We start from the raw sequence: 71,863 nt of genomic DNA on the forward strand, positions 1-71,863 counted from the left end.
CTCCATACTGCAGGGCCTGTGTCAGCAAGTGTTGCTTCTTTCCCCTCGAGAACATTGCAATTATAGGGATTGGCCTTTAGAACAACTGAATGTCACAACAGGTATAACAGACACTGCAACATCATATAATTGTAGCATAGATTTTAGGGGTACTGATGATCTTCCAATCCTTTACAACCCTCCTTCCCCTCATTGCCATCCTCGGCAATCAAAGACCTGTAAGACAAAAGTGTAGCAACAACTAACAGGCCCTAAGGAATCAGGATTGCACTATACAGTGACTACATTCTTCTTATCATTGTATCTTGTACTCATAAAGCACAAATTATGCCGATCGGGTGCCGATGATCTTCCACTCCTTTACAACAATACAAGGTTGGCAGCCGTCAATCACTAATAAGAACTCTGGGTATTGGTTGGCGGTGCACCCGTTATTAGTAAGGCACAATCACTTAAAGAAGATCTGCCACAGGGTCAAATGTTACCAGCTTTTGCTCATGTTTTATTCCTTATTCTACCCTGAATATTTAGTTTTTTGGTTTACCTTGCTATTTTGTTTTTCGTTTTAAATTCACAGTACTGTCCCAGAGACATGTATTTTTTATTTGATGCTATTTTTTTTTATCAAGGGGGAATTGCTCCCAGAATAATTATGCAGAGCAGCATAAATACAGAGAATCCTGTGAGCAATGTTCCCTTGATAAATACAATAAAAATCAGAATATTGAGCATACTAAATAAAAATGCTAATACCTCTTAAACCCTATGGCGTATTTAATAAGAAAAATAAAAAAAAAACACATGGAATACTAATGGGGAGTAAAGGCAGTTAAATTATAATCAAAATCTGGTCACTTTTGACTTTTTGACATTTTCTATAGTGCAGCATTTTCTGGTGATTTGCCTAAAATGCAGAAACCGAAAACATATACTATAGCAAACACATATGTAACGGCACTTACCACATGGGCATTACCATACAACCAGTGACGTTTAGGACCCGGGAAAGCACTGAACACTCTCTCCAGCTTCTTCTGTCTCAGGAATAGACTGGAGACCTTGTAGACCAGGAACAGGACACAGAGGTAGGCTGCCCAGTGCAGGAGCTCAGCGAGGCTCAAGGAGAAGAGTCCTGGCAGCGTGGGAGAAGCCATGTCGGGATTTTCATCTGTTTTATACATAAAGGGACTTTATATAATAGTGTCAGGAGGAGCTACGGTCTGAGAAGTCCAAAGGGTAATAAATAGAGGAGGTGACTAATGCCTGAGGAAGGTGTGTGCAGTGGCACAGAAACACATACACACCAGTGATCAGAAAACTGGATTGTGCAGAGGAAGAAAACAGTGAAATTATAATCCACAGTTCAAGTGTCAAGTCTCATAATTCTAAAGGTCTGGCTGATAACACTGCTCTACAGCCAAATTGAAAACGATTATGATGCTTAAATTTGCTGATTGGCTCAAATTTTCAAGATCCAGAAGAGGTTGTAATTATTTATGACACCTTTCATGCAGGCTTATAGAAAAATTGCATCTTTATTATTTCATCATCAATTTAGTCTATTGAGCCTTCAGTATTCTATCATATTAGGGTGATCAATCAAAAACCTCCAATTCAGCTCCGGTGATGTAATCCTACATCACCTACTTTTATTAATGCTCTCTGTATAAGGTATACAGTTTTAGGATTTCTTAGCTTAGTTTCTTAGCATATTGACATGTTTCTATAGTTTTTTTCAGACATACCTCATTCTTGCATTAGCAAGCAGATACTTCTTGCTACATATGCGGAGAAGTCACATTTGCGTCACAAAGGTGATACTAGACTACCGTGATAAGGAAAGCCTACAACCTGTATTTTGGCTGCAGAATAGGCGATCAGGACAAGAGTTGGGCTCCACACATATGCTGCAATAGATGTGCATCACATCTTACCCATTGCATGGGAGGAGGCAATCTATGCCTTTTGTAGTCATAATGATCTGGAGAGAGTCAACTGATCACACTGCCAATTGCTATTTCTGCATTGTTCCCCACAATTAGGAAGGGAGTTTCAAGGAAGAAGAAGTGGAATTTACAGTATCCAAACATTACATCTGCAATACGACCAGTACCACATACAGAAGAACTGCCGGTTCACAAAGCACCAGAAACATTTTCAGTCTAGTCAAGTGATGAAGATGAGAGTGCTTGGTGTCGTGAAGCATCTTCCTCTCACAATCCAGACTTTCAGTTAGTAATCTGTACTGAATCACACCTTATAACACAAAGTGAACTGAATGATCTTTTTAGAGATTTGGATCTGCCCAAAATTAAGGCTGAGCACTTAGGTTCCAGGCTACAGTTGTGGAATCTCCTGGCGGGTGATGTTCGGATTTCTTTGTTCCACAACCGTGATAAAGATCATGTCCAATACTTCTTCATGGAGGACGATCTTGTGACAACATTAACAGTTTAACGGAAGCTCTGAAGATAAGTCATAATGGATTAAAACATTCCCTCTCATTATTCTGCCATTTGCCAAATATTAAAAAAATTATGGTAATCCTAATTGACCTTAGAACGGGAAAGGTTTATTCTGATTTCATGTCAGATATTGAGAAAAACATGCAGATGTGTCTTTTTACTGTATATAGTGTATGTAAACTTCTGGTTTCAAGCTGTATATTATATAATATGTTAGGTCATATGGGATGGTGCAATTATATTTTGATAGATTATAGTGCTTATACTTAAATGTACTAGTAATATTGACATGCATTAAATATCTTATGTGGTTCCTGTCTTGGACATACGCTCCTGCTTGCATGCATATTACGCGCCCCCTGGGCCGTGGGGTACTCGGTGCCGGGCCGGTCGTTGCTTGGGGAGATGTCACAGTGGCGGTGACCCAGTCCGTGACCTAGGGCGGTCAGGAAAAAGGGGATTTTATAGTTTTTATGTACAAAGTTCGTGACGCCACCTGTGGTATGCGGCTACAGGGAGCCACCGCTGCGGAGCAGGTCTTCTGGAGCTGATGTTAGTGCAGCAAAGCTGGTGTGGCTCTCCACAGATAGAGCTTAGCTCCAGGGCAGTGTAGATGTTATAGGTGATGCTGGGCATTGTAGTGCAGGGTTTGATGGTGCAACAATAATCAGTCCACAACTTAATGGCGGTTTCCTCTTATCTTTACTGGCGGTGATTAGGCAAACCGAGACTAGGGTACTGGCTAGAAGTGGAAGTCCGGGCAGCCTGGAAGCAAGTAAGGAATCCACCTCACCAGGTGAAGTTGGAGGCCTTCCCTTTCCACTAATCTCTTTGGTCCTGCTGCTTGTAGCTGTGCGGTGGCCCTCGTCCCTGAGTGCAACGTCTTTGTGCTCATCCGTATGGCAGGCAGCTCGGGGCTTGCTGGTGAGTCGCTCCCACGTGGCGGTGCTGGGCCCTGCGGTGCTGCTGAGCCTTCGGGCGTCTGATGGGGCCAGGAGACCTGCAGTCTCCTGCCCTCTGGTTTCTGCTGCTGGGCGTTCAGTGCCCCACAGCCTCGGACTCCCGTGTCCAGTTCCTCGGTGCTGGTTCTTTCTGGGGTGAACTTCTGCGCAGCTCCACTCCCCAGTTCCTCTCTCGTCGATGTATTCACTTCAACTCCTCACACTAAGTCTAACTAACCCCGCCCCCAGATCCCAGTTGCCAAGGGGAGGTGCTCCCCTTGTTGGTCTGAAGCCAGGACAGTGTTGCATGCTTAGCAAAACCTAATTAGGGGACCCCTGCTTGCTTCCAGGCATGGCATCACCTCTTGTGAGGGAGGCAGTGCCACTGTGGCAACTGGACCCCTGGGGTGCCACATTCCCCCCTAGTTAACTTCAGTACTCCCGGACTGAGGATACCTTTTATAATTAACAAATAACAATTCACATTACAAACAGGTTACAAAGTCAGAAATTACAAAAACCCAACAAAAATTTAAAGCAGTCACTGCGGCGATAAGTCTTTACGCCACAATCCGGGGATTGTCTTTTTCCAGATAACTGAAATTTGGCTGGTGGGAACCGCATCAACCCACTTTGTGCATCGCCCCTGGGCGTGGCTTCAGGGCACTCTTTCGTTGGGCCTGGTCTTCAGCCACGTCTGCGGTTTATTTTCTAGGCCTTTTAGTAACTATTTTCAATATTGTCCTGACCACACCTAGTCCTGTGGCCCAATTGTCCATAAATTCAACAAATATACATATCCAAGATTATTTAACGGGTACAACTATAAACAACATAAGCTTTAATTCTCTTATACTTTAGTTCCTCCAGCGGGCAGGAAGCTGACCTTTTGTACTCCGGGTCGACCTATGTAGTACATTTGCTGTCACTGTCCCACCCTGGTCCCTATTGTCTACCCCTGGTGAGGTGGGTTCACTATCCTCTACATTTCTCTTGGACCTACTCCGTACTGGTATACCGGACTGCCTTCTCCGGACTCCTAAACCCACCATGGGACTGACAGGTTTACTGCTAGCAGAGGGTTGATTCTCCTGATCTGCTGCGGATGAAACATCTGTCTCTGGGGTCGGCTGGTCTTGCAGATGTTCTGGAGCCTCTGCAGTTTCCGGTGAGGCCGCTTGGAGAAAGGTCAGGACCGGTACCACAATCGCTTTGTTCACCTGCGTCCAAGACCGGGGAAATTCTCTGAGGACTGTCTGAAAAGTTTCCTCCACTTTTTCTGTGGGCCGAGGGCAGTCTTGATCTTCTTCTGTGTGTTTCAACTGTTCAGGACATATCTTCAAGTGGTCTCTTGAGACTGCCGCTGAAGTCTCCCCTCCATCTTTGCTGATGAGGCACCCTTTGGTGTTGTCGTAATTCGAGGGTAGGACGGTGTATGGCTCAACCTCCCACTGGTCATCTAACTTGTGGACTCGTCTTTTCCTCTTAAGTACCTGTTCTACAGGTGATAAGGGAATGGCAGGTGCATGCTGATTATAAGTTTTCTCTTGCTTCTGTCTCGCCTGGGACAAACTTTTCTCAACACACTCTTGCACCTTGCGGTATTGTTGCTGCCACTTGGTATCCCAATCCACATCTGGTGATGTCGTCTCTGGTGTTAAAACTCCCATGTCTAAGTTGATGGGTAGCTTATCAGGTCTTGCTCTCATCAGGTAAGTGGGTGTACAGTTGGTAGAGTTCACCGGGATGTGGTTATATAGGTCCACCAAATCTGGTAACTTCTCTGGCCACAGGCTACGTTCTTCAAGGGGCAACATCTTCAACAGGTCTATTACCACCTGGTTCATCTTCTCACACAACCCGTTGGTCTGGGGATGATATGGCATCATCCTTATTTTCTTGCAGCCGTACAAGTTACACAATTCCTGGAACACCACTGCTTCAAAGGCTGGACCTTGGTCGGTAAGCACCCGTTCAGGGTAACCGTGCGGGCGACAAAAGTGCTGTTGGAACGCTTTGGCTGCCGTCTGAGCCATCTGGTCTTTCACTGGCACTACTACCAAGAACCGGGAGTAGTGGCCTGCTATGGTGAGAGCGTAGACATAGCCTGACCGGCTTGGAGCTAGCTTCACGTGGTCCAAGGCTACCAGTTCAAGTGGTTGTTTGGTGATTATGGGCTGCAGTGGAGCCCTCGGGCTGTCATGGTCTTTCCGTCTCAGGTTGCATGGACCACATTCTCGACACCATCTCTCGATTGCCTTCCTCATGCCAACCCAGTAGAATCGCTCACGTAGCAGGACTTCTAACTTCTTCCACCCGAAGTGTTCTGCTCCATCTTGGTACGCTTCTAAGACCATTGGCGCATCCCGCCTCGGGATTACCACCTGCCAGACCAGTTCGTGTGTCCGGGAGTTGATACTTCTTCGACACAGCTTTCCCTCATAGATGAACAGCTTGCCCTTTTCCTTCCACAACTGTTGGGTCTCCTGTGGAGCATCTGGATCAGGGTGTGAGTCAGCTTGTGTCAGCAACTCCTTTACCAGGCGGACAGCCGGATCGCTATCCTGCGTCTCTGCCCATTCATGGTGGGGCAATGGGTTGAATGTGGCCTCTCTGTCGGCGGAGCGCTTGTCCCTCACACAGTGGGAGCACTGGGTCACCCCGTGACGATGAAAAGCAGGTAGCTCTATCTCCTCCAGCTCTTCCGGGTCTTCTCCCCCATCTGGCAAGTTGGGCATCCTGGATAGCGCATCAGCATTTGCATTTTTATGCCCCGCCCGATACTTGATGGTAAACTCATAGTTAGACAGTCGGGCCATCCATCGTTGTTCTAGGGCACCAAGCTTCGCAGTCTCCAGGTGCGTTAGCGGGTTGTTATCTGTGAAGACTGTAAATCTGGAGGAGGCGAGATAGTGTTTGAAGCGCTCTGTTACAGCCCAGACTATGGCGAGAAACTCCAACTTGAAGGAACTGTAGTTGTCAGGGTTCCTTTCCGTAGGACGGAGCTTCCTGCTGGTGTAGGCAATCACTCTCTCTCCGCCTTGCTGTACCTGGGACAGCACCGCTCCCAATCCCACGTTGCTGGCATCTGTATGAAGTATAAAGGGTTGGCCATAGTCCGGGTAGGCCAGGACTTCGTCTCCGGTGACAGCTATTTTCAGTCGGGTGAAGGATTCGTCTTCTGGTTTACCCCATTTGAACAGAGGTTTCTGGTTCTTGGCCTTCTTGGACTGGCCCACTAGGAGGTCCTGCATTGGTGCCACTATCTTGGTGAAACCCTTGATAAATCTCCTGTAGTAGCTTACCAGCCCGAGGAATTGCCGCACTTCCTTAATAGTAGAGGGTCTTGGCCAGTCTTTGATCATGGTGACTTTTTCTGGGTCTGGTGCTACACCTTCGGCGCTTACCACATGACCTAGGTACTGCACCTTGGGCTTCAGCAGGTGGCACTTGGACGGCTTTACCTTCAGGCCATAACCAGATAAGGCTTCGAATACCTCGGCCAGGTGCTCCAGGTGGTCTTCATATGTCTTTGAGTAGACAATTACATCATCTAGGTACAGCAGGACGGTTTCAAAGTTTTTGTGTCCTAGGCAGCACTCCATTAACCGCTGGAAGGTTCCTGGGGCATTGCAGAGCCCGAAAGGCATGCAGTTGAACTTGCTGAGGCCCATTGGTGTTGTAAACGCGGTCTTTTCCTTTTCCGCCTCTGCCACAGGAACCTGCCAGTACCGACTGGTGAGATCCAAAGTGGAGAAATAGTTAGCTGATCTCAGTGCTGCTAATGATTCCTCAATTATGGGTAATGGGTAGGCGTCCTTATGTGTAATGCGGTTAATCTGCCTGTAATCAACACACATCCTCATTGTACCATCCTTCTTTCTAACGAGAACTAATGGAGCTGCCCAGGGGCTACAACTATCTCTGATCACCCCAGCCTCCTTCATCTCCCGTAACATTCCTTTTGCACATTGATAGTGAGCTGGGGGTACAGGCCGGTACCTCTCTTTAATTGGCGGATGATCTCCTGTGGGGATATGATGTTGGACCCCTTTTACCTGCCCAAAGTCTAGTGGATGTTTGCTGAAGACTTGCTCATACTCTTGGACCACCCGGTATACTCCATGCCTTTGGTGCAAAGGGGTGGAGTCAGTGCCCACTTGCAGCTTCTGACACCAATCCTTCATCTGCCAATTGGAGCCATTATCCTCCGCCGGTTTGGATGGAGGCAAGGGTTCCACTGCCTTTATTGCATTGTTACTGACAGTGAACAGCTTAGCAAGGGTAGCATACCGGGGTAAATGGACCTCTTTATCCCCAAAATTCAGGATGCGTATCGGTACTCTCCCTTTGCGGACATCGATTACCCCCCTGGCTGTCAAGATGGTGGGCCTACTGTCGGAGTATACGGGTTCTACCAGGGCCTGATAATCTTGACCCCTGAGACCTATTGCTGCCTGACACCATATTAACATTTCACTCCTAGGGGGCATTGCAATGGGGAATGGATCACTCATCCTGACACTGCCAACTTCTCCACCAGACCGCTCTACCTGTTGTCTTTTCATCAGGGCTCTGATCTCCTTCTGCAGAACTCGCTGCTGACTGGAACTGGCAGTCTCTGCAAACTGTTGCAACAAAACAATAATTTCTCCAAGACAATTTTCTATTACATTGGTGCCTAAGGTTATCATGGGATGACTTTCTCGGCGATCAATATCAACAATAATCATTCCTTGTTATGGCAATTCTACTTTGCCAACTTTTATGGTCACCTCTTTATACCCCACCTGAGGCAAGGGCTGACAATTGCTGGCATAGAGACTAAGATGTTCATCTGGATGGCGGGTAATGTCTGAATCAGACCAGTATTGCTTATAAAGGATATATGGCATCGTTGTCACCTGGGACCCAGTGTCCAGCAACGCATTCATTGGGATGCCATCAAGCATGACAGGCAGGACCAGTCGTCCTCCCACGTACTTGTCTCGCCAGCTTTGTGGGCCTGGTCTTCTTACTCCTGGGGGTTGGCCCTCTGCCCCAGGGGTTGCTCGCTTAAATTACAGAACCTTGTGTAGTGCCCCGCCTTTTGACAGCGGCAGCAGATGGGTTGTCCGTCCTGGTCGTAGCGATCGCTGTTCCTCCCTCTGGTCGGTGGAATTCTTCTCTGTCATCGCCACGGGACGTCATCTGGACTGGAAGCCAGCTGGATCTTTTCCTTGGGAGACACTTGCATGGCCTGCACGGTTTTGGTTAGTGTAGCCATACTTTTGGTCAGCTCCTGGACCTGAAGGCGTAGGTCTGCAGAGGGGTCATTATCTAGGGTCTGTGCGTCAGCCTCCACAGGTGCTGGGGAAAAGGACGCCACCTCCTGGTGGTATGTGATAGCGGAGCGCCAGAGGGATGCAGGGTTGATTCTCGCAGCACCCGGATGGCTCTGTCTTTAAATTGCGCAAAGTCCAGATCAGGGTTTTGCAGAGCCATAATGCGCAGCGGTTTCCTGTGAGAGCTGGACAGGAGCCCCTCAATAAACTGCTCAGTTAGCAATCTGTCCTCATCATGCACACTGTAGGGGTCTACCTGTTTGATGGCCCGCAGCGCCTCCTGCAGGTTCAGAGCATAGTCCCGTACACTGTCCTGCATCCTTTGTTTGCACCCGTAGAACTTCATCTTAATTTCTGCTGCGGTGCGGATGTCAAAGGTATCCTTCAATCGGGCCAGTATTTCTTTTACAGTGCCTTTGTCTCTGCCCGGCCAGGACGTCACCTCTCTCTGGGCTGCACCGATTAGCTGGCCTATGAGGATGCTGATTTTTTCTTCCTCAGACAGGGGGTACACTTTAAACAAACTGCGCAGTCTCTCCTCAAAGTCGTTTAGGGTGTGCGACTCCCCTGAGTACTGGGGCAACCACGCCGCCCCCCGGTATATATGGCATTGATAACGGCATTACAGTGGCGGCGGCCGCGCCTGCGGCTGAACCCTCCCCCCGGTTGGGCATCTTCCTCCCCCCTAGTGAACCTCAGACAGATCCTGGGCGTCTGCTGACGTACCAGTATGCTGCTCTGCAGGAGGAGGGATCTCTTACCCGGCGGTTCCGGATCGGGCCTCTAGCTTTTCCTCGGCGGGCGGCAAACCACGTGATAACACCATTTAGTAAAGTCTATGGCACACAGGACCCAGTTATACCGGGCTTCGTGAATCCTGTTCATGACGCCAAGTTGATGCGCCCCAGGCCCTGGGGTACTCGGTGCCGGGCCGGTCGTTGCTTGGGGAGATGTCACAGTGGTGGTGACCGGGTCCGTGACCCAGGGCGGTCAGTAAAAAGGGGATTTTATAGTTTTTATGTACAAAGTTCGTGACGCCACCTGTGGTATGCGGCTAAAGGGAGCCACCACTGAGGAGCAGGTCCTCTGGAGCTGATGTTAGTGCAGCAAAGCTGGTGTGGCTTTCCACAGGTAGAGCTTAGCTCCAGGGCAGTGTCAATGTTGTAGGTGATGCTGGGCATTGTAGTGCATGGTTTGATGGCGTAGCAATAATTAGTCCACAACTTAATGGCGGTTACTTCTTATCTTTACTGGCGGTGATTAGGCAAACCGGGACTAGGGTACTGGCTAGAAGTGGAAGTCCAGGCAGCCTGGAAGCAAGTAAGGAATCCACCTCACCAGGTGAAGTTGGAGGCCTTCCCTTTCCACTAATCTCTTTGGCCCTGCTGCTTGTAGCTGTGCGGAGGCCCTCGTCCCTTAGTGCAACGTCTTTGTGCTCACCCATATGGCAGGCAGCTCGGGCCTTGCTGGTGAGTCGCTCCCACGTGGCGGTGCTGGACCCTGCGGTGCTGCTGAACCTCTGGGCGTCTGATGGGGCCAGGAGACCTGCAGTCTCCTGCCCTCCGGTTTCTGCTGCTGGGCCTTCAGTGCCCCACAGACTCGGTCTCCCGTGTCCGGTTCCTCGGTGCTGGTTCCTTCTGGGGTGAACTACCGCGCAGCTCCACTCCCCAGCTCCTCTCTCGTCGAGGTCCTCACTTCAACTCCTCACACTGTCTAACTAACCCCGCCCCCAGATCTCAGTTGCCAAGGGGAGGTGCTCCCCTTGCTGGTCTGGAGCCAGGACAGTGTTGCATGCTTAGCAAAACCTAATTAGGGGACCCCTGCTTGCTTCCAGGCATGGCATCACCTCTTGTGAGGGAGGCAGTGCCACTGTGGCAGCCGGACCCCTGGGGTGCCAAACATACATTTACCCTCTTCCCTTCTTCTCTTTTTACTTGATCATATTAATAAAGTTTTGTACATTATTATTACTCGGAATATTTGATGGTTTGTTTTTTTTTGCTCCTCTTTTTTTTGCCATAATTACCAGCGATTTATCCCTTATATTTAGATCCTATATGGTGCATGTAGCTAAGTAATTTTTTATATCAATATTTTATTATGTTAGAAACATGCATATACTCTCTATGAGTTATTTATAAGTACTATAGATGATTGGGAAGAAGAGGGTGAATAATTCTGAGACTGCAATACTCACTAAATGTGTCATTGTGTAGTTAAATTTGAGAAACCACTTGTTGTCATAGTTGTGTTGAATGATTTAAATTAGTCTTGTTTGATTGATTGTACACAACAGTAAGTTTGTGGATGGCCACCTTAACCTGTGAGTGATGCTACCGCCCTGTGCCATCTTGCTCCAATCATCTGGTGGGTTTGATGAGTAAAGGCAAGAAATTGACAGTTCATATTATGCAGTTTTTCATATAAGAGCAGTATATTATGGAATTGTTATTCATGTTATTGCCTTGGGAAATCTGGACAGTGGATGTTACAGGATGTTATCAGCTTCAATATTGCAGTATTGAGCAATACAATATAAACATCAAAGACACGACTGAGTCACAGAGGTTGAAGTCTTCAGATTTTATGAAGCTTTTTGTATTTTCTTCAGGTTCAAGTGAATGCCGTTCACAGACCAGGATGGGGGAGCATATACCAGGATAGGGGAGCATGGACCAGGATGGGGGAGCATATACCAGGAAGGGGGAGCACATAACAGGATGGGGGCGCAGGATGGGGGAGCACATAACAGGATGAGGGACCAGGATGGGGGGAGCATGGACAATGATGGGGGAGCAGGGACCAGGATGGGGGAGCATATACCAATAAAAATGCTTGCCACCCGAGCGTAGAACGGGTTCAATAGCTAGTACAATATAAACAGCAAAGACACGACTGAATCACAGAGGTTGAAGTCTTCAGATTTTATGAAGCTTTTTCTATTTTCTTCAAGTTCAAGTGAATGCCGTTCACAGAACGTAAGACGAGCCGAGGGATCTTCTTTGGCTCATTCTTGGGGTCTATACTCAGTTCGAATCTCGGTAACGTCAGCGCGATGGCCACTTTCATCTCATTCATAGCGAAGTTCTGTCCGATACAGTTTCTAGGGGAAGAGAAAATTAAGGTTTTTGGTCTTATATGACAATGATGTTTAATGGTGTTTGGTCTTATTTGACAAGCTATGTATAAAAATAATGGAAATAAGAACTTTGGTTGCGGCAAAAAAGGAAAAGTCCCACCCCTAAAATGCTCCTTTTAAAGGAAAAAAGGTAACTATCCACCAGCTTTAAAAAAGCAGCAATATTAAAATAAATAAACCCAATCATGCACACATGTTTGGGATCCTTATCTCATTTGTTCTAATTTTGTCTCATAATAAAATTAAAATCTAACAAGAACTCAGCCATGATCTCTGACTCCTCCTTTTTAAGGTCCTGAGTTTTGGTTTTAAGACTACTGGCAGCACCAGGAGCCTCTCCCCTCCTCTCTTTCTGAGATTGAATGGGTCAGAGTGTCAAACCAAGGTGTATCAGAGTGAAAGTTATGGGAATCCATGATTGGAGATGGGCCTGCTGAGACTACTCTGGAGTGCTGGTCTTGCTGGAGTGGATGCTCCATGTGTAGAAGTAGAAAAAGGAACATGGAACTCCAATCCCAATGCATGGTGCTCACATAGGGTCCTACCTATTAAACCACAATACAAATAATTCAAGCGACTCTGACAAGAGCGGTCATACTACTGCTCAGTGCTCTTCTCTTTTGCACTTTTGGTAGTTCATGCAATCTGATGTTTAAGAAAGTTTGAGCAAACCGACCTTAGTGTCATGCTCACATTTTTTGCAATTTGAAAAAGAGCACAGAGTTCTTTTTACTATAAAAATAAGTGGCACTGGTAATTTCAAGTAGTGGCAGACCACTTTCAGCTTATATATATTGTGACTGGGTAAAAACTGAACTGATCTGACTTAGGTGGCTTACAGTAGATCAAGATGGCGTACCCAGCCCTGCAACTGCATGCTGTGCGTTATGTAATGACCGGAGGTCCGAGAGAGATCCAGTGAGTCACAAACTGAGACAGAGACAGAAGTAAACAACACTTTCTTTACTAAAACAGGGATTAGACTAAAATTCAGTATTGAATGAATCAGTCTCAGGTTCTGTCTGGGACACTGTCCCTACTAAATACACACAATCAGCAAAAGCTGAAATCAATGTGCCAATCTCAAGGTTTCCAGCTTGTGTGAATTATTCTAGAGATCTGGAAACAATTTTACCTAAACACAAAGTCAGTACAGTGAGGGCGGTATATGGGGACCCCCTGAGATAGCACACTGCATACAATCCTACCACTATGAACAATAATAATGCATGAAACTATATCAATTGCTCTTATACCCTTATTATCAGGATACCCGGATATCTTAAAGTTATGGTACCGTTAACCTCAGATGCAGTCTATCACAGGCCTGTGAATCACGGTGGCTGCAGCTAGTCCCGGAAAACTTTGGCGCCAAAACAAAAACAAAGTTCACAAAAACAGCAAAAATTCCTTGTCTTGTCGGCCGATGCCGAGCCCACACACCGGGGACTTTAGTCCTGTAGCCTCAGATTAAGGTCTGGGAAGATCTCTTCACAAAGTCTTGTCAATATCCTCTCAGTGGAAATGGCACCAGAAACCTTCTTTGCTCCCGAAGTCTCTCACTGTTATCCAGTACACCAACCGCATGCTCAGTCACAGAAATGGATTACTCAGTCCCTTCATCACTCGACAAGTGACTCCTTCAGCACAAAGTCTATAATCCACTCAGCATGGACTTCCACAAAACTCCACAGAGCCACACAGCTTTCCCAGCTCAGCACTAGTTCTTAAACAGAGAAAGGGGTAAACAAACTCCACACGGAAGAGTGTAAAGACAGCGTGTTATTGCAGCTCCTTCTCACAGACTTCCTGTCTAGACTCACACATCAGACGCTCTCAGAATACACAGTTTCTAGCACTGCCCCTCCTCTGAGCCCAGCCAGGCAAAAGTCACAGGGTCTTAGTGCTCTCCTGCTGTTATCACATTTCACACTCTCACATGCAACCCCACTAGAGGTTGGCGTCCTCTACACACCTCCCCACTCAAAGTCGTCTTGTGCATAGCGTTGTGGAGGTATACCCGCCGTAGCTCGAGTAGTTCTCCTGAGACCCACCCCAACAGGCTCGGCTCCCGAGGGAGCAGAATTCTCTTCAACGGGAGCCAATGAGGCAGCTCCCTCCTGAGGTGTGGCGCCCTGTGCCACATCATACGGATCAGGTAACTGACCTGATTCCCCGTTCTCTGAAGGACATACCACATTCTCAATACTCTCTCCACACGGGGACAGATCGGTCGCAGGGGGCAAGTAAGTAGGGGCAGAGACAGACCCACCATCAAATTCGAGAGTATTAGGGATGCCCACCCCTCGGGACACGGTCTGTGGTTCCGGGGAAACGGGGACGGCATCTTTAAACCAGCACCATTGTAGCATGTTACGATGAAGATTACGGGATGGTCCCCCTGTCCCCACCGGTTCAACCTCGTAGACTGGAATCTCAGGGCTCAGTCGTTTTTTTACCAGGTACGGAGTCGCCTCCCACCATTCACTCAGTTTTCCGAACTGTCGTTTGATTCTCACCAACACTCTATCCCCCGGGGAGAAAGGCTCAGTTTGCACGGGGCGCGTGTCCCTATGGGTCACCTGACTGAGTCGATCACCTACCACCTGATACACCACCCTCAATCTCCGCCGGTGTTCCCGAACCCATTCTGATGCGGTCCGAGGGGGATTGGAGGAGGGATCTGGCATGCTCAAATCCTCAATGTCCTGCCCTGGCCTCCCGAACATCAACATGTGTGGTGAGTAGCCAGTAGTGCTGTGCACTCTATTATTGTAGGCCCACATCAATTCGGGAAGATACTCAGGCCAGCGTACCTGTTTTTTACCCTCCAACATCCTCAACATCTGCAACAGAGTCTGATTAAAGCGCTCACAAGCTCCGTTACCTTGGGGATGGTAAGGTGTCGTTCTCGACTGTGCGACACCATACAGCTGGTACAGCTCTTTCATCAATGCCCCCTGAAAACATGCCCCTTGATCCGAGTGTATTCTTTGCGGACACCCAAACACCTGAAAGAAATATCGACACACGGCTTCAGCCGCCGACTCCGCCGTCTGATCTCTTGTCGGCACTGCTACAGCATACTTGGTGAAGTGGTCTGTCATTACCAAGCAATAGGAATACCCAGACGTTGAGTATCCTATCAGGACATAGTCAATCATGAGCAGCTCTAAAGGAGCGGAAGTCTTAATAGATTGCCTGGGCGCCCGCTGCTCAGGGCTCTTACTGAGCCCACAGACCCGACACTGCCGACACGCCTCTGTCACCATCTCCCCCTATTCAGGACAATAGAGGACTCGCTGTAGCCACTGGAGTGTCTTTTCACTCCCAAAGTGGGCCCCCTTCTCATGCGCCTCGCGAGCGACTACCGGACCCATCCCCATAGGAATTACTAGCTGGTACCGGTGCTGCAGCTCAGATGGCAGGTACACCTTACGGTACAAGAGGCCCTGTTCCACGCACAACTTATCCCACTGTCGCAGTAGTTTCACTCCTTCCACGGAGAGCTGGGCCTTTTCCTCTGCACGCGGCCAGATCCCTTTTTGTACCCAACTGCGCACTAGTGCAATGTCAGAGCAATTGTTCTGGTCCTTCGCCCAATCCGAGGGTGTTTTCCCCAGATCACACGGCATCCCTGACACCACCCCACTTGAATGTACCACACTTCGGAAGATAGGTACCTGCCCCAAGTCAGGGGTTTCAGTGTCCTCCAGCTGGTCATCAACATTTTCCCCCGAGGACCCAAGGGGCACCCTTGAGAGTGCATCCGCATTTCCGTTTTCCCGCCTAGATCGAAACTTAATTCGATAGTTAAACTTAGCAAGGCGAGCTACCCATCGCTGCTCCAACGCTCGCAGATTTGCGTTTTCTAGGTGAGCCAGAGGGTTATTATCAGTCATGACCAGCACCTCAGCTCCCGTTAAATACTCGGCAAAGCGTTCCGTCATCGCCCACACCAGGGCCAGTAGCTCTAGGCGAAACAAACTGTAGTTAGCTGGGTTGCGTTCAGCGTCTCTCAAAGACCTGCTGCCATAGGCGATTACTCGCTCCTGACCATCTTGCACTTGTGCTAGTACCGCCCCCAGCCCATGCAGACTGCCATCGGTATATAACAGGAAAGGGGAATAGAACCGGGCATACGGTAACAATGGAGCACTCGTTAGGGCGGCCTTCACCTCCTCAAATGCCTTTCGCTGCTGGGGTCCCCATGGGATGGGGCGGTTTTGGGGGCCTTGTGCCGTCCCTCTTAAGAGCGCATTCAGGGGACTCACTACTTGTGAAAACTTAGGTACAAATCGCCGATAGTACCCCGCTAAACCTAAGAAGGCCCGAACCTCTCGCAGGGTACGGGGAGGTGGCCACTCCTGCACAACCATGACCTTACTGGTCGCGGGCAGAACCCCGTCCGGTGTCACCACGTGACCTAGATACTCAATCTGACTCTGTAACAGTTGGCACTTCTTTGGTTTTATTTTTAGGCCATAACAACTGAGCCGCCGGAGAACTTGACGTAACTTCTCAAGATGGTCTTCAAATGAGGCCCCGAACACCACAATGTCATCTAGGTATATCAGGACTGATTCAAAACTCAGATAACCTAAGCAATGTTCCATCAGGCGCTGAAAAGTTCCCGGGGCGTTAGTGAGCCCGAAGGGCATCCGGTTGAATTCAAAGAGCCCCATTGGTAGGACAAACACCGTCTTGGCTCGGTCTTTTTCGGCCATTGGTACCTACCAATAGCCACTAGCTAAATCCAACGTCGAGAAATATTTGGCCCGACCCAATGCCGACAGAGACTCTTCTATGCGAGGTAATGGATATGCGTCCCTCACCGTGTGAGCATTCAATTTGCGATAGTCCACACAAAACCGAAGTGTCTCATCCTTCTTCCGCACCAAGACCACAGGGGCCGCCCAGGGGCTCTGGCTTTCTCGGATCACTTGGTTGTCAAGCATACTGGCCACCATGCGCTTCACCTCTTGATAGAGTGTTGGGGGGATTTGACGATAACGTTCCCTAATAGGAGGAGTATCCCCTGTGGGAATCTCATGCTCAATCGTCCGGGAACAACCGAAATCCTCCGCATGTTGCGAAAAGGTCTCTTGATGTTCCCACAAGACCTTCTCCAGCTGCTCCAATTGCATGGGTGTCAGTTTCTCCCGATCCACTCCCATCTGGTCCATGATCACACGACCATTCCATTTTTCGGTAGGAGATTCGGTCTGGCCTACTTCAACCGCGAATGTCCAGGAAGACTGTTCATCTGAACGAAGTTCAAACACTGTCTTATCAGGCACCTTCCCTGCTGGCACGAACAATTCAGCCAGAATGGTCCCAGCAGGAATTGTAACAGCCTCATCTAAAACGTTGATACATCTGACTGGCACCCGTCCATTCTTCACAATCGCCAGAGACCGGGCCACATACGCCTTGGCGAACGAGGACTTCTCTGGGGCTGGCTCGATGAGTACTTCAAGCTCATTTAGTCTCTGCGCAGCCCCCACTGGTAACATTAAGAGTTCTTCATGCCGGGGCACTAGCGAGATCGTGGTCCGCGATGGCACTCGGACCAGGCCCACCCGACCCCCAGGGACCGCACTCTTCCGGAGATCGCAACTCAGCACTAGACGGTGTAACATTCTCTGGGTGGGTCGATGGTGGGTAGCACTTGCCAAGTATCGGGGTCCCTCCCTGGCATACATCTGATGATTTAAATCTCGCAGAACGTTCATTCCGAGCGTCACCTCCATCCCTCTTCTGGGAGGGTGGTCCACCAGCACTATCCCTTTCTGACCCAGCTCTTGACCAAACATTTTCAGTTGCATCCACACGATCCCCTTCACCGTCAGTTGGCCATTGTTAGCGGCAGTAAGCCTTATCACACAGCTGTCCTCGGGAACCACGAGTTGACTGAAGTGCCTTTCGTACACCTCTAAGGGCATTATGGTACATTCGGATCCTGTGTCGACCAAACATCTCATCTTCTGCCCTTCAAACTCTGCTTCCAGCACTGGACTGCATGCAAACAAATCTTGTTCTTCCCGTCGAGGGCTTTGTGGGGGGTGGGCCACTGCTGCTCGCCCTCTCATGGCAGCGGCTGGGAGTTTAACGCCGGCAAAGGAGGCTCCGGGGCTGCAGACGTCCGGCAGTACCGGGAGATGTGTCCCTGATGCCCACACCTCCAGCAGGTGACTGCTCCTCGTGGACGAGAACTTGGATCATTCGAGGGGGGCGACCTGGCAGACTGTGGAACCACCATTCCAGAGGATGGGGCGGGTGGCCCTTCTGTAGGAGTAGGGACCGGCCCAGCTCTGAGTTTAGACACCTCCAGCTTTAACTCCTTCAGTTCGGCACGCAGAGCCTGTACAACGTTTACCAGTCCACCCCCTCCTGAAACTGGCGCCAGACCTCCCTCCAGCTGTGCACTGTCCACTGCCCCCTCGGCCACCAGAGTAGACTCCTCCTCCCTTTCCACCGCAGCCCGATAAATCTGCCAGAAGGATAATTCCAGGGTAGCTCGGGACATCTCCATCAGTTTGTCTCGAAGGAGTCTATTGGCTAACCCCGTTATGAATTGATCCCGGAGTAAGCGGTCTACCTCTCGGAATGTCCCCATGGCCCCTGGGTCTAGTTGCTGCACCTCATTCAACGTTTCCTGTAAAGTGTTCGAGTACTGCATCAAAGTCTCACATTCCCTTTGGGGCCGATTGAAAAACAAGGAACGAAGCTGGGCCACACGAGCCCGGCTTCCTGAACTCCCCTCTAAGAGCTCCAAGATTTTCTCTAATGTGCTCCTCTCTGACTCTGGACGTACCATCACCATCCGCCTAGCGTCACCCTCTAGTGCATTTAATGCCAACTCTGCCCGTAATGCGGGGGCCAGATTACACATCCACAGCACACTCCGAACCCTCTCAGCTTAATCCTGCAACGGCATTTTACGCCCGTCGTATTTCGGCATGTGCTGGAGTAAAGCTACTACCGGCACATATCCTCCCACAGTCGTCGCGGCTGCTAGGGGTTCCGCTACGAGCGGGGGGGCTGCTGGTGCGGCAGAGTCATTTCTTCCCTTGCCTCCGTCCATGACAAGCACTGGATCCTGCCGACTACGCCAAAAATGTAATGACCGGAGGTCCGAGAGAGATCCAGTGAGTCACAAACTGAGACAGAGACAGAAATAAACAACACTTTCTTTACTAAAACAGGGATTACACTAAAATTCAGTATTGAATGAATCAGTCTCAGGTTCTGCCTGGGACATTGTCCCTGCTAAATACACACAATCAGCAAAAGCTGAAATCAATGTGCCAATCTCAAGGTTTCCAGCTTGTGTGAATTATTCTAGAGATCTGGAAACAATTTTACCTAAACACAAAGTCAGTACAGTGAGGGTGGTATATGGGGACCCCCTGAGATGGCACACTGCATACAATCCTACCACTATGAACAATAATAATGCATGAAACTATATCAATTGCTCTTATACTCTTATTATCAGGATACCCGGATATCTTAAAGTTATGGTACCGTTAACCTCAGATGCAGTCTATCACAGGCCTGTGAATCACGGTGGCTGCAGCTAGTCCCGGAAAACTTTGGCGCCAAAACAAAAACAAAGTTCACAAAAACAGCAAAAATTCCTTGTCTTGTCGGCCGATGCCGAGCCCACACGCCGGGGACTTTAGTCCTGTAACCTCAGGTTAAGGTCTGGGAAGATCTCTTCACAAAGTCTTGTCACTGTCCTCTCAGTGGAAATAGCACCAAAAACCTTCTTTGCTCCCGAAGTCTCTCACTGTTATCCAGTACACCAACCACATGCTCAGTCACAGAAATGGATTACTCAGTCCCTTCATCACTCGACACGTGACTCCTTCAGCACAAAGTCTATAATCCACTCAGCATGGACTTCCACAAAACTCCACAGAGCCACACAGCTTTCCCTGCTCAGCACTAGTTCTTAAACAGAGAAAGGGGTAAACAAACTCCACACAGAAGAGTGTAAAGACAGAGTCTTATGGCAGCTCCTTCTCACAGACTTCCTGTCTAGACTCACACATCAGACACTCTAAAGCAGGCATGTCCAAAGTCCGGCCCGCGGGCCATTTGCGGCCCGCGGTCCGGACTAATAAGGCCCCCAGGTATCCAGCAGCATGTACCTTGCGGCCGCTGCCGCTCTCGTCGCCACCGCCGCTCTCGTCGCCACCGCCGCTCAGTACTCCGGCGCAGGGAGAAGAGCCGAAATCTCGGACATCGCGAGATTTCGGCTTTCCTTCTCCCTGCGCCGGAGTACTGAGCGGCGGCAACCGGCCAGCCAAGATCTCGCGACGTGCGAGATCTCCAGCCCCCAGGGGTTGTAAGACGTTCAGAGGTCAGATAGGCTGAAGACCTCAGCTTAGTTGTGTAAAATTATATAAATAATATATATATTAAGTTATATATAAGTCCCTGCGCCACCTTACACCTCCAGAAAGGTTAGGCCAGCAGGGCTCTCACACAAGCTTGTGGTAGCAAGCTGTCATACCCTTCATTAACCCCTGACTGCCTGTCACTGTGCTATAATTCCATTATCTGATGTGCGACTGTTGCACAGCTTGCTATTCTCTGCCTGTGTTATAAAGCATATAGCAGTATCTTATTTTTGCTGTTCCACCCTCTGCGCCTTTTAATCTCTCCCCTTCTGGCCAATTTTTATAATGGCAACTACAAATAAGAAACGAAAAGTTGACAGTGAGGGCCGCCGCTTCCAGGACAAGTGGAAAGTAGAATATTTTTTCACTGAAATAAAGAATCACTGTGTTTGTCTGATATGCCAAGAGACCGTTGCTGTTTATAAAGAATTTAATGTCAAGCGACACTATCAGACGAGACATAGCACATACGACAAGCTAACAGGGCACGACCGAAGTGAAAAGTATAAGCAACTTGAAGCTGTTTTATTGTCACAACAGCGATTTTTTACAAGAGCCCGTGAGTCAAATGAAAATGCCACAAAGGCGAGCTATGAGGTGGCAGCGTTAATTGCTAAAAATTGCAAATCTTTTGCAGAGGGTGACTTTATCAAAGAATGTGTTATGAAAATGGTAGAGAATGTCTGTCCCGAGAAGAAGCAAGAGTTTTCCAACATTTGCCTGGCTCGTAACACTGTAGCACGGAGAATTGAAGAAATTTCATCGGATATTAAGAGACAGTTAATGTCAAAAGGAGCTGATTTTGACTTCTTTTCAATAGCCTGTGATGAAAGCACGGACCTATCTGACACGGCTCAGTTGCTGATTTTTTTAAGAGGGGTGGACGATGAAATGAATGTGACTGAAGAGCTACTTGACCTCCAGAGCCTCAAGGATCAAACAAGAGGGAAAGATTTATTTGATTCTGTTAGTTCTGCCATAGATGACATGAAACTGCCTTGGAACAAAGTTACTGGGATTATTACTGATGGGGCACCTGCCATGACTGGTGAACGAAGTGGATTATCAACCCTAATCTGTAACAAGGTGAGCGAAGAAGGAGGCAAAGCTATTAAACTTCATTGCATCATTCATCAACAAGTTCTCTGTGCTAAACATCTCCAATATGATCATGTTATGAAACCGGTACTAAAGACCATTAATTTTATCCGCTCTAAAGCCCTGTGCCACCGCCAGTTTAAACAGTTTCTACTGGATATCCAGGCTGAATATGAAGATGTTTCATATCATAACGATGTAAGATGGCTCAGTCGGGGGTCTGCACTGCAACGTTTCTACTCTCTCAGAAAGGAAATAGGAGAATTCTTGGAAACAAAGGGACAAACGATGCGAGAACTATCTGATCCAATTTGGCTGGCTGATTTGGGGTTTCTAGTCGACCTAACAAAGCATCTGAATGTACTGAACATGAATCTTCAGGGCAAAGATGCAGCGGTGAACCAACTTTATTCACACCTCAAAGCCTTTGGAACAAAGCTGCAACTTTTCCTAAGGCAGTTGTCACAAACACCGCCCAATACCATCCATTTTTCAGCGCTACAGGAAATAATTAACAGTTTTCCACAGGATGATATCCATGCGCAAATAAGCAGGTATGCAGCAGACATCACATCTCTGGCTGGGGAGTTTCAACGGCGCTTTCAAGATTTTGCAGCTATTGAAAAGGAGATCAGCATTTTCTCCTCTCCATTCTCTGTTGACCCCGACAATGCTCCTGATCAGTTGCAGCTCGAGCTCATTGAGCTACATTGTGACAGCGAGTTACGCAGTCGTCATCAACAGCTCTCTCTTGTTAACTTTTACCGCCAACTGGATAAGAGCCGGTTTCAAGAGATTCGAACATTGGCTAAGAAAACCCTGAGCTTGTTTGGCTCAACATATTTGTGTGAGAAGACATTCTCTGTTATGAACTTTAACAAGAACCGCGTGAGGACAAGACTAAGTGACTCTCACCTGCGTGACATTTTGCGCATCAAAACCACGGCCATTGAACCAGACCTAGTCTATGTGCTGCAGTCCAGATCCCAGTTTCACCCTTCACATTAGTGCAGGCTAGTTTCTTTTTTTTAATTGAGATTAATATGTTGTAAAATCTCAATTAATGTCAGTTGGATAGACAGTTATATATTTGAACACATGTATACTTGCTGTTATGTTCCTGTTCACATTTTTTGAACTTATAAGTTGACAGACAACCTTACATTACTTTGTGTAATGTACTTTAAAATGTTCCTGAGATATCTCAGTTTCCTGTTTTTATTATATTAAAGGGGTTGTCCAAGTTCAGAACCCAGACATACCCCCTTTTTCACCCAGGCAGCCCCCCTGCCATGGGCATCAAAGCATCTCATGCTCCGATGTGCTCCCTTGCCCTGTGCTATTTACAATGACACACTGCCGGTAGGAGGCTTCACCGGCTCTAATGTGCAGGCTTTAGCGCTGCTCTAGCTGGTTTACTGGTGATAAAGCCCGCCCATCAGTGCCGGTGACGTCACTGGGCTTTCTGCCAGCCCCGTGGAGAGCCGGGTATGTCACTAGAACTCCAGAAAATGCCTTTCCTCTGCGCAATTTAGTGCAGGGCAAAAGTAGGACATTGGAGCATAAACTGCTTCGATGCTCAAGTCGGGGAGGGGCTTCCTGGGTGAGAATGGGGGTATGTCTGGGTTAACCCCTTTAAGGCAGATTGATTAAACACCTGTTTAGATTTGTCATCCAAGTCACAAAATAAAAAGTATGCCGTTTTCAATAAACTTTGCAAAAAAAGTTTATTTGCATTCATTTTAATGGTCCAAAGAATGTCAAGCAAAATGATCGGCCCTCGCACATGTTCACTTCATCAAATTTGGCACTCTTAGAAAAAAGTTTGGACACCCCTGCTCTAAAGAATACACACAGTTTCTAGCACTGCCCCATCTCTGAGCCCAGCCAGGCAAAAGTCAAAGGGTCCTAGTGCTCTCCTGCTGTTATCACATTTCACACTCTCACAGGTTACATTAACTGTGTTAAGATACAGTTCCTGCTACTGATGGTAACCTCTGATCTGTAACTGCCACGTTCTGTGCCTCCACTCTGATGTGTAACCGCCAAGCTTTGTGGCTTAAGTTTTATGTGTAACCACCAAGCTCTGTGCCTCAACTCTGACATGTAACCAACAAACGCTATGCCTCAATTCTGATGTGTAACCACCAAACTCTGTGCCTCAGCCCTCATGTTCTACCGCCAAGTTCTGTGACTCAAATCTAACAGGTAACTGAGATGCTCTGTGCCCCATATTGAGTAAATGCTTTCCTAATTGACCAATAAGTGAGCCACTGCTCTATGCCAAGGAATAGGGTCGTTGATAGATCTCTAAGATGTCTTACCTTGCTCCAGCTGAAAATGGAACATACGCATGTGAATGTCTCTTTGATGAATTCTCAGGTGAAAACCTCAGTGGATCAAAAACCTAAATCATAAAATAGATGACTCATAAACCAGGTTCTATAAACAATTGCTTTTTAATAATAATAATAATAATAATAATAATAAATTAATGCATTAATGCCAGAAACATTATCTATCTATATCTATCTATCTCATGACATAGAGATAGAATTACAATAATTCTATGCAGATAAATACTGTGGAAAAGTGACTTGCACGGCTCTCCAGAGGCAGACACAGGACACTCAGTTCGGATAAACTTCCTGCGGGTTTACTGTGTGGCATAAAATCCAGCAGAGTCCCTCTCGAGGTTAACGGGAAAACAAAAGATAAAGTATAACAGAGTCCTTTAGCCAGCGAGGCTCTGCCCACTGCAGGTAGCACAGTGTGGTCTCAGCAACACCAGTCCTTCAGTGTTGCTCTCTGGTTTCAGCCCAACACAGCCTGGAGACTTCCCTCTCCAGACCACACACTACTCACAGGAAACAATAGTGACTGAGAATTTGAACCTCGCTCCGCCACACCCTGAGGGGAGGTAGGGGGAATGGCCTCTCACCCTCTTTGCCATTCCCATAAAACCACACCCTTTAAGAGAGTTAACCCCCAGCATATAACATGCTGGCAGAAATTTAGTAGGTTTTAGGTCACACAGGAGAGCAACCTGCGTGACACATACCTCCCCTCGTATATCACACCAGTGACTCTGTCACATATTCCCCCCTCTGCCCAAAGCCGGGGGTGTGGGCACCTTCCAATACCAGGCAGGGAATTCTAGAGAGCGCATACACGTTCCCATGTAACTTACCGGGTCTATGTTGAACGTGAAAGTTAAAGTCCTGAAGACCTAGGAACCATCTAGTTACCCTGGCATTTTTAGCCTCTTTTCCCTCAACCATCTCAAAGGGGCATGGTCTGACACCAACTTAAACATCCGGCCTAGTAGGTAGTATCTCAGTGTATCTACGGCCCACTTTATGGCTAAACATTCCTTTTCTACTATTGCGTAGTTCTTCTCGCAGGACGAAAGCTTCCGGCTCAGATAGAGAATGGGATGTTCTTCTCCATTTATCTCTTGAGAGCGTACAGCCCCTAGACCAACCTCTGAAGCTTCTGTCTGGACGACAAACTCTTTCTTAAAGTTTGGTGCGACCAGGACCAGATGCTTACACAATGCTAGCTTCAGCTGTTGAAATGCAGTCTGTTTCCTCCGTCCACTTCACCATGATTGAACTGGTGCCTTTTAGGAGATCCGTCAGCGGCTTGGCCATCATGGCAAAATTCCGGATAAACCGCCGGTAATATCCCACCATTCCCAGGAACGCTTTTACTTGCTTCTTGGAGAGCAGTTGTGGCCAGGTCTGGATTGCCTCCACTTTATTGACTTGCGGCTTTATTTCGCCTCACCTGATGACATAGCCCAAGTACTTAGCCTCCTCTTTCCAAACGGCACATTTTCTCAGATTTATAGTAAATCCCGCCTTCCTCAGCGCATCCAGAATGGCCTGTAGTTTAGGTAGATGACTAGCCCAGTCTGGGCTAAAGACCACAATGTCATCAAGGTAGGCTGTGGCATACTTCTTATGTGGGGCTACAATCCAATCCATAGCCCTCTGGTAGGTGGCTCTGGCCCCCTGTAGTCCGAACGGCATCCGAGTGTATTGAAAGCACCCATCAGGTGTTGAGAAAGCCATCTTCTCCTTAGCCGTCTGGGACATTGGGATCTACCAATAGCCCTTCGTCAGGTCAAGAGTGGCGATGTACCTCGTCGGTCAAAGCCTCTCGATGAGTTCGTCAACGTGGGGCATCGGGTACGCGTCACAGTTGGACACCTCATTTAGTCAGCGGTAGTCATTACAAAACCTCCATTCTCCGTTGGGTTTTGGCACGAGGACGATAGGACTCGACCATCCACTCTTTCACTCCTCTATCACACCGAGGTCTAACATCCTCTTCACCTCGGTCGAGATCACCTCCCGGCATGCTTCCCGAATCCGTCACGGCTTCAGATTCACTCTTACATGTGGCTCTGTTAGCACGTCATGCTCTACCACCTGAGTATGCCCCGGCAACTCTGAGAACAGCTCCCCATTCCGCTGTAGTAGTTCTCGACACTGTTGCTTTTGGGCCGGTGATAGAGTCTCTGCTATAGTGACCTCCTCCACCTTGCCTTCGGGAGCGGCTCCCAGGCAAGGAGTTTCCACAGGTTCCCTGTCTCGCCACAGCTTGATCAAGTTCACATGGTATATTTGGTATGGCTTTCTTCGGCCAGGCTGGTGGACTTTATAATTAACCTCACTGACTTTCTCCACCACCTCGTACGGACCTTGCCATTTGGCCAGGAACTTGCTCTTGACTGTAGCGATTAGCACCAAAACATGGCCCCCAGACTGGAACTGCCTCAGCCTCGCCGATCGGTTATAGACCCTTGTCTGAGCTTCCTGCGCCTGGAGGAGATGCGTGTTCAATGATGCTCCAGTGTGGCGTAACCTCGGCTTCTCAGGTTTCCTTAGCGATATCCAGGAGCCCTCGCGGATGTCGTCCATGCAGGAGTCCTAACGGAGAAAAATCGGTAGAGGCTTGTGGAACCTACCTTACCGAGAAGAGCAGGAAGGGCAGCAGGTAGTCCCAGTCACGTCAATCCTTCTTTATGACTTTCTTGAGCATCGCTTTCAGGGTCTTGTTAAAGCGCTTTACTAAGCCGTCTGCCTGCAGATGGTAAAAGGAGGTTCGCAGCTGGGTAATCTGGAGGACCTTGCACAGCTTCTTCATTACCTTGCTCATGAACAGGGTCCCTTGGTCCGTTAGAATTTCCAACGACAGACCGGTCCTGGCAAATATATGGACCATTTCCCTGGCCATGCATTTACTCGATCAGCTTCTTAGCAGTACCGCTTCTGGATATCGGGTCGCATAGTCCATAATCACCAGAATGTATTGGTGGCCTAAGGTTGATTTGACTAAGGGCCCCACTAGGTCCATAGCAATCTTCTCAAGGGGGATCTCTATCACTGGTAGTGGAATTAATGGACTACGGAATTGGGAAGAGGGAGCGGTTACTTGGCAGGTGAGGCAGGAATTACAATAGTTCAGAACTTCTCAGTAACACCCTCGCCAATAAAACCTTCTTAATATCCTCTCCTGAGTTTTCTTGACCCCTAGGTGTCCCCCCCAGAACATGTGAATGGGCCATATCTAGTACCCTCCGTCTATATGGCCCAGGCACTAAGAGCTGTTCTACTATCTCACCACCCCTTAGTTTGGCCACCCCATAGAATAACTCCCCCTTCACTGCAAAGTGGGGGAACCTTGTGTCGGCCCCCGGCTCTTGGGCAGCCCCATTACATACAGTAACCTGGTCAAACGCCCCCTTTAAGGTCAGGTCCCAAACTTGAGCAGTCCCAAAGTTCTCTCTGGACACATTTAACTCAGGCAGGTCGGCCTCCTCGGTCACGTCTTGCTCTCATCACCAGCAAGGACGCACAGTGGGAACTCATCCACTTGAGACTTCGTCTGGGGTTATTCTCCAGGGACTTGGCTTTTGCCCACGCTACTTTGTCTGTTTCCTTTCCCCCACAAGTCCCACAACAAAGAAAAATCACGGCCCAGTATGACGGGATGTATCAGGTCTTTAACCACCCCGACCTTGTGGGACTGGGCACCACAGTCTGTTCCCACTGTCACTGTGGCCACGGGATAGTCCTTGGCGTCCCCATGGATGCAGCGATTGCCCACAGTTCTCGAAGGGACCAACTGGTGGGGAAGGGTAGCTCTGATTAAGGTCACCAGACTCCCAGAGTCCAACAGTCCAAGCACCTCTACTCCATTAATGGACACTGCACACGCCCGCGGCCCCTCGCAGGTCAACAGTCCACACTGCAGGCTGGATAAGCATAATAGGAGACCCGTCTGCCTACGCTGCAGTCCATGGGCTCAGGGGACATATGACACCGGGCGGCTACGTGTCCAGGGTTGTGACACCACCAACAGACTATATCCTTAACAATCGTCCTTGCAGAACCTTCAGTGGAAGTGGGACGCCCCCCAGTGGTGGCTCTAGACCCCTTCCGTGGTGAACCCACCCCCTTTTTGGCATCCCAGTATGGGGAAGTGACTGAATCCGGTTTCCAAGGGATTTCTCAACCACCTGGTACCTCTCTACCAGGCCGATGAAGTCATCCGCGTTCTGGGGATCACCCTGAGTCTGTATGGACTTGAGAAGGGAGTGCATGAATCTATCAATCACCACCCGCTCGACCATCTGGGCTGGACTGGAGGACTCTGGCTGTAACTACTTCTGGACGAGATGCAGTAGGTCAAACATCTGCGAGCGAGGGGGTTTGTCGCTGGCGTATGCCCAGTGGTGGACTCGTTGAGCTCTCACTGCCATATTCACTCCCAGGCGTGCCAAGATCTGTCTTTAGCTTGGCATATTCCTTGGCATCCTGCAGTGCCAAGTCGTAAAATGCGTTTTGGGGTTCACCTGACAAATATGGCACCAGAACCTCTGCCCACTGTTCTGGTGGAAGTCTCTCCCGATCAGCCTCCCTCTCAAAAATTGTCAGAAAGGCTTCTATATCTGTTAGAACCTTGCTGTTAGGGTTTTTTTCCTTTGCTGGTCACATGACCTTGTTGGCCTATTTAATCCTGCTCCGCCCTTCTGGCTTTGCTGGACTTCATTGTATATCTACTTTCTAGCTAGCCTGTGCTCTGTATCTAACTCTGTTAGTTTGCTTGGTCTACGAACCTCTATGTTCTATCTATTTTGTTTGTTCGTCTGTCTGCTACTATTTCTGTTAGGAGGTGTCCCATATTCCTCCCAGTCCTTAGTACTTGTAGGGATTCCCTCCTCACATCTATAGGTCTCCGTACAGACTAGATTAGGACTTTAGCAGGTCTGATCGCAGGATCAGGTTCCCTGTTACATCGTAGGGATTCAGCTGAGTCTTATAGTAGGGACAGATCTCCTCTCTTTCCTTAGCTTTGGTAGCAGAACATAACAATATCATCCCCAGGGGTCATCTTCTGCATGGCCTGTCTTACCGCCTTCCTGACGTGTGAGTCATCAGTCGGCCCTGGGGATGGGGAAGTCGCTCTGCCCTGGATGGCGTCCGCCAGAATCTGTATCTGCTGTTGCTGCTTCTGCTGGTGTTGCTGCTGCGCCTTTTGCTGCAAATGGATCTGTTGTAGTAACAGTTTGGTCGTCTCCTGTTGAACTTGCTGCTGCTGCAGGATCTGCTGCTGCTGTAGCTCCCAATGTTGCTGTAATTGTTGCAGGTGCTGCTGATGTTGCTGCTGTTGGCTCTGGACTAAATGCTTGATAAGCTCCTCCATGCTGCCGGACATCTCTGGCTGGCTGACAGCCTTCACCCAGGACATCCACCATTTTCTGTGGCAGGTACATGTGTTCCTGGATCTTTGCCAGCACTCTCACACCAACTGTGGTAAAGCGACTTGCATGACTCTCCAGAGGCAGACAAAGGACACTCAGTTTGGGTAATCTTCCTGCGGGTTTATTGTGCATAAACTCCAGAAGCGTCCCATAAAAAATAAACAGTCCCTCTCGGGGTTAACAGGAAAACAAAAGATAAAGTATAACAGAGTCCTTTAGCCAGCAAGGCTCTGCCCGCTGCAGGTAGCACAGTGTTGTCTCAGCAACACCAGTCCTTCAGTGCTGCTCTCTGGTTTCAGCCCAACACAGCCAGGAGACTTCCCTCTCCAGACCACACACTACTCACAGGAAACAATAGTGACTGAGCATTTTAACCTTGCTGCGCCACACCCTGAGGGGAGGTAGGGGGAATGGCCTCCCAGCCTCTTTGCCATTCCCATAAAACCACACCCTTTAAGAGAGTTAACCCCCAGCATATAACATGCTGGCAGAAATTTAGTAGGTTTTAGTTCACACAGGAGAGCAACCTGCGTGACACATGCCTCCCCTCGTATATCACACCAGTGACTCTGTGACAATACCTATGTAGCCTCCACTTACCTCAGGATTATCCCACATACTGGGAGACCTGTTCATGCAAAATATACTCAGAAATACCTGGGTACCTGTGACATCAAAAGACAAAAGAGCAATTTATAATACATTTCTATAATATATTACATTAAAACATCTTAAAGATAAAAGCCCCTTCTTCAATTTTAATTACAACTTTGCTATTTTTCAAAGTGATCAAATCATGTAAATTCTAAACAAATGGTTTACATACAGTATACATGTTATAGTTTTTATATGTATATATTATGGCAAGATCTGGCAAAATTGGAAGCTTGCTGGGGCAGCTTATTGCTGCAGTATTTTCCTTATTGAAGGGCAGGATTCAATTTTATTTTGTGTTTTTATTTATTATGTTTTTATCATTTTGATTAAAAAAAAAATGTGTTTGACCTTTTGGTAGACTTCGCCCATCAAAGAATGTGATTGGTTCTTTCAGCTCACGAGCTACCCCCGGTACAGGAGGGTAGAGACGCATACTTTCCTTTATACACATTGTGGTGTATGGCAGCTTACTCAAGTCTTCCCTGATAACACAAAACAGTAATAATAAAATTTATAATATTACAACATCCACTCTACCAATTATATAAAAAAGGGCCATGCCCATGAGGAGCATGAAAACTTCCAAGAACTGCTTTTTAAGGGAGTATAGTAGTTTAGCATTTTTCTGCAGCACTGCCATGGGGTTAAATTACAATATAAAAAAATAATATATGGCATTATTATACCTAAGGATCTTACCAGTCGACTGTAGTCCGATCTCCCAGGACCTCTCTGATCTCCTCCCGGCATTTCTCCTGGTGCTCAGGGTATTTAGCCATACAGTATAATGTCCAGGAGACGCCACTGGCCGTTGTATCGTGTCCCTCAAACATGAACGTGTCCACCTCTGCCCGCAGATCTTCATCAGATAGACCCTGACCATTTTCATCCTGATAATTACAGACACACATCTCTTTAACAGGAAAGATAGCCTCCTCCTCAGGATATATGGTAACTTATACATTGAGCATTTTAGTACCTTGGCACATAAAAGAATGTCCAGAAAATCCAAATGTCTCTTCTGCTTGATCTTCTCAACCTCTCTCTCCTGTTTTAGTGATTCTTTCCTCAGTTTGATTACTCTCTCTGTAATAACCAGAGAAAGCAAATTATTGCTGTCCTAACAGACACCAAACTAATAGCACAGTCCGCCTCTATGGAATTTGCCAACTCTCCTGAAACGTCTTGGAGGATCCTGAAATAAGGGGAGACCCGTTGGACTCCAGAATATGTCAACAAGTCTCCTGCGTTTTAACAAACTTGCCTCAAACTTCCAAGAAACCAGCTATTCTGGTAGGTACTTTCATTCATGGAGGCAGAGAACGGGAGGCAGTGAAGAAGTAGGGTATGAAGCGTGGAGAAATGGGGATTGGGCATGGAGGGATGTGAATTTAGAAAGGGAATAGGCTAGATATAGCCAACAGTTGAGAACGTACACTCCTAACCGAATCTTAGTATCTAAAATTGGTAATTGTAGGCACACCACTGTATGCCGGCTGGTCCATCATTGTGTATGTGTAAAAGATCAAAATCTAACATTGGAATATAGAATGTGCAACCTTTAAAAAGCTACATAAAAAAAACTTGTGACTATAATTTATGATCTCTTCTGACCTGTGTGTTCATGTGTTTTTTTCACTGCTCTCCGGAAGCGGAATCCGTGTGGGCTCATGTAGAAAAGAAAGTCATTATGATATGGAAAGATGCGGGTTCTGCGCTGCACCAGGTAGGAGAGCTCATACACAGCATTGATGTAGTCATTTTCACTGCAATAAAAGAAGAACGTGATCGATTGTAATCAGTTGTGCAGAGAGCAGTACCTGACATTGCTTCTGCAGTGGAATGCAGACCTCTGAGGAAGAGAGTCCTGTGCAGGTTTTTGCCAACAAGTGTGCATATCGGAGAGAACCAAATAGGTTTGTGAACCATCTCACCAATGACCCCATAGCTGCTACATGATATGCCTCTGCATCTTTGATAATCTGTGTAGTTTTAGACATAAATTGTTGGAAACAACCAACCTGTTATTCTGGCAGTTGCTCTCGTAACTGAATGCGCATTTCATGATGGTGTCCAAGGTCATGAGACTGACATGATGGAAAAGCTCCACTGATTTATTATTTGGGGCAAATTTCTCCCATTTGTCCTAAACAAGATTCAGCATTAGCCCGAGTCATTGCAATCAGAAAATAGGTTGGCTGTTTTACGCCAGAAGGATTTTTGAGTTCTAAACCTGGAAATTTCTCCTTACCAGCATGACATTAACACTGTCGGATGTCACTCTGACATATGGCTTTAGGACATCATAATGGAATCCAGGTGTCAACAGTTTACGGTGCTGGAACCATTTCTGCCCCGACAGCACCAGCAAACCTTTCCCTAAATGATAGACAAAAGATAGGTCAATATAGGGACCTATATATGGACTAGAGCAGGTCATACTGTTACTGCAGCAAATAGCATGAAGCATAATTGCAAAGACCTAAGTAGATCTGAAGTTTATAGTTAAAAGAGGACCTGTCACTGGCCATAGATATGCAATTTTTTTACCCCATGTAAATGACACTGTTTTCCTGAACCTGGAGTTTTTCTTGGGTTCATTATCCTCTCCACTTACATTTTCATTGTATGTAAATCTAGTCTTTTTAGTGAGGTGGGTTGCGATCATCAACTCTTCTCAGTTGGAGTCTTCTTGAAGACCATGGCCAGAAGAGGGGCCATACCTCAGGAACGGAGAGATGTAGGAATAAATGAAAAACTATTCAGGAGAACAGTGGAACGTACACCAGGGGAGAAAATTACATATTTATGGCAAGTGACAAATCCTATTTAAAATGGTGCAAATATAGACAGACTGCTGAATCATGATAGTGTCCAATGCACACGTTATTAAAATTTCCCCATATTCCCTGCGTGAATGGTGTCACGCTAGTCACTACTTACGGACATGCCGTGAGATGGGAAAGTCAGGGAATCCGAGGTGAAAAGCCAGGAGGGTGCATCATAAACAGAGGGGTGAGTCAAAGGCGGGGTCAGAATTACAAGAAGGTAGTGACGCGCCCCCTGGGCCTGTGCTGTGCAGGGGGATACCCGGAGCCGGATCGCTGGTGGGATGCTGGGGGTTGTAGTCTCAGTGTGGCGGCGACCCGGTCCGTGGCTCAGGGTGGTCAAACCAGTGGCAGTCTTAGGTAATAACAATGTCCGACTACGCCGTGGATTGCGGTCAGTGGGGACCGCCGCTGCACTGCAGACTGCTGAGGCTGATGTTGTTTGCGCAGCTGAGTATGGGATAACTCCCCACGGGAGAAGTATTGCCTCAGGGCAGCTAATGTGAGAGATGATGGGAGTGATGGTGTGAGCGTCCCAGTGCTAATGGTGCTGGTGCGGCAAGGAATCACAGAGACGTGTGGTGCAGTTCAGGGTCTTTACTGATGGTACAAGGCAGACCCTCCCGGGAGTACTGGCTAGTATAAGGGGCCTGGTCAGTCTGTGAGCATGCAGGAGTTCCCCTGGCCAGGTGGAGTTGTAGGCCTCCCAGTTTATCTGCACTCTTCCTGGCTACCTTGCTGTCAGCGGTTACAAGTAGCCCACGTCCCTGAGTATACCGTGCGGTGCTCACCCGTATGGCTGGTGACTTGGGGCCTTCTGTTAGCCTCCGCTCCTGGATGGCGGCGCTGGTCCCTTCTTTGTGACTGAGCCTCCGGACTTCTATGGCCAGAGGACCTGGAATCCCCTGCCGGCTGGTTTCTGCTGCTGGGTATATATATCAGTCCCCACAGCCTCAGACTCCTGTGTCCGGTTTTAGTAACTTCAGCCAGGGCGAGCTATATCTCTGCTCAGCTCCAGCCCCTGGTCTTCAGCTGCTGCTCCTACAGAGCTCCTGATGTATCTTTCCCTGTGTCTGGAACTGAACTCTTTCTCTGTCTGCAGCTCCACTCACTAATCCCGCCCCAGACCCAGTTTATAAGAGCAGATTCCTCCCCTCCCAGGTCTGGGCGGGCAGTGTTGCATGCTTAGGGCTCCTGACCAGAGAAACCTCCCACTTGCTCTCAGACATAATATCTCTATTATTGTGGTAACCAGACCCCTGGGGTGCCACATTCCCCCCTAGTAAATTTTAGTACTCCGGGACTAAACACATTTTTAGAAACATAATAACAGGGTATAAACAATAATACGATAACATATTTACAAGAAGATTTAGTTCTTTAAAGGTCACGGCGTGTCCGCAACCGGGTGTCCATATCACCCAAGGTGAAGTTTTTGAAACAAGAGGGTGTCCATGTCACCCAAGGTGAAACTTTAAGCGAAGTAGGGGACCTGTCCAAAGCAAACCCCTTGCGTTGGCCTTGGGCGTGGCTGCAAGGGTAGACTAACTACTTTGGGCCGCAAGGAGGCCACGCCAGACAGGTTTTCTCTTCCGCGGCCGACTTCGCAAGAGGCACCAAGGTGCAACTATCTACAAAACTGTTCCGGTTATCCAGCGTCCATAACCTGTTAGTCCAAATAAATCTGCAGGGTAACTGAGAAACATAATTAATAACAGGCAACAAACAAAAATCATAAACAGTTAACAGATAAATTCACAGTGCATTAGTTTAGATTCTCCAGCGAGCGGGCATTTGACCTCTAGTGACTCTAGTGGACCTACGGAGCTCACTAACTGGTTCTGCACTACAGGGTGTAGGGGAGGTTGTAGGTAAGCTGGGCAGCTGTCTGCGCACTCTTTGGCTCACTAGGGGCACGGCAGGCTCACTACTAGCAGAGGGTTGATCCTCCTGTACTGCTGGTGTGGACTCTTCTGCCTCTTGGACCGGCTGCTCTTCCAGCTCTACCGGTTCCTCTGTAGGCACTTGCGGGGCTGGCTGGAGAAAGGTGAGGATGGGTACCACGACAGCGCCGTTTACTTGTGTCCAAGACCGGGGGAAGTCTCCGAGTACGGTACTGATCATTTCTTCCCTTTCCTCTGCGGGTTGAGGGTTTTCTTGATCTTCTTCAGGGCTTTGCAGCTGCTCGGGACACTTCTTCAGGTGGTCTCTGGAGACAATGGCTGTGGTTTCTCCTCCATCCTTACTGATTACGCAGATTTTTGGGTTCTCATGGCTTGATGGCAGTACGGTGTACGGGTCCTTCTCCCACTGGTCGTCCAACTTGTGGAGCCGCCTCTTCCTCTTCAAGACCTGCTCTCCAGGTACCAGGGGAACAGTGGGAGCATACTGGTTATAAGCCTTCTCTTGCCTTTCTCTAGCTTGAGACAGACTTCGCTCGACGCTCTCCTGTACTTTCCGATACTGCTGCTGCCGTTCTGTATCCCAGTCTGCCTCTGGCGAGGTGTCCTCAGGCGTCAGGACTCCCATATCCAGGTCAATAGGCAGCTTACCAGGTCTTGCTCTCATTAGGTAAGCCGGGGTACAGTTGGTGGAACCTACAGGGATGTGGTTATACAGGTCCACCAGATCGGGCAGTTTCTCAGGCCACAGACTGTGTTCTTCCAGGGGCAATGTTTTTAGCAGATCTATCACCACCTGGTTCATCTTCTCGCAGAGTCCATTGGTTTGAGGGTGATAGGGCGTTGTTCTTATCTTCTTGCAGCCATACAGGTTGCAGAACTCCTGGAAGACCTCCGCTTCGAAGGCTGGTCCTTGGTCTGTCAACACTTGGTCCGGGTGCCCGTGTGGACGGCAGAAGTGCTGCTGGAAGGCTCTAGCTGCTGTTTGAGCCGTTAAGTCCTTGACCGGGACCACCACCAGGAACCGGGAGTAATGATCTACGATTGTGAGGGCGTAGACATACCCAGATCTGCTTGGAGCCAGTTTCACATGGTCCAGGGCTACCAGTTCCAGTGGCTGTCTGGTGATGATGGACTGCAGGGGAGTCTTCTGGCTGGCTCGGTCTTTTCTTCTCAGGTGGCACGGGCCACAGTCTCTGCACCACCTCTCGATGGCTCCTCTCATGCCTACCCAGTAGAACCGTTCACGCAACAAGAACTCCAGCTTCTTCCATCCGAAATGCCCTGCTCCGTTGTGGTATGCCTCCAGAACCATAGCCGCGTCTCGTCTTGGGACCACTACCTGCCAGGTCAACTCATGTGGTCGAGAGTTAACCATTCTCCGGCACAGCTTCTCCCTGTAGAGGAACAGCTTACTTTTCTCCTTCCACAGTTGCTTGGTCTCCTCCGGAGCATCTGGGTCAAGACGGGCATCGGCCAGGGTCAGCATTTCCTTCACCAAATGGACTGCGGGATCACTGTCTTGCGTCTCCGCCCAGTTGTAGTGGGGCAAGGGATTGAACGTCACGGAGCGCCTGTCCTTCACACGGTGGGAATACAGGGTAATCCCATGACGGTGGAACGCAGGGAGCTCAACTTCTTCCAGATATTCTGGATCTTCCCCTACGTCCGGTAAGTTCGGCATTCTAGACAGGGCATCCGCGTTGGCATTTGAGCGTCCTGCCCGGTATTTGATGGTGAATTCAAAGTTAGACAGGCGGGCCATCCATCTCTGTTCCAGGGCACCGAGCCTTGCAGTGTCCAGGTGTGTCAACAGGTTGTTATCCGTGTACACGGTGAATTTGGAGGAGGCAAGGTAATGCTTGAAACGTTCGATCACTGCCCACACTACTGCCAGGAACTCCAGCTTGAATGAGCTATAATTCTCAGGGTTCCTCTCCGTGGGCCGTAGCTTTCGGCTGGCGTAAGCGATTACCCGTTCTTTCCCTTGCTGGATCTGGGACAGTACGGCTCCTAGCCCGATGTTGCTTGCGTCCGTGTGGAGGATAAAGGGCTGGCTGTAGTCTGGATATGCCAGGATTTCATCCCCCGTGAGGGCCATCTTCAGCTGGCAGAAGGACTCCTCTTCCAGCTTTTCCCACCTAAAGGGCGGCTTCTGGTTTTTGGCTTTCCGAGATTGACCTATCAGGAGGTCCTGCATAGGGGCTGCCATTTTGGTGAAACCGGGAATGAATCTTCGGTAGTAGCCTACCAACCCGAGGAACTGCCGCACTTCCTTTATGCTGAAGGGTCTTGGCCAGTCCTTAATCACGGTGATCTTATCAGGGTCGGGAGCCACTCCGTCAGCACTCACCACGTGTCCCAGGTACTGCACCTTTGGTTTCAGGAGGTGACACTTGGAGGGTTTCACCTTTAGGCCGTAGTTTGCCAGAGCTTCAAACACTTCTGCCTGGTGTTTCAGGTGCTCCTCGTAGGTCTTGGAATAGACGATGACATCGTCCAGGTATAACAGGACCGTCTCGAAGTTCCGGTGTCCCAGACAGCATTCCATCAACCGTTGGAAGGTTCCTGGTGCGTTGAAGAGCCCGAACGGCATACAGTTAAATTCGCTGAGACCCATCGGGGTGGTGAATGCGGTCTTCTCCCGGTCCGCCTCTGCTACAGGAACCTGCCAGTACCCGCTAGTGAGATCCAAAGTAGAGAAGAAGTTAGCAGATTTTAATGCAGCTAAGGACTCTTCTATCCTTGGTAACGGGTACGCATCTTTGTGTGTGATACGGTTGACCTTCCTGTAGTCTACACATATTCTCATGGTGTTGTCTTTCTTTTTCACTAAGACTAGTGGAGCTGCCCAGGGGCTACAGCTGTCCCTGATTACCCCAGCCTCCTTCATGTCTCTAAGCATCCCCTTGGCGTGTTGGCAGTGTGCCGGGGGTACGGGTCGGTATCTCTCCTTTATGGGAGGATGGTCTCCCGTGGGGATGTGGTGTTCTACCCCCTTTACTCGCCCGAAGTCTAGCGGGTGTTTACTAAACACTCTCTCGTACTCTCGAACCACCCGATAGACTCCCTGTTTCTGGTGTGAGGGAGTGGAGTCAGTACCCAAATGCAGTTGCTGACACCAGTCCTCCATTGGTTTCTTAGAGCCGATACCTTCCTCTGGTTGAGATGGAGGCAAGGGTTCCACGGCCTGTACAGAATTATGGTTTATGGTGAACAATTTGGCTAGCGTGGCATACCGGGGCAGGTATACTTCTCTCTCCCCGATATTTATGATGCGAACGGGCACCCTCCCATGGCGTACATCGACCACTCCCCGTGCTGTCAAAATGGTGGGCCTACTGTCTGAGTAGACGGGTTCTACCATTGCTTGGTAGTCTCTACCTCTTAGACCAATAGCTGCCCGGCACCAAATCATCATCTCACTTTTTGGGGGCATGGCAATAGGGAACGGGTCACACATTCTCACGCTACCAATCTCACCACCAGATAGTTCCACCTGTTGCCGCTTCATCAGTGCCCGGATCTCTTTTTGGAGCACACGCTGCTGGCCGGAACTGGCGTTCTTGGCAACCTGCTGTACAATGAGAATCACCTCTGCAAGACAATTTTCAATCACATTAGTTCCCAATGTTATTCTAGTGTGACTCTCATGACGGTCTATGTCCACTATAATCAGTCCTTGTGCCGCCAGTTCGACTTTACCGATCTTAATGGTCACCTCTTTGAATCCCACCTGCGGCATGGGCTCACCATTGCTGGCGATGATACTCAGGTCGTCATCTGGGTAGCGGGTTATGTCCAAGTCATTCCAGTACTGCTTAAAGAGCACGTACGGGATGGTGGTCACCTGTGACCCAGTGTCTAGTAGGGCACTCATAGGAATGCCATCCAGTACCACAGGCAAGATTGGACGTCCCCCTACGTATTTATCACGCCAGTTTGATGGGCCTGATGGTCTTATGCCTGGGGGTTGGCCCTCTACCCCAGGTTGTGCCCGTTTAAATGACAGTACCTTGCCACATGTCCGGGTTGATTGCAGCGGCGGCAGATGGGTCGTCCGTCCTCGTTGTATCTGTCGCTGGGTCTTCCTCTGGCCGGTGGGGTCATCCTCAGTCGGCGCCACGGGACTTCCTCCGGTCCGGATGCCAGCTGGATCTTTCCAGGAGAAGAGACCTGTAAAGACTGCACAGTTCTGGTTAGCGCGGCAACGCTCTTAGTCAGCTCTTGGACCTGATGGTGCAGGTCTGTAGCCGGGTCACTGTTTAAAGCCTGCGCATCAGCTCCCACAGGCCCTGCAGACAAGGGCGCCGTCTCCTGGAGGTAAGTGATAGCAGGGCGCCTGTGGGTGACAGCGCCACCTGGTGCCGGTTCTCGGAGCACCCGGATGGCTCTGTCCTTGAACTCTGCAAAGTCCAGGTCAGGGTCCTGTAAGGCCATTGCCCGCAACTGGGTTCGGGGGGCATTGCACAGTAGACCCTCAATAAATTGTTCAGTCAACAGCTTATCTTCATTTCTCACACTGTCAGGGTCTGCCTGCTTAATGGCTCTCAGGGCCTCTTGTAGGTTTAAAGCATAGTCTCTTATACTCTCATGTGCCCACTGTTTGCACCCGTAAAATCGGAGCTTTATTTCGGCTGAGGCGCGGGTATCAGATGTGTCTTTCAGCCGGGCTAGTATTTCTCTGACAGTCCTCTTCCTTCCAGGTGGCCAGGACTTTACCTCCCTTTGGGCTGCCCCGATTACTTGGGCCACCAGGATGCTCACTTTTTGCTCTTCTGTGAGGGGGTACACCTGGAAGAGGCTATCCAGTCTTTCTCTAAAGTCATTTAGGGTATGTGACTCCCCTGAGTACTGGGGTAGCCAGGTTGCCCCCGGGATATAGGGCATGGTGAATGGCATGACTGCTGCAGCGGTTGCGCTGGCGGTGGCTGTGGCAGTGGAGCTCCCCTCGGTGTCCGACATCCTCCTTCCCCCTAGTGGACCGTGGCCTACCTTGCGATGCTCTTCTTCCGTAGGCCGCGGCTCCGCAGTCGATCGTCGGGGTTGAGGACCTGGCGTCGCGCTCCGATGACGTCAGCGTCGCTCTTCCTCCCTTCCAGGACCTTGCGCAGCGTCAGAGCGTGGGGCGGAGCGTGGGGCAGAGCTTCGGATCTCGCGCGCTTTCGGCATCCACGCCCCTCTTCTTCCTGTGCGGCGTCCCGAAGATGGCGTCCGAAGGCGGGAAGCAGCTGCAGATGGCGGGAAGAAGGCAGAAGACGGTGGGAAACGGTCCAAGATGGCGTCTGATGGCGGGAATCGGCTCCGGATGGCGGGAAACGACTCCGGACGGCGGGAAACTTCACCACAGGTAAGTTTAAAAGTCTTTTTCAGGCACGCAATCCTGCCGACTACGCCAAAGTTGACGCGCCCCCTGGGCCTGTGCTGTGCAGGGGGATACCCGGAGCCGGATCGCTGGTGGGATGCTGGGGGTTGTAGTCTCAGTGTGGCGGTGACCCGGTCCGTGGCTCAGGGTGGTCAAATCAGTGGCAGTCTTAGGTAATAACAATGTCCGACTACACCACCCGTGGATTGCGGTCAGTGGGGACCGCCGCTGCGCTGCAGACCGCTGAGGCTGATGTTGTTTGCGCAGCTGAGTATGGGATAACTCCCCACGGGAGAAGTATTGCCTCAGGGCAGCTAATGTGAGAGATGATGGGAGTGATGGTGTGAGCGTCCCAGTGCTAATGGTGCTGGTGTGGCAAGGAATCACAGAGACGTGTGGTGCAGTTCAGGGTCTTTACTGATGGTACAAGGCAGACCCTCCCGGGAGTACTGGCTAGTATAAGGGGCCTGGTCAGTCTGTGAGCATGCAGGAGTTCCCCTGGCCAGGTGGAGTTGTAGGCCTCCCCGTTTATCTGCACTCTTCCTGGCTACCTTGCTGTCAGCGGTTACAAGTAGCCCACGTCCCTGAGTATACCGTGTGGTGCTCACCCGTATGGCTGGTGACTTTGGGCCTTCTGTTAGCCTCCGCTCCTGGATGGCGGCGCTGGTCCCTTCTTTGTGACTGAGCCTCCGGGCTTCTATGGCCAGAGCACCTGGAATCCCCTGCCGGCTGGTTTCTGCTGCTGGGTATATATATCAGTCCCCACAGCCTCGGACTCCTGTGTCTGGTTTTAGTAACTTCAGCCAGGGCGAGCTATATCTCTGCTCAGCTCCAGCCCCTGGTCTTCAGCTGCTGCTCCTACAGAGCTTCACTCACTAATCCCGCCCCAGACCCAGTTTATAAGGGCAGATTCCTCCCCTCCCAGGTCTGGGCGGGCAGTGTTGCATGCTTAGGGCTCCTGACCAGAGAAACCTCCCACTTGCTCTCAGACATAATATCTCTATTATTGTGGTAACCAGACCCCTGGGGTGCCACAGTAGCGTTTTAAAACAAAGGGGCTAGGCAAAAGGATGGTCAAAGGCAAATCCAAGGTCAGTCAACAAAGATCAAAATTTTAGCACTCAAAGCACAGAGCAAACACACAACACACTGAGTAGAGCTACAACTAACAGAGATTGGAGGCAGACAGCCAGCTAAATAGCCTTGGAATCATTCCGAACAGGAGACATCTGTTGGAATCCCAGTACGCCCGGCCCTGATTGGGTAACTGGACTGTCACTCACCACACTGAAAGCTCAGTACACCCACGCCTCAGATTAGACGGTGGAGCTGTCTATCACAATATTGACAGTCCAGCACACCTCTACCCCAGACTGGACAGCTCATCACACTGAGAGGAGGAATTGTGACAAGTGAGCAGTCATCTGACTGTATGAATGTGATTTGCACAGTTGCGGTCATTTGCCAACTAGACTTCCATGCCTTTCTCAATAGAAGAGAATTGAGAGAAGCCAGTTGAGTCTAGTTGTCACATGATAATAGCATATATATAGTCAGATGGCCTCCCGCTCACACAGGGAATACCAGTAAATGGTGACAGTGTGTGCATCACCATTTGGCAGTCTGCAGTCACATAGAATAACTTCAGACTTTTGTTATGAGATCATAGTTACATAGTTCATACAGTTGAAAAGTTCAACCGAGGGATTGGAAAAGACTCCTTCAAAATATCAGAATTTTGCATACACAGCTTGGCTCAGCACATGTTTAGCCATTTTTTCATCCTCCATCTTGTGGTATTTTGGAATTTTGGATTTCTGCTTCAATATTATACAGCTTGCAAATTCTTGCTACTTACCGATCCATGGGGTTATGAAGTAATAGGCAAAGTTGTCCTTTGGATCTATAACGAAATGGTACGTGTATTTAATATATATAATCACTAAAAATGACAAGGATTACAATTCTGATGAGCATAAAAAGGGGCACTATTCTTCACAGAGCACGCTAGTGAGAAAAAGTCACAAAAAAGTTTAATTGCACTTTCAGAAAAAGCTGTCATGTGAGTGTACCCGAGGAATAGCACTATTTCTGCTTTTGTCTCACCCTTTTTCTCGCTATAGACTTTTTTAAGTGGCAGGTGTTCTTTTATCCTTCATTGAAGACAGATTTGTAGACAGATTTGAGCAGTTTTTAAGAGTCATTGATTGATAAATTGGGAAATATATTTTTATAGTAAGATATATTGCAAAGTTTTTTTTTATCTTCACTTGAAGTGTTGATTTATGAAAAAAGAAAACATCATAGAAAGTATAATAAATCATTAAAAATGACATACAAAAAGGAATATGATAAAATAATGAGTAAAATGCAAACATTAAAAAATTAGCATTTATGCCTCACCTTGCCTGGATAGAATAGCTTTCACATAGTCTGGATGAAAGACAATGAGGGAGGCAAAAAAATTTCCAAGCCACATTGGAAAAGCATAGTCGAATTGTTTTGCATAACCATTCACAATGTCCAAATCAGTCCCATCTTGTTTAAACTGTTAAGAAGAAGAAATATTTCAGCTATAACCTTTGATAATCCGACTATTATTCAGAGATGTCCATCAGGTGCAACCTGTACAGCCACAAAAGGGTCCAGTTTTTTTGCAGTAAACACTTATAGTTTTCATCTTTGAGACTATAAATGAGACTGCAGACTTATATTTGGGGTTGTGATGACTAGACATCTTATGGTTCACTTTTATTAATTCTCATACCTCATTAGAAAAAGTCAGAAACTAATTCATATACTATCAAAATTTCTAAGTTTATTATATCAACAAATACAGAATTACACAACCAACAGACAAAGCCCCTTTTATAAAATAGCCCCTAAAAAACACATTTAAAAACTTGGGCAGTGTGGTTCTAGATGTAAGTATGACAATTAATATATTCAGTATTGGGTACTCTCATTATCCTCTATAATAGAGGATTATAATGGAAATGAGTCTATTTATCCTTTTTTGCGTATTAATAAAAGCTTATGGCTCATGTTCACTTCATATAACAGCTACATTATCAGTAGGATGAGACCTCTGTAACCGCGACCTCAGATAAAACTTAAGAAACACTGGCACATAGGGCATAAATAACTTTGGAGTTTGGCCACTGTCTGCTTCTCTCTCCTGTCTTTATAATTTATATATAATAAGCAACTTGTTTATGGCATAAATGATAAGAGATGAATCTCTGCAGTGTGTGACCTCCTGTTTATGTACACACCTAGAAAGAGGATCATTGAACGGTCATTGCATGGTCCTACCAGATATGTCTACACAGCTGACAAATGTGGTATGGAAGATGGCCACCTTACACTGACCAAACATAAAATTCTACATTTATTTTCTGGAGTTCGAAGGTAAAACTCAAGGGGCATTAGTGTATTTTGCAATATGTAATAACAGAGCTTTATGGCTGTAGCAATGCCCTGTTTTCAAGAAAATGCCCCTATGTGTCTCTTATTTGCCCTTCCAAGAATGGGTCCCCTTCCCCGCAAGACTCAACGGCATAAGAATTATTTTGAAACCAATGATTTTGGGATGTTTTGGAAATGATGGAGAAATGTACTGACTTTTTCAAGAGTTCAGGACATCTTCCTTTTTTTCTGGGAAATTTTGTAAGTATACCTTAACACAGCAGCCTTTTAGGGAAATAGAAACATCACATTGTAAGGGTAGCTTGGCTAAGGTCTGTTATAGTGACTCAAACATCAGTGAAATTAGTTCCTCAGGGTGTGTGTTACTATCATTCTAAGTAGTCTTTCACTAGCACTTCAACAGCAAGCTTACACCTTGCCTCCGCCCCTATCTTCTCCCTTGCTGTTTTAGGGTCCCCACAAACCCACAGATGTACCGTCTTGGACTCCTAGCTCCTTACATTGCTGAAGCTGAGCCCTCTTTCCCCTCTGATCCTCTTCCTTGAGCATCAAAGACATTTCGGACGTATCTGGGATCCAAACTGCTATTTTTAAACTTTAGGTACATGATTGCTACCTCTGTCCTCTTTCTTGGCCCACACAAACTGCAGCCAAATAGCTCCACTCCACTACATCTCTCAAACTAAGAACCAAGAACTCTTTAGCAACTGCCTATTTATTACTTAAAAAGCTCCATACAGCAAGGCCTGCCAGCCTGTGTCAGCAAGTGTTGCTTTCTTTCCCCTAGAGAACATTGCAGTTATAGGGATTGGCATTTGGAACAACTGAATGTCACAACAGGTATAACAGACACTGCAACATTATATAATTGTAGCATAGATTTTAGGGGTACTGATGATCTTCCAATCCTTTACAACTCTCCTTTCCCTCATTGCCATCCTCGGCAATCAAAGACCTATAAGACAAAAGTGTAGCAACAGCTAACAGGCCCTAAGGAATCAGGATTGCACTATACTGTGACTACATTCTTTTTATCATTATATATTGTACTCATAAAGCACAAATTATGCCGATGGGGTGCCGATGATCTACCATTCCTTTATAACATTACAAGGTTGGCAGCCAACAATCACTAATAAGAACTGTGGGTATTGGTTGGTGGTGCACCCCTTATAAGTAAGGCACAATCACTTAAAGAAGACCTGTCACAGGGTCAAGCGTTACCAGTTCTTCTTCTACCCTGAATATTTAGTTTTTTGGTTTACCTTATTTTTCATTTTAAATCCACAGTACTGCTCCAAAGACATGTATTTTTTATTTGATGCTAATTTTTTTTATCAAGGGGGAATTGCTCCCAGAATAATTATACAGAGCAGCATAAATACAGAGAATCCTGTCAGCAATGTTCCCTTGATAGATACAATAAAAATCAGAATATTGAGCACACAAAATAAAAATGCTAATACCTCTTAAACCCTATGGCGTATTTAATTTAAAAAAAAAAACACATGGAATACTAATGGAGAGTAAAGGCAGTTAAATTATAATCAAAATTTGGTCACTTTTGACTTTTTGACATTTTCTATAGTGCAGCATTTTCTGGTGATTTGCTTAAAATGCAGAAACCAAAAACGTATACTATAGCAAACACATATGTAACGGCACTTACCACATGGGCATTACCATACAACCAGTGACGTTTAGGACCCGGGAAAGCACTGAACACTCTCTCCAGCTTCTTCTGTCTCAGGAATAGATTGGAGACCTTGTAGACCAGGTAGAGGACACTCAGGTAGCCTGCCCAGTGCAGGAGCTCAGCGAGGCTCAAGGAGAAGAGTCCTGGCAGCGTGGGAGAAGCCATGTCGGGATTTTCCTCTGTCTTATACATAAAGGGACTTTATATAATAGTGTCAGGAGGAGCTACGGTCTGAGAAGTCCAAAGGGTAATAAATAGAGGAGGCGACTAATGCCTGAGGAAGGTGTGTGCAGTGGCACAGAAACACATACACACCAGTGATCAGAAAACTGGATTGTGCAGAGGAAGAAAACAGTGAAATTATAATCCACAGTTCAAGTGTCAAGTCTCATAATTCTAAAGGTCTGGCTGATAACACTGCTCTACAGCCAAATTGAAAATTAATATGATGCTCAAATTTGCTGATTGGCTCAAATTTTCAAGATCCAGAAGAGGTTGTAATTATTTATGACACTTTTCATGCAGGCTTATAGAAAAATTGCATCTTTATTATTTCATCATCAATTTAGTCTATTGAGCCTTCAGTATTCTATCATATTAGGGTGATCAATCAAAAACCTCCAATTCAGCTCCGGTGATGTAGTCCTACATCACCTACTTTTATTAATGCTCTCTGTATAAGGTATACAGTTTTAGGATTTCTTAGCTTAGTTTCTTAGCATATTGACATGTTTCTATAGTTTTTTTCAGACATACCTCATTCTTGCATTAGCAAGCGGATACTTTTTGCTACATATGCGGAGAAGTCACATTTGCGTCACAAAGGTGATACTAGACTACCGTGAAAAGGAAAGCCTACAACCTGTATTTTGGCTGCAGAATAGGCGATCAGGACAAGAGTTGGGCTCCACACATATGCTGCAATAGATGTGCATCACATCTTACCCAGTGGGAAGAGGCAATCTATGCCTTTTGTAGTCATAATGATCTGGAGAGAGTCAACTGATCACACTGCCAATTGCTATTTCTGCATTGTTCCCCGCAATTAGGAAGGGAGTTTCAAGGAAGAAGAAGTGGAATTTACAGTATCCAAACATTACATCTGCAATACGACCAGTACCACATACAGAAGAACTGCCGGTTCACAAAGCACCAGAAACATTTTCAGTCTAGTCAAGTGATGAAGAAGAGAGTGCTTGGTGTCGTGAAGCATCTTCCTCTCACAATCCAGACTTTCAGTTAGTAATCTGTACTGAATCACACCTTATAACACAAAGTGAACTGAATGATCTTTTTAGAGATTTGGATCTGCCCAAAATTAAGGCTGTAGAGTAAATAATTAGCGTGCACTCTTGTCATAAGAAGAGAGGTGCTGATGAAGAGACACGAGGTGCCCAATACATATATTAAATTATATCATCGCACACTCATGAGTTCTAATGCAGTGTTCATTTATTAACATTGGCATAACATCAAACGGATCAAACGTGATTGCGACAGTGATTGGCGACAGAAGACGTTTCGGCCTTATCCAGGCCTTATTCATTGAGTCGCACTACTTAAGTGGGTTCAGATGAAGGTATATGCCATAAGAGATAGAATAGAGATATTTAAATCGTGCTTTAATGTCTCTTTGTTCACAGCCTATAGGAGACTTTCTTACTGGTATGACGTGAAGTCTCTACGTCTTGATACAGTGCTGGGGTCCCTGTTGTAGCTGTTTCATGTAGTAGAGAGGAGTGGTGTGGCCTTTTCCCTGTATTGCTATTCATATAGTGTGGAGGACTTGTTCCTGTTAGCTTCCTGTTAGCTTCCGCTGGGAGACGGTCACGCCGCCCTCCTCCTCCCCTGCAACAACGAGCCATATCTGGGACTCCTGCACCACAGCCAGAAACGGAAGCTAACAGGAACAAGTCCTCCACACTATATGAATAGCAATACAGGGAAAAGGCCACACAGCTCCTCTCTACTACATGAAACAGCTACAACAGGGACCCCAGCACTGTAACAAGACGTAGAGACTAGAGATGAGCGGTGTTCGACTAGAACTGTTCGCCAATCTCAAATTCGAGCTGTTTTGGGCGGTGTTCGAGTTGTTCGACGAACCCGAACGATTTGCAAAAAATTCGGCTGTTCGAGGTTATGTTCGATAACTGTTCGTGCACCAAAAGCGTGTCCTGCATGTCTGGCGCTATTTAGAGCACCAATCATGCAGGGATTGTCTGCCACTCACTGTAATGCCACAGCCATGGTGGTTGTGGCATTACAGTGATTGCCCAAATCGATGGGAACAGTGCCAACAGTGAAACATGAAAAGCCGGCAATTCAGCAGCGGCATACACCTGTACCCGACAATTTAGAACCGAAAGAATAGAGCTTCACACATAGATTAGATAGATATAAACATGTCAGCCACATATATACGAAGTACAGTGAAAGTGCTGCTTACTGTACTTGTCATTTAGCGTAAAGGATTTATCAAAAAAAATAATAGTGTTTTCAGGCACCGTCTCTTTAAAAAAGCCGGCCGGCAATTCAGCAGCGGTACCCGACAATTTAGAATAGAAGGAATAGAGCATCATACATAGATTAGATAGATAGAAACATGTCAGTCACATATATAAGAAGTGCAGTGACAGTGTTGATTACTGTACTTGTCATTTAGTGTAAAGGATTTATTTAAAAAAATAATAGTGTTTTCATGCACTGTCTCTTTAAAAAAGCCGGCCGGCAATTCAGCAGCGGTACCCGACAATTTATAACAGACAGAATAGAGCTTCACACATAGATTAGATAGATAGAAACATGTCAGTCACATATATATGAAGTACAGTGATAGTGTTGGTTACTGTACTTGTCATTTAGTATTAAAATAAAGGATTTATTATTAAAAAAATTGGCGTGGGGTTCCCCTTAATTTTAGGCTCTAGCGGAGGTTAAGCAGACGGCTGGGGCAGATGTTTGAAGCCTGGGAAGGGGGTAATACCCACGGAGCTTCCCAGGCTACTAATATCAGCCCCCAGCTGAATACATAGCCTTTACTAGCTATTAAAATGGGGGACCCCCCCAAAAAAATGACGTGGGGTCCCCCCTAATTTAATAGCTAGCAAAGGCTAGGCAGACAGCTGGGGGCTGATATTAATAGCCCAGGAAGGGAGCCATGAATATTGGCCCCCTCCCAGGCTAGAAACACCAGCCGTCAGCCGCCCCAGAAATGGCGCATTCATAGGATGCGCCAATTCTGGCACTTAGCCTCGCTCTTCCACGCTGCCCTGGTGCGGTGGCAGGGGGTAATAGGGTTGGGGTTGATGTCAGCTTATAATGCCAGCTGACATCAAGCCCAGGTTAGTAATGGAGAGGCGTCTATAAGACACCCCCATTACTAACCCCATAGTCAAAGTTAAAAAAAACACAAACACCCAGAATAAAGTCCTTTAATTGAAATAAAGACACAATCCTTTATTGTTCTAAATTAAACCATACTTACCGTCACGCCCATTCCAGCTGAAGCCAACGATCTCCTGCAATAAAAGAAAAATAATAAAGCAACCTCATCCTTACCTTTCCATGGTTCCCACGACAGCTTCAGCTCTGCTACATCGAGATGACTGGCTGGACCGCAGCAGAACGCTGCCATCCAGTCTGTCATCCCGCAGACACTGAGAAGCGCAGGCATGCTTGCGCTCCTCACTGTCTCGCTGTGACGGCATCCAGATGAGCCGAGGTCATGTCCAATGAACTCGGCTCACCTCATGCACGTCACTGACAGCGTGGGAAAATTCTCACGCTGAAGTGCTGAGTGCAGGAGAATTCTCCCACGCTGTCAGTGATGTGCATGAGGTGAGCTCATGTCCAATGAACTCAGCTCACCTCCTGCACGTCACTGACAGCGTGGGAAAATTCTCCTGCAATCAGCGCTTCAGCGTGAGAATTTTCCCACGCTGTCAGTGACGTGCATGAGGTGAGCCGAGTTCATTGGACATGAACTCGGCTCATCTGGATGTCGTCACAGAGAGACGCTGAGCAGCGCAAGCAAGCCTGCGCTTCTCAGTGTCTGCGGGATGACAGGCTGGATGGCAGCGTTCTGCTGCGGTCCAGCCTGTCATCTCGATGTAGCAGAGCTGAAGCTGTCGTGGGAACCATGGAAAGGTAAGGATGAGGTTGCTTTATTATTTTTCTTTTATTGCAGGAGATCGTTGGCTTCAGCTGGAATGGGCGTGATGGTAAGTATGGTTTAATTTAGAACAATAAAGGATTGTGTCTTTATTTCAATTAAAGGACTTTATTCTGGGTGTTTGTGTTTTTTTAACTTTGACTATGGGGTTAGTAATGGGGGTGTCTTATAGACGCCTCTCCATTACTAACCTGGGCTTGATGTCAGCTGGCATTATAAGCTGACATCAACCCCAACCCTATTACCCCCTGCCACCGCACCAGGGCAGCGTGGAAGAGCGAGGCTAAGTGCCAGAATTGGCGCATCCTATGAATGCGCCATTTCTGGGGCGGCTGACGGCTGGTGTTTCTAGCCTGGGAGGGGGCCAATATTCATGGCTCCCTTCCTGGGCTATTAATATCAGCCCCCAGCTGTCTGCCTAGCCTTTGCTAGCTATTAAATTAGGGGGGACCCCACGTCATTTTTTTTGGGGGGTCCCCCATTTTAATAGCTAGTAAAGGCTATGTATTCAGCTGGGGGCTGATATTAGTAGCCTGGGAAGCTCCGTGGGTATTACCCCCTTCCCAGGCTTCAAACATCTGCCCCAGCCGTCTGCTTAACCTCCGCTAGAGCCTAAAATTAAGGGGAACCCCACGCCAATTTTTTTAATAATAAATCCTTTATTTTAATACTAAATGACAAGTACAGTAACCAACACTATCACTGTACTTCATATATATGTGACTGACATGTTTCTATCTATCTAATCTATGTGTGATGCTCTATCTTTCTGTTCTAAATTGTCGGGTACCGCTGCTGAATTGCCGGCCGGCTTTTTTAAAGAGACAGTGCATGAAAACACTATTATTTTTTTAAATAAATCCTTTACACTAAATGACAAGTACAGTAAGCAACACTATCACTGTACTTATTATATATGTGACTGACATGTTTCTATCTATCTAATCTATGTGTGAAGCTCTATTCTTTCTGTTCTAAATTGTCGGGTACAGATGCTGAATTGCCGGCCGGCTTTTTTAAAGAGACGGTGCATGAAAACACTATTATTTTTTTTGATAAATCCTTTACACTAAATGACAAGTACAGTAAGCAACACTGTCACTGTGCTTCTTATATGTGTGACTGACATGTTTCTATCTATCTAATCTATGTGTGATGCTCTATTCCTTCTTGTCTAAATTGTCGGGTACCGGTGTATGCCGCTGCTGAATTTGCCGGCCGGCTTTTTTAAAGAGAGTGTCTTCTGAGCAGTTTGTCAGCTTTTGGACACCTTTGCAGGTGTTTTCTATGTGTTTCTATGTGTTTTTGTTTGCCTGCCATTGGTTTTAACGGTGTTCGACGGTGTTCTAAGGTGTTCGACGAACAGTTCGACGAACAGTTCCTCGAACATCCCGGTGTTCGACGAACCGAACCGAACCCGAACACTACGGGGGTGGCTCAACACTAGTAGAGACTTCACGTCATACCAGTAAGAAAGTCTCCTATAGGCTGTGAACAAAGAGACATTAAAGTACGATTTAAAGATTTCTATTCTATCTCTTATGGCATATACCTTCATCTGAACCCACTTAAGTAGTGCGACTCAATGAATAAGGCCTGGATAAGGCCGAAACGTCTTCTGTCGCCAATCACTGTCGCAATCACGTTTGATCGGTTTGATGTTATGCCAATGTTAATAAATGAACACTGCATTAGAACTCATGAGTGTGCGATGATATAATTTAATACAAAATTAAGGCTGAGCACTTAGGTTCCAGGCTACAGTTGTGGAATCTCCTAGCAGGTGATGTTCAGATTTCTTTGTTCCCCAACCGTGATAAAGATCTTGTCCAATACTTCTTCATGGAGGGCGATCTTGTGACAACATCAACAGTTTAACGGAAGCTCTGAAGATAAGTCATAATGGAGGAATGGAGGCTCTTCATCGATTTGTACAAAACAAACCTAAAACCCATGTTGCTGCATAATGGCAATGCGCTACGTTCAATTGCAGTTGTCACTGAATGAGGAACAAATTTTGTAGAGCAATTTCTGTAACTGTTTATATTGTAATTCGCAATAGTGTTTACGCCTATGTCCTACGCCTCTCACTCAGCCAAACCAGAACTCACACTTTGCACTGACGAGGGGCAGTACCCCAAAACACAGTGTCTGCAAATTGAGTTTCTGCTTCTGGATTATATCCTAAGTCATGTGAAAAATAAATTAAAGGGTCACTATTGACTTTTTAGGATAGCTACTTCCTGTAGGTGGCACTAGAGTTCTAGTCCTCTTCCACTCTGAAGAGACAATTTGCATATTTCCCAGAGGAGCATTGCGGCTTTAAAAGTCTCCTCACTTTGACATGCTTAACATGTCGCTCTCCGCAAGGAGAAATGTAAGCCCTTAAAATATCCACAGTGAAGCAAGTACTGTATCAACATGGGCAGAAAGGCCACTCTGCCAGGAAGGACCATTACTCCAAAAGAAACATAAAAAAGCCAGATTAATGTTTGCAAATGCACACAGGAACAAAGAACTTAAATTTTGGAGACATGTCCTGTGGTCTGATGAAACTAAAATTGAAATTTTTGGGCATAATGACCATCTAATGTTTGGAGGAAAAAGGGAGAAGATTGGAAGCCTAAAAATACCATCCCATCTGTGAAACACGGGGGTGACAGCATCATGTTGGGGGGGTTGTTTTGCTGCAGGAGGGACTGGTGTACTTCACAAAATAGATGGCATCATAAGAAAAGAAGATTATGTGGCAATACTGAAGCAACATCTCAAGACATCAGCCAGGAAGTTAAAGCTTGGGCGGAAATGGGTCTTCCAAATGGACAATGACCTGAAGCATATCGCCAAAATGGTAACAAAGTGGCTTAAGGATAACAAAGTCCATGTTTTGGAGTGGCCATCACAAAGCCCTGATCTCAACCCTATTGAAAATTTATGAGCAAAGCTGAAAAGGCAGGTGCGAGCACAGCAACCTACAAACCTGGATCAGTTACACCAGTTTTGTCAGGAGGAATCGGCCCAAATTCCGACCAACTATTGTGAGAAGCTTGTGGAAGGATATCCCAAACGTTTGACCCAAGTCATTCAGTTTAAGGGCAATGGAACCAAATACTAATGAAATGTATGTAAACTTCTGACTTTGCAATAAGTAACAAAAATGCATTAAAACATTCTCTCTCATTATTCTGGCATTTGCCAAATATTAAAAAAATTATGGTAATCCTAATGACCTAAAACGGGAAAGGTTTATTCTGATTTCATGTCAGATATTGAGAAAAACATGCAGATGTGTCTTTTTACTGTATATAGTGTATGTAAACTTCTGGTTTCAAGCTGTATATTATATAATATGTTAGGTCATATGGGATGGTGCAATTATATTTTGATAGATTATAGTGCTTATACTTAAATGTACTAGTGATATTGACATGCATTAAATATCTTATGTGGTTCCTGTCTTGGACATACGCTCCTGCTTGCATGCATATGACGCGCCCCCTGGGCCATGGGGTACTCGGTGCCGGGCCGGTCGTTGCTTGGGGAGATGTCACAGTGGCGGTGACCCGGTCCGTGACCCAGGGCGGTTAGTAAAAAGGAGATTTTATAGTTTTTATGTACAAAGTTCGTGACGCCACCTGTGGTATGCGGCTAAAGGGAGCCGCCGCTGCGGAGCAGGTCCTCTGGAGCTGATGTTAGTGCAGCAAAGCTGGTGTGGCTCTCCACAGATAGAGCTTAGCTCCAGGGCAGTGTAGATGTTATAGGTGATGCTGGGCGTTGTAGTGCAGGGTTTGATGGCGCAGCAAAAATCAGTCAACAACTCAATGGCAGTTTCCTCTTATGTTTACTGGAGGTGATTAGGCAAACCGGGACTAGGGTACTGGCTAGAAGTGGAAGTCCGGGCAGCCTTGAAGCAAGTAAGGAATCCACCTCACCAGGTGAAGTTGGAGGCCTTCCCTATCCACTAATCTCTTTGGTCATGCTGCTTGTAGCTGTGCGATGGCCCTCGTCCCTGAGTGCAACGTCTTTGCGCTCACCCATATGGCAGGCAGCTTGGGGCTTGCTGGTGCGTTGCTCCCACGTGGCGGTGCTGGGCCCTGCGGTGCTGCTGTGCCTCTGGGCGTCTGATGGGGCCAAGAGACCTGCAGTCTCCTGCCCTCCGGTTTCTGCTGCTGGGTCTTCGGTGCCCCACAGCCTAGGACTCCCGTGTCCAGTTTCTCGGTGCTGGTTCCTTCTGGGGTGAACTGCCGCTCAGCTCCACTCCCCAGTTCCTCTCTCGTCCACGTCCTCACTTCAACTCCTCACACTAAGTCAAACTAACCCCGCCCCCAGTTGCCAATGGAAGGGACTCCCCTTGCTGGTCTGGAGCCAGGACAGTGTTGCATGCTTAGCAAAACCTAATTAGGGGACCCCTGCTTGCTTCCAGGCATGGCATCACCTCTTCTGAGGGAGGCAGTGCCACTGTGGCAACCGGACCCTTGGGGTGCCACATTCCCCCCTAGTTAACTTCAGTACTCCCGGACTGAGGATACCTTTTAAAATTAACAAATAACAATTCACATTACAAACAGATTACGAAGTCAAAAATTACAAAAACCCAACAAAAATTGAAAGCAGTCACTGCTTCGCTTAGTCTTTATGCCACAATAAGGGGATTGTCTTTTTCCGGATAACTGAAATTTGGCTGGTGGGAACCGCATCAACCCACTTTGTACATCGTCCCTGGGCGTGGCTTCAGGGCACTCTTTCGTTGGGCCTGGACTTCAGCCACGCCTGCGGTTTATTTTCTAGGCCTTTTAGTAACTATTTTCAATATTGTCCTGACCACACCTAGTCATGTGGCCCAATTGTCCATAAATTCAACAAATATACATATCCAAGATTATTTAACTATGTAACTATGTCCTTATTTAACGGGTACAACTATATACAACATACGCTTTAATTCTCTTATACTTTAGTTCCTCCAGCGGGCAGGAAGCTGACCTTTTGTACTCCGGGTCGACCTACCTAGTACATTTGCTGTCACTGTCCTACCCTGGTCCCTATTGTCTACCCCTGGTGTGGTGGTTCACTATCCTCTACATTTCTCTTGGACCTACTCCGTACTGGTATACCGGACTGCCTTCTCCGGACTCCTAAACCCACCATGGGACTGACAGGTTTACTGCTAGCAGAGGGTAGATTCTCCTGATCTGCTGCGGATGAAACATCTGTCTCTGGGGTCGGCTGGTCTTCCAGATGTTCTGGAGCCTCTGCAGTTTCCGGTGAAGCCGCTTGGAGAAAGGTCAGGACTGGTACCACAATCGCTTTGTTCACCTGTGTCCAAGACCGGGGAAATTCTCTGAGGACTGTCTGAACCATTTCCTCTACTTTTTCTGTGGGCCGAGGGCTGTCTTGATCTTCTTCTGTGTGTTTCAACTGTTCAGGACATATCTTCAAGTGGTCTCTTGAGACTGCCGCTGAAGTCTCCCCTCCATCTTTGCTGATGAGGCACACTTTGGTGTTGTCGTAATTCGAGGGTAGCACGGTGTATGGCTCAACCTCCCACTGGTCATCTAACTTGTGGACTCATCTTTTCCTCCTAAGTACCTGTTCGCCAGGTGATAAGGGAACGGCAGGTGCGTGCTGATTATAAGTTTTCTCTTGCTTCTGTCTCGCCTGGGACAAACTTTTCTCAACACACTCTTGCACCTTGGGGTATTGTTGCTGCCGCTCGGTATCCCAATCCGCATCTGGTGATGTCGTCTCTGGTGTTAAAACTCCCAAGTCTAAGTCGATGGATAGCTTACCAGGTCTTGCTTTCATCAGGTAAGCGGGTGTACAGTTGGTAGAGTTCACCGGGATGTGGTTATATAGGTCCACCAAATCTGGTAAATTCTCTGGCCACAGGCTACATTTTTCAAGGGGCAACGTCTTCAACAGGTCTATTACCACCTTGTTCATCTTCTCACACAACCCGTTGTTCTGGGGATGATACGGCGTTGTCCTTATTTTTTTGCACCGTACAAGTCACAGAATTCCTGGAACACCTCTGCTTGAAGGGCTGGACCTTGGTCGGGAAGCACCCGTTCAGGGTAACCGTGCGGGCAACAAAAGTGCTGTTGGAACGCTTTGGCTGCCGTCTGAGCTGTCTGGTCTTTCACTGGCACTACTACCAAGAACCAGGAGTAGTGGTCTACTATGGTGAGAGCGTAAACATAGCCTGACCGGCTTGGAGCTAGCTTCACGTGGTCCAAGGCTACCAGTTCAAGTGGTTGTTTGGTGATTATGGGCTGCAGGGGAGCCCTCAGACTGTCACGGTCTTTCCGTCTCAGGTTGCATGGACCACTTTCTTGACACCATCTCTCGATTGCCTTCCTCATGCCAACCCAGTAGAATCGCTCACGTGTTAGGACTTCTAACTTCTTCCACCCGAAGTGTCCTGCTCCATCGTGGTACGCTTCTAAAACCATTGGCGCATCCCGCCTCGGGACTACCACCTGCCAGACCAGTTCGTGTGTCCGGGAGCTGATAGTTCTTCGACACAGCTTTCCCTCATAGATGAACAGCTTGCCCTTTTCCTTCCACAACTGTTGGGTCTCCTGTGGAGCATCTGGATCAGGGTGTGAGTCAGCTTGTGTCAGCAACTCCTTTACCAGGCGGACAGCCGGATCGCTATCCTGCGTCTCTGCCCATCCATGGTGGGGCAATGGGTTGAATGTTGCCTCTCCGTCGGCGGATCGGTTGTCCCTCACACAGTGGGAGCACTGGGTCACCCCGTGACGATGAAAAGCGGGTAGCTCTATCTCCTCCAGCTCTTCCGGGTCTTCTCCCCCATCTGGCAAGTTGGGCATCCTGGATAGCGCATAAGCATTTGCATTTTTATGCCCCGCCCGATACTTGATGGCAAACTCATAGTTAGACAGTCGGGCCATCCATCGTTGTTCTAGGGCACCAAGCTTCGCAGTCTCCAGGTGTTATCTGTGAAGACTGTAAATCTGGAGGAGGCGAGATAGTGTTTGAAGCGCTCTGTTACAGCCCAGACTATGGCGAGAAACTCCAACTTGAAGGAACTGTAGTTGTCGGGGTTCCTCTCCGTAGGACGGAGTTTCCTGCTGGCGTAGGCAATCACTCTCTCTCAGCCTTGCTGTACCTGGGACAGCACCGCTCCCAATCCCACGTTGCTGGCATCTGTATAAAGTATAAAGGGTTGGCCATAGTCGGGGTAGGCCAGGACTTCGTCTCCGGTGAGAGCCATTTTCAGTCGGGTGAAGGATTCGTCTTCTAGTTTACCCCATTTGAACGGATGTTTCTGGTTCTTGGCCTTCTTGGACTGGCCCACTAGGAGGTCCTGAATTGGTGCCGCTATCTTGGTGAAACCCTTGATAAGTCTCCTGTAATAGCCTAGCAGCCTGAGGAACTGCCGCACTTCCTTAATAGTAGAGGGTCTTGGCCAGTCTTTGATCACGGTGACTTTTTCTGGGTCTGGTGCTACACCTTCGGCGCTTACCACATGACCTAGGTACTGCACCTTGGGCTTCAGCAGGTGGCACTTGGATGGCTCTACCTTCAGGCCAAAACCAGATAGGGCTTCGAACACCTCGGCCAGGTGCTCCAGGTGGTCTTCATATGTCTTTGAGCAGACAATTACATCATCTAGGTACAGCAGGACGGTTTCAACGTTTTTGTGTCCTAGGCAGCACTCCATTAACTGGTGGAAGGTTCCTAGGACGTTGCAGAGCCCGAATGGCATGCAGTTGAACTTGCTGAGGCCCATTGGTGTTGTAAACGCGGTCTTGTCCTTGTCCACCTCTGCCACAGGAACCTGCCAGTACCCACTGGTGAGATCCAAAGTGGAGAAATAGTTAGCTGATCTGAGTGCTGCTAATGATTCCTCAATTCTGGGTAATTGGTAGGCGTCCTTATGTGTAACGCGGTTAATCTGCCTGTAATCAACACACATCCTCATTGTACCATCCTTCTTTCTAACGAGAACTAATGGAGCTGCCCAGGGGCTACAACTATCTTTGATCACCCCAGCCTCCTTCATCTCCCATAACATTCCTTTGGCACATTGATAGTGAGCTGGGGGTAGAGGCCGGTACCTCTCTTTAATTGGCGGATGATCTCCTGTGGGCATATGATGTTGGACCCCTTTTACCTGCCCAAAGTCTAGTGGATGTTTGCTGAAGACTCGCTCATACTCTTGGACCACCCGGTATACTCCATGCCTTTGGTGCAAAGGGGTGGAGTCAGTGCCCACTTGTAGCTTCTGACACCAATCCTCCATCTGCCCCTTGGAGCCATTATCCTCCGCCGGTTTGGACGGAGGCAAGGGTTCCACTGCCTTTATTGCGTTGTTACTGACAGTGAACAGCTTAGCAAGGGTGGCATACTGGGGTAAATGGACCTCTTTATCCCCACAATTCAGGATGCGTAACGGTACTCTCCCTTTGCGGACATCAACTACCCCCCTGGCTGTCAAGATGGTGGGCCTACTGTCAGAGTATACGGGGTCTACCTGAGCCTGATAATCTTGACCCCTGAGACCTATTGCTGCCCGACACCATATTAACATTTCACTCCTAGGGGGCATTGCAATGGGGAATGGATCACTCATCCTGACACTGCCAATTTCCCCTCCAGACAGCTCTACCTGTTGTCTTTTCATCAGGGCTCTGATCTCCTTCTGCAGAACTCGCTGCTGACTGGAACTGGCAGTCTCTGCGACCTGTTGCACCAAAACAATAATTTCTCCAAGACAATTTTCTATTACATTGTTGCCTAAGGTAATCATGGGATGACTTTCTCGGCGATCAATATCAACAATAATCATTCCTTGTGATGGCAATTCTACTTTGCCAACTTTTATGGTCTCCTCTTTATACCCCATCTGAGGCAAGGGCTGACCATTGCTGGCATAGATACAAAGATGTTCATCTGGACTGCGGGTAATGTCTGAATCAGTCCAGTATTGCTTATAAAGGATATATGGCATCGTGGTCACCTGGGACACAGTGTCCAGCAACGCGTTCATTGGGATGCCATCAAGCACGACAGGGAGGACCGGTCGTCCTCCCACGTACTTGTCTCGCCAGCTTTGTGGGCCTGGTCGTCTTACTCCTGGGGGTTGGCCCTCTGCCCCAGGGGTTGCTCGTTTAAATTACAGAACCTTGCGTAGTGCCCCGCTTTTTGATAGCGGCGGCAGATGGGTTGTCCTTCCTGGTCGTAGCGATCGCTTTTCCTCCCTCTGGTCGGTGGAATTCTTCTCTGTCGTCGCCACGGGACGTCATCTGGACTGGAAGCCAGCTGGATCTTTTCCTTGGGAGACATTTGCATGGCCTGCAAGGTTTTGGTTAGTGTAGCCACACTTTTGGTCATCTCCTGGACTTGAAGGCGCATGTCTGCAGATGGATCATTATCTAGGGTCTGCGAGTCAGCCACCACAGGTGCTGGGGAAAAGGACGCCACCTCCTGGTGGTGTGTGATGGCGGGGCGCCGGAGAGATGCAGTGCCGCCTGGGGTTGATTCTCACAGCACCCGGATGGCTCTGTCTTTAAATTGCGCAAAGTCCAAATCAGGGTTTTGCAGAGCCATAATGCGCAGCTGTGTCCGGTGAGCGCTGGCCAGGAGCCCCTCAATAAACTGCTCAGTTATCAATATGTCCTCATCATGCACACTGTTGGGGTCTACCTGTTTGATGGCCCGCAGCGCCTCCTGCAGGTTTAGAGCATAGTCCCGTACACTGTCCTGCATACTTTGTTTGCACCCGTAGAACTTCATCTTAATTTCTGCTGCGGTGCGGGTGTCAAAGGTATCTTTCAATGGGGCCAGTATTTCTTTTACAGTGCCTTTGTCTCTGCCTGGCCAGGACTTCACCTCTCTCTGGGCTGCACCGATTAGCTGGCCTATGAGGATGCTGACTTTTTGTTCCTCAGACAGGGGGTACACTTTAAACAAACTGCGCAGTCTCTCCTCAAAGTCGTTCAGGGTGTGCGACTCAGGGCAACCACGCCGCCCCCGCTATATACAGTTATATGAAAAAGTTTGGCCACCCCTATTAATTTTAAGCTTAATGTTTTCTTAAAATTGGTGTTTTTGCAACAGCTATTTCAGTTTGATATATGTAATAACTGTTGGACACAGTAATGTTTCTGCCTTGAAATGAGGTTTATTGTACTAACAGAAAATGTGCAATCTGCATTCAAACAAAATTTGACAGGTGCATAAGTATGGGCACCTCACCAGAAAAGTGACATTAATATTTAGTAGATCCTCCTTTTGCAAAAATAACAGCCTCTAGTCGCTTCCTGTAGCTTTTAATGATTTCCTGGATCCTGGATGAAGGTATTTTTGACCATTCCTCTTTACAAAACAATTCCAGTTCAGTTAAGTTTGATGGTCGCCGAGCATGGACAGCCCTCTTCAAATGATCCCACAGATGTTCAATGATATTCAGGTCTGGGGACTGGGATGGCCATTCCAGAACATTGTAATTCTTCCTCTGCATAAATGCCTGAGTAGATTTGGAGCGGTGTTTTGGATCATTGTCTTGCTGAAAGATCCATCCCCTGCGTAACTTCAACTTTGTCACTGATTCTTGAACATTATTATCAAGAATCTGCTAATACTGAGTAGAATCCATGCGTCCCTCAACTTTAACAAGATTCCCGGTGCCGGCATTGGCCACACAGCCCCAAAGCATGATGGAAACTCCACCAAATTTTACTGTGGGTAGCAAGTGTTTTTCTTGGAATGCTGTGTTTTTTTTGCCGCCATGCATAACGCCTTTTTGTATGACCAAACATCTCAATCTTGGTTTCATCAGTCCACAGAACCTTCTTCCCAAAAAGAAATTGGCTTCTCCAAATGTGCTTTTGCATACCTCAGCCGACTCTGTTTGTGGCGTGCTTGCAGAAACGGCTTCTTTCGCATCACTCTCCCATAGAGCTTCTCCTTGTGCAAAGTGCGTTGCATAGTTGACCGATGCACAGTGACACCATCTGCAGCAAGTTGATGCTGCAGCTCTCTGGAGGTGGTCTGAGGATTGTCCTTGACTGATCTCACCATTCTTCTTCTCTGCCTTTCTGATGTTTTTCTTGGCCTGCCACTTCTGGCCTTAACAAGAACTGACCCTGTGTTCTTCCATTTCCTTACTATGTTCCTCACAGTGGAAACTGGCAGGTAAAATCTCTGAGACAACTTTTTGTATCCTTCCCCTGAACAACTATGTTGAATAATCTTTGTTTTCAGATCATATGACAGTTGTTTTGAGGAGCCCATGATGCCACTCTTCAGAGGAGATTCAAACAGGAGAACAACTTGCAAGTGGCCACTTTAAGTAGCTTTTCTCATGATTGCATACACCTGGCTATGAAGTTCAAAGCTCAATGAGGTTACAAAACCAAAAAAAGTGCTTTAGTAAGTCAGTAAAAAGTAGGTAGGAGTATTTAAAACAAGAAAATGATAAGGGTGCCCATACTTATGCACCTGTCAAATTTTGTTTGAATGCAGATTGCACATTTTCTGTTAGTACAATAAACCTCATTTCAAGGCAGAAACATTACTGTGTCCAACAGTTATTACATATATCAAACTGAAATAGCTGTTGCAAAAACACCAATTTTTATAAAACATTAAGCTTAAGATTAATAGGGGTGCCCAAACTTTTTCATATAACTGTATGGCACTGATAACGGCATTACAGTGGCGGCAGCCGCGCCCGCGGCTGAATCCTCCCCCCAGTTGGGCATCTTCCTCCCCCTAGTGAACCTCAGCTAGGTCCTGGGCGTCTGCTGACGTACCAGTATGCTGCTCTGCTGGAGTAGGGATCTCTTACCTGGCGGTTCCGGATCGGGCCTCTAGCTTTTCCTCGGCGGGCGGCAAACCACGTGATAACACCATTTAGTAAAGTCTATGGCACACAGGACCCGGTTATACCGGGCTTCGTGAATCCTGTTCATGACGCCAAGTTGACTCCCCCCCTGGGCCCTGGGGTACTCGGTGCCGGGCCGGCCATTGCTTGGGGAGATGTCACAGTGGCGGTGACCCAGTCCATGACCCAGGGCGGTCAGTAAAAAGGGGATTTTATAGTTTTTATGTACAAAGTTCGTGACGCCACCTGTGGTATGCGGCTAAAGGGAGCCACCACTGAGGAGCAGGTCCTCTGGAGCTGATGTTAGTGCAGCAAAGCTGGTGTGGCTTTCCACAGGTAGAGCTTAGCTCCAGGGCAGTGTCAATGTTATAGGTGATGCTGGGCGATGTAGTGCAGGGTTTGATGGTGCAGCAATAATCAGTCCACAACTTAATGGCGGTTTCCTCTTATCTTTACTGGCGGTGATTAGGCAAACCAGGACTAGGGTACTGGCTAGAAGTGGAAGTCCGGGCAGCCTGGAAGCAAGTAAGGAATCCACCTCACCAGGTGAAGTTGGAGGCCTTCCCTTTCCACTAATCTCTTTGGCCCTGCTGCTTGCAGCTGTGCGGTTGCCCTCGTCCCTGAGTGCAACGTCTTTGTGCTCACCCGTATGGCAGGCAGCTCGGGCCTTGCTGGTACGTCGCTCCCACGTGGCGGTGCTGGGCCCTGCGGTGCTGCTGAGCCTCCGGGCGTCTGCTGGGGCCAGGAGACTTGTAGTCTCCTGCCCTCCGGTTTCTGCTGCTGGGCATTCGGTGCCCCACAGCCTCAGACTCCCGTGTCCAGTTTTTCTGTGCTGGTTCTTCTGGGGTGAGCTGCCGCGCAGCTCCAGTCCCCAGCTCCTCTCTCGTCGATGTCCTCACTTCAACTCCTCACACTAAGTCTAACTATCCCCGCCCCCAGATCCCAGTTGCCAAGGGGAGGTGCTTCCCTTGCTGGTCTGGAGCCAGGACAGTGTTGCATGCTTAGTAGTGTTGAGCGAGCACTAAAATGCTCGGGTGCTCGAAGCTCGGGCCGAGCTCACTGTGATACTCGGGTGCTCGACCCGAGCAACGAGCCCAATGTTAGTCTATGGGAGACCCGAACATTTTTGCGGCGGCTCCCCCGGCAGTCTGTAGAAAGCCTAAAAAGTGCCCAAAACGATAGTGACAGTGCTTAAATGACATGGGGACAGCATGGGGATCGCCCCTGGAAGCATTTCTGACCCCCAGGTCACTGCTGTCAACAACGTGGTCAGAGGTATTAAGCCACTTTTGCAGGCTCACAATAAAACGTTCAAAAACGAAAGTGAAAGTGCTTTCCTGTGAAATATGTTAACCCCTTAACGACCATGGGTCTTTCTGTTTTTGTGTTTTCCTTTTTTGCTCCCCTTCTTCCCAGAGCCAGAACTTTTTTAATTTTCGTTCAATATGGCCATGTGAGGGCTTATTTTTTGCGGGACGAGTTGTACTTTTAAACACCATCACTGGTTTTACCATATCGTGTGCTGGAAAATGGGAAAAAAATTCCAAGTGCAGTGAAACTGCAAAAAAAATGCAATTCCACAGTTGTTTTTTGGGTCCTTTTTTTACCACGTTCACAGATTGCTAAAACTGACCTGCCATCATTATTTTCCAGGTCGTTACGAGATCATAGACACCAAACATGTATAGGTTCTTTTTTATTTAAGTGGTGAAAAAAAAATCCAAAGCTTTCTAAAAAAACAAAAAAAAATGACGCCATTTTCCGAGACCCTTAGCTTCTCCATTTTTTGGGATCTGGGGCTGGGTGAGGGCTTATTTTTTGCGTGCCGGGCTGACGTTTTTATTGATACCATTTTGGGGTAGATCCGATGTTTTGATCGCCCGTTATTGCATTTTATTGCAAAGTTGTATCAACCAAAAAAACGTAATTCTGGCGTTTAAAATTTTTTTCTCGTTACGCCGTTTACTGATTGTATTAATTCTTCTTTTATATTGATAGATCGGGTGATTCTGAACGCGGCGATACCAAATATGTGTATGTGTTTTTTTTATATATATATATATATTTTATTTTGAATGGGGCGAAAGGGGGGTGACTTAAACTTTTATATATTTTTTATTTATTTTTTTTTTTTTTAAACTTTTTTTTTACACTTTCTGCTTGCTTCTATAGTCTCCAGAGGAGACTAGAAGCAGCAGTTGTCTGTTTGCTTCTACTGCATACAAGCGATGAGCAGATCGCTTGTATGCAGGAGAAATGCTCACTTGCTATGAGCGCTGACCACTATGAGGCGCTCATAGCAATTGAGACATGACAACCACAGGCGTCTGCTGCAGACCCTGAGTTGTCATGCCCACCCATTGGTGACCCGCGATCACGTGACGGGGTCACTGATGGGCGGGGCTTAGGACTCCCAGAAGCGCGAGTTAAATGCCACTGTCAGAGATTTAACATGTTAACAGCCGCGGGTGGATTGCGATTCCAATAATCAGCTGACATGTGCTCGCTTCAGTGCGGGCTCACCGCCGGAGCCCCCGCTGAACCGGCCTTCCCGACCTGGTGCGTACTATTACTGACCAGGTTGGAAAGGGGTTAATTAACATCCTTTCCAGGGTAAAGACTTGTGTATAAGGTAAAATAAATAACCAAAAACAAAAATACTCCTCCACACCTTGGACTATGTTCACAAGTAGCATTTTTTATGCGTTTTTGCACATTTGTATTGCTTTCAACCGTGACAAATGCATTCACCGGGAAATGTAATTTTAACATTTTACACCCAGGTCACTGCCTAAAAGTGTGCCCATCAGAAGTGATCCTTGCCGCATCAGAAGATGCAGACTTGCAACTATCCCCGTGCAAGTCCTTGTCCCAGGGCAGTGTTCAATTGTACCTCCCCCATAACTTGCAATACAAGCGCAAGTATGCAGCCTGCCACCCACCCACCCCCAGGCTGCAATACCATACTGCTAGCTTGTTTGCACTTGAAATTGGGCCTTTTAGGCATGCGGAGGTGGAATCCGGCCACCACGTCATGGCTGCGTCGGTAGCCTGGTATTCATACTCAGTCCCCAGCCGCCCGGCGGCCTGGTGTCCACGCTTGGTCCCCAGCCGCCAGGGGGCGGCCGGGTGTCCATACTCAGTCCCCAGCCGCCCCGCGGCCGGGTGCCCACACACAGTCCCCAGCCGCGTGGGGGTGGCCGGGTGTTCATAAACGGTCCCCAGCCACCCCTATTTGTCCCGGTGCGCCTTATACACAAGCGCGCATACCAAAACATTACCTGTGCCCTCCCCAGTGCATTTAGCGGGAAGGACAGCCTAACCACAAACACGTGGACAAGTGAATGTGGCCAGGAATGGTCTATCTCACTGACGCCTTCACACTGGGTTAATATTGTGGAAGCCGGGACACAGTTGGACACTGGGATGCAACACGTCCTCCAGACATAGAGGATTGCGGGTCCTGGGTCAATCAGGCTTCAACACAAAGTTCAGAAGGTAGACAGCAGCAGTGGTCGGCCTCCTACACAACGAGTAAATTATTCATGATCATGAGGCCATCCACCTCCTTAGCTTTCTTTTCCTTGGAATGCAAGCGCATGTATGTAGTAGCAGCTAGGCCTGAGGTGGTCAGCGTTTTGGCGCATATTCTACCTCCTTCGAGGATTGCTGGATGTTTTCCTGCTACTATCCCAGTTCTGTGACTCCCGTTAAAACAAAGCTTCAGGTGATGAATGATGGATGAGGTGGTGGCAAAGGAGAAAGAGCAGGAGGAACAGGGACCATTCACATCAATATCAGGCCAGCCAACCACACATGTCTTGTAGGATATGTTTCTGTACCAAAAGGAGCAGTTCAGCTACACAGTTATAAGGCATACAGTGAATGCAATGCCTACCAAAAATTTCGAGGCACTCCAATGCCCCTTGGAAGTGACATGGAGGTCAGAGGGCCTTAACTAAACCGTTTTTTCCATTTATAGCAACTGGGTCTCCTGTACACTGTTGGCCTAAGCAGGGAATGGAAGGCTTTCCAAAAATTATTAGGCACTGCAATGCCCCTTGAAACAGACGTGGATTACAGCGTATTAAAAACCTTCTACCCATTATTGGGGAGTGGGTCTCCCTTAGTGTTCGCCTATGCATTGAAAACCAAAAGCTGACAAAAATTAGGAGGAAATGCAATGCCCGTTGCAAGAGTCGTGGAGGTTAGAGGTAATTAAAAACAACATGTCAATGCCCCTTGGAAGAGCTATGGAGTTCAGAGTGGTTTAACAAGACGGTTTTAATGCCCCTTAGAAGAGACGTGGAGTTCAGAGTGGTTTAACAAGACAGTTTTAATGCCTCTTGGAAGAGATGTGGAGGTCACAGTAGCTTAACAAGATGGTTTTAATGCCCCTTTGAAGAGACGTGGAGTTCAGAGTGGTTTAACAAGACAGTTTTAATGCCCCTTGGAAGAGTGGTGGAGGTTACAGTGGAATAAAAAGACAATATCAATGCCCCGTGGAAGAGACGTGGAGGTCACAGTAGCTTAATAAAATGGTTTTAATGCCCCTTGGAAGAGTGGTGGAGGTCGCAGTGGAATAAAAAGACCATATCAATGCCCCTTGGAAGAGTGGTGGAGGTTACAGTGGAATAAAAAGACAATATCAACGCCCTGTGGAAGAGACGTGGAGGTCACAGTAGCTTAACAAGACGCTTTTAATGCCCCTTGGAAAAGTGGTGGAGGTCGCAGTGGAATAAAAAGACAATATTAACGACCCTTGGAAGAGACGTGGAGGTCACAGTAGCTGAACAAGACGATTTTAATGCCCCTTACAAGAGCCATGCAGTACAGCATATTAAAAACATTATTCCCATTATTGGGGAGTGGGTCTCCCATAGTCTTTGCCTATGCCTTCCAAGCAAAAGCTGCCAAAAATTAGGACAGAGGAACTTGCAATGCTGGCAACATGGACCACGGTCACCCTGGTGGTATAGTGGTCGTGGAGGCTGAGGATAAGGAGAAGAGCAAAAGACAGCCGAAATGAGGAAGCGTATACCCATGTGTGGGTGTGAAGCGATGAATGGGAATACACCTCCCGAAATAACACAGTGGATTTGACTTTATGTTACTCTGCTGTCATTTGGTGGTGATGAGAAGTCTGGCCCAATCCAGCCCTTGTTCATTTTTATAAGGGTCAGCTTGTCAGCATTGTCAGTTGACAGGCGAGTGCGCTTATCAGTTATAATTCCCCCAGCGGCACTAAAAACACACTCCGATAACACGCTAGCGGCAGGGCAGGCCAGGACCTCCAAGGCATACAGAGTGAGTTTGACGCGCCCCCTGGGACATATTCCTTTTTGAGGGGAATACCCGGCACCGGATCAGATGGGGGGTTGTAGTCTCCGAGCGGCTATGACCCGGCCCGTGCCCAGGGCGTCAAACTCAGTGTTAAGTGGCAGTCCTACAGATGTTATTAAGAGTTCTTTTGTGTCGACTACGCCACCCGTTGTGATGCGGTCACTGTGGCCGCCGCTGCAGCAGGGTCCGCTGAGGCTGATGGTGGGTGCGCAGCTTGGTGGGATAACCCCCAACGGGAGGGGTATAGCCTCAGGGGGAACAGGTGCAGAGGATGGGGGTTGTGGTGGTGCAGTGCAGACGGCAGTGAAGACAGAGTCGGGTTGTGCAGTTAAGGGTGTTTACTTACTGCAGATGTTGTACTGGTCACTCCAGCTCCGAGTGACCACCCGAGCCGTGCTGCGTCCACCAGGTCCTGGATCCAGCCAACCCCCAAACAAGTCCGGAGCGTGGCCCTGAGCTCTCCTTCTGTGCCGTTCTCTGGCCGTCCCCACCAGTGATCCACCTAGGTCCAGCTCCCTCGGGCCTTCTGTTGGGACACCCTTGGCCTTGGGTTCCCTGACCCTTCATGTGGTGTGCCTTCGGGGTGGATGTGGTGGGTGACCGTGGCAAACGCTGCCCACGGTCTCCGGTCTCTGGCTGGGGAATGTTTTTACCCCCACCAGCTTGGGTTCCGGTACCCTGATGCCGACTCTTCACCCGGGGTTTTAATTTGGGATCTTGGAGTCCTTTTCTTCTGTGCCTCTGGGTCTCTCTCTCTCCTCTCTCACTCTGGGTCTTTCTTCCTCCTCTGCTCACTCTGGCTTGTTCTCTGCATCTGACCCTGTTCTTAGTTGGTGCCCACCTTATATACACCCTCTATGTGTGAGCTCAGGTGACCAGCACCCAATGAGCTCCTAACTTTACCCAGGCTGCTCCCCCTATCTGCCCCTACACTACTTGGGATGTACCACCCCCCTCCCACTCCAGCCAGGAACAGACTCGGTCGTACCTGCACATTTCTAAGTGGGAGTACCGTCGGTCTGCTCCTCGGAAATGGGATGTGTGTAGTGCATGCAGCCTACCGAGCTCAGTTCCACACTCCATCCTTACCCGGGAGTGGAATATCACACCTCTGGGTTGAGGTGCAATACCCCTGTAGCAGCCGAATCCTCAGGGTGCTACATTCCCCCCTGGTAAATCACAGCACGCCCTCGGGCTGTAAGACAAAAACAACACCAAAACATACAAAATTTTCATATGAACATATAAAACATATAAAACATTATATAAATAACATATCTTAGCAGATAAAACTTTCTCGTCGTCTCTTGTTTCTGGTTCCTCCTCCGGACACTGTGCAACGTGTGTCCGGGAAAAGTGCGACAGTCTCTTAGAAAAACTGGCTTTCTATAAAACCGGTAGGGGGCGCTTTAGGACGCGCAACTATATACAGGGGAAGTTGGCCGCTCTCAGTCCTCGGCCAGGTAAGGAGGGAAAGGGAATGGCTGCTCACAGTCCTCAGCCTGTGGGATTAAGGGGTTAAACGGGTGAACAGTTCACTCAGCTGGTCCCAACGGGGACTATATTAGCAACAACAGTTTCAGTTTCTTTATACCCCGATCGGGTAACTATTTACAGCTACTGCTCTGCCGCACTCAACGGCGTCTTCCTCCTGCTCTTTGCTTATAGCTGGTGGTAACTTCAGACCCGTCCGGGTCCTCTTGCTCCTCCTCCTCGCACCGCAACTCCTCCTCCGTCAGGCGGTGTACGTGAAGGGCGTAAGGTCCTTTGGCACACTTGTGCCGGGTGAAGGTGACCTCGTCTCCGATATAGAGGTCACGACCTCTGTGCCCCTCCGGCAGATGGGACTCAACGTCTCTGCGCGTTACAAAAACGTCGCCGGGGGTGTTGTGGTCTCTGATGAAGCCCCACCCATGCTGCTGGTTGAACTTGATCACTGTCCCGATGGTGCGGGGACAATGCGCTGCACGGGGGTCCCTCCTGGTCCGTCTCTTCTGCTCGGCGCTCCGTATTTGGGCCTGTTGCTCCCGGACCCGCCTCTCTCTCCGCTCCCTCGCAAACTCTTCAAGCTGCTGTCGGCAACACTCAGCACGCTCTGCTGCAGCTGCCCTGGTTTCCTGAGTGAACCCCATTAGGTCTTCTCCGGTGGGGTCCCACTCAAATTGGGCTTCTTCCAGAGGAGGCGAGATCCTTATCACGGGCTTCGGAGCCGGAATCAGGGGTGCACACATGGCCCCAACTCTCCTCTGGTGCTCCAGTTCATAATATTTCTGGGGCCAGATGAAAGGCTGCCCGTCCGGCCACGTGTGCTGGGCAAACAAGTCCTCTCCCAGACGCGGCACCCTTGGTTTTACGGGTGCGGGCGCGGTGGTGGTGGCGCCCGGGTTGCCCAGGCCTTGCGGCCAGGCCTGGGGCACCTGGAAGGTGAAGGGCACCGTTAGGACGGCGGCACCCTGGGCTACCTGGCCTTGCGGCCAGGCCGGAGGCTCCGCGGAGGTAGGGGGCGCTGTTGGTATTGCGGCGCCCGGGGGTACTAGGCCTTGCGACCAGGCTGGTGGTACTTCCTGCTTGGTCACGCTCGGGGTCGAGGCGTGTGACGTCACAGGGGTCGCGGCGGCGGCTTCCGGTTGGGGCCTAGTCTGCGTCGGTGACATGGCGTTTTCGGGCACAGCAGGGGGACTTTCGGGCTCTGCGACGGGGAGCTGGGGCAGGTGGGCGGTGTCCCGGCTTGGGGTGTAGACGTCCCCTTTACCTGCCTCCATGAGTTCGGCTCCCTTCTCGGCGCCGTCTCCGGCCTTTGGTCCTCCCGCGCCATCCTCAGAGGCGGTCTGTTTCCTCATCTTGGCTGGCGTGCTCCGGGTCTTGGTTTCAGCTTGCTGGGCCATCTCCCGGCTCCATTCCGCCAATATCTCGCGCTGTACCCGGGCCATCCTCCGTGCGAGGCCCTCCAGGACAGTCTGTGCACACTCCCGGTCTCGGGGGAGCTGTGCAAGGACCTCCACTAGGCCTAGTGGGGTCGTGGTGTCTAGCAGGCTCCTGACCAACGGGTCGGTGCTGCTCTGCTCTTCTTCCAGCAGGCTCCTGGCCAGCGGGCCGGTGCTGCTCTGCTCTCTGGACATCTCCGGGTGAGCTTTTCTGCTACTCCTCTCCAGGCTTCTTGCCTCCGGGTGCGCTCGCTCCAGACTCCTCCAGGCGGCACCCATCTTCGTTCTTTTCTTTCGTCTCCTCCCACTTCGAGGGCGGTCCCGGGGCAACTCGGTGACTGTCAGCTCCAGGGGCTGTTCTTTCACGCTGACAGACACCTCTAGCATCACAGTCTCTGTTGGTGGGGGCGGTTTCCACTTTTGGCGCCATTTTCTGTCCCGGCCCACGATGGGAGGCGGCCTCTTGCCCTCCTTTGGCACGCCCATAATGGCGTCCGCTGCTCTTCCAAGGCGGGAAATCTTCGGATTTGGCGGGAAGCGTCGCCCAGTGGCGGGAAACTCTGCAGATGGCGGGAACAAGCTGGAAATGGCGGACAATCGGCGGGAAACGACCTGTGATGGGGTCCGATGGCGTGGACCCTCCGGAACCGGCGGGAGACTTCTTTCTGAGGTAAACTTGCACTTTTCTTCAGGCACGCAGTACCCGGGTGTTGCGGGCACGTAATCCTGCCGACTACGCCAAAGTTGACGCGCCCCCTGGGACATATTCCTTTTTGAGGGGAATACCCGGCACCGGATCAGATGGGGGGTTGTAGTCTCCGAGCGGCTATGACCCGGCCCGTGCCCAGGGCGTCAAACTCAGTGTTAAGTGGCAGTCCTACAGATGTTATTAAGAGTTCTTTTGTGTCGACTACGCCACCCGTTGTGATGCGGTCACTGTGGCCGCCGCTGCAGCAGGGTCCGCTGAGGCTGATGGTGGGTGCGCAGCTTGGTGGGATAACCCCCAACGGGAGGGGTATAGCCTCAGGGGGAACAGGTGCAGAGGATGGGGGTTGTGGTGGTGCAGTGCAGACGGCAGTGAAGACAGAGTCGGGTTGTGCAGTTAAGGGTGTTTACTTACTGCAGATGTTGTACTGGTCACTCCAGCTCCGAGTGACCACCCGAGCCGTGCTGCGTCCACCAGGTCCTGGATCCAGCCAACCCCCAAACAAGTCCGGAGCGTGGCCCTGAGCTCTCCTTCTGTCCCGTTCTCTGGCCGTCCCCACCAGTGATCCACCTAGGTCCAGCTCCCTCGGGCCTTCTGTTGGGACACCCTTGGCCTTGGGTTCCCTGACCCTTCATGTGGTGTGCCTTCGGGGTGGATGTGGTGGGTGACCGTGGCAAACGCTGCCCACGGTCTCCGGTCTCTGGCTGGGGAATGTTTTTACCCCCACCAGCTTGGGTTCCGGTACCCTGATGCCGACTCTTCACCCGGGGTTTTAATTTGGGATCTTGGAGTCCTTTTCTTCTGTGCCTCTGGGTCTCTCTCTCTCCTCTCTCACTCTGGGTCTTTCTTCCTCCTCTGCTCACTCTGGCTTGTTCTCTGCATCTGACCCTGTTCTTAGTTGGTGCCCACCTTATATACACCCTCTATGTGTGAGCTCAGGTGACCAGCACCCAATGAGCTCCTAACTTTACCCAGGCTGCTCCCCCTATCTGCCCCTACACTACTTGGGATGTACCACCCCCCTCCCACTCCAGCCAGGAACAGACTCGGTCGTACCTGCACATTTCTAAGTGGGAGTACCGTCGGTCTGCTCCTCGGAAATGGGATGTGTGTAGTGCATGCAGCCTACCGAGCTCAGTTCCACACTCCATCCTTACCCGGGAGTGGAATATCACACCTCTGGGTTGAGGTGCAATACCCCTGTAGCAGCCGAATCCTCAGGGTGCTACAAGTTCATTCCAAGTGTCCAGCTTGGATACCCAATAATTAAAAGGCACAGAGGAATCACGGAGGACGCTGGTACACCCTCACCATCTTTTGAAAATTTCCACTCCTTGTGAGAGTACCCTGCGCCTCAGGGCCTGTAAGCTGGGCAGGTCTCAGAAAACTGTCCTAGAACATTGACAGTGTTCCCCTGCCTCTGCTGGATTGGAGTTGCGTCTCTCTCGCCTGTATGCCTTAATTGGGCAGCGAACTGTGACCTCTGCCGCTACCGTGTTCAGATGGGAATTTTTTTAATAGTTCTGCAGCAAGGGCCTTCTGGTACTGCCCCATTTTTGTAGACCTCTCCAACTCAGGAATAAGAGAGTGAAAGTTCTCCTTGTAGAGGGGGTCTAAAAGTGTCATCAACCAGTAATGACTGTCACCCAACATTTTGACAATGCGAGGGTCACGGTTAAGGCAGCGTAACATAAAGTCAGCCATGGGTGCCAGACTGGTAACGGGCAAGACTTCCGTGTCCTCACCAAGATGACGACTGATAGTGTTGAGCGATCACTAAAATGCTCGGGTGCTCGAAGCTCGGGCCGAGCTTACCGTGATACTCGGGTGCTCG

At 48.5% G+C, this 71,863-nt stretch overlaps 2 protein-coding genes across 2 annotated transcripts in view; both read right to left on the reverse strand.

Annotated features, from left to right (window-relative positions):
• Positions 1–1,243, reverse strand: part of LOC141156947 (cytochrome P450 4B1-like) — a 14,495-nt gene extending 13,252 nt beyond the window's left edge. The window contains exon 1 of the mRNA XM_073643535.1: positions 963–1,243. Within this exon, the coding sequence (XP_073499636.1) occupies positions 963–1,181 (219 nt within the window). The 5' untranslated portion in view covers positions 1,182–1,243. The remainder of the gene's footprint in view (positions 1–962) is intronic.
• A 10,055-nt stretch (positions 1,244–11,298) lies between these two features.
• On the reverse strand, positions 11,299–45,281 carry LOC141156950 (cytochrome P450 4B1-like). The gene is made up of 12 exons (XM_073643543.1): positions 45,002–45,281; positions 42,307–42,451; positions 41,762–41,806; positions 32,061–32,188; positions 31,831–31,955; positions 31,424–31,575; positions 30,789–30,895; positions 30,509–30,699; positions 30,158–30,291; positions 29,753–29,817; positions 23,703–23,785; positions 11,299–11,833 (listed from the first exon to the last, which is right to left on the reverse strand). The coding sequence occupies exons 1-12, from the start codon at positions 45,218–45,220 to the stop codon at positions 11,656–11,658; spliced, it is 1,572 nt and encodes a 523-aa protein (XP_073499644.1). The 5' UTR covers positions 45,221–45,281; the 3' UTR covers positions 11,299–11,655.
• Between the last annotated feature and the right edge of the window lie 26,582 nt (positions 45,282–71,863).

Source organism: Phyllobates terribilis, unplaced genomic scaffold, assembly GCF_046119375.1.
Source record: "Phyllobates terribilis strain yellow unplaced genomic scaffold, ASM4611937v1 Scaffold_8__6_contigs__length_399053987, whole genome shotgun sequence".
In the NCBI taxonomy this organism is placed as follows: Eukaryota; Metazoa; Chordata; class Amphibia; order Anura; family Dendrobatidae; genus Phyllobates; species Phyllobates terribilis.

Coding starts and splice junctions, on each gene's coding strand:
- LOC141156950 (XM_073643543.1), bottom strand. CDS start 45,220: ATGTATAAGACAGAGGAAAATCCCGACATGGCTTCTCCCACGCTGCCA. Junction 30,896..31,423: donor AAAAACACATGAACACACAG/GTCAGAAGAGAT, acceptor TGGTTATTACAG/AGAGAGTAATCAAACTGAGG. Junction 23,786..29,752: donor GTATGTGGGATAATCCTGAG/GTAAGTGGAGGC, acceptor TTTATGATTTAG/GTTTTTGATCCACTGAGGTT.